Source organism: Gymnoscopelus braueri (assembly GCF_963280865.1).
Source record: "Gymnoscopelus braueri genome assembly, chromosome: 10".
NCBI classification, from domain to species: Eukaryota; Metazoa; Chordata; class Actinopteri; order Myctophiformes; family Myctophidae; genus Gymnoscopelus; species Gymnoscopelus braueri.
In genome coordinates this window covers 37,552,660-37,624,192 of record NC_137611.1, presented here as the reverse complement: position 1 = coordinate 37,624,192, position 71,533 = coordinate 37,552,660, and the positions used below count along the sequence as shown (strand labels likewise).

General features: G+C 41.0%; 7 protein-coding genes across 7 annotated transcripts in view; 4 read left to right on the top strand and 3 right to left on the bottom strand.

Moving 5' to 3' along the window:
• The first annotated feature begins 6,829 nt into the window (after window positions 1-6,829).
• Window positions 6,830-9,059, top strand: LOC308094145 (neurturin). The gene is made up of 2 exons (XM_080440625.1): window positions 6,830-7,053; window positions 7,967-9,059. Exons 1-2 carry the CDS (start codon window positions 6,936-6,938, stop codon window positions 8,401-8,403), a joined length of 555 nt encoding a protein of 184 aa, XP_080296751.1. The 5' UTR covers window positions 6,830-6,935; the 3' UTR covers window positions 8,404-9,059.
• An 8,750-nt stretch (window positions 9,060-17,809) lies between these two features.
• Window positions 17,810-22,605, top strand: capsla (calcyphosine-like a). Its single transcript, XM_080440624.1, has 4 exons — window positions 17,810-17,995; window positions 19,176-19,353; window positions 20,196-20,402; window positions 22,461-22,605. Exons 1-4 carry the CDS (start codon window positions 17,904-17,906, stop codon window positions 22,563-22,565), a joined length of 582 nt encoding a protein of 193 aa, XP_080296750.1. The 5' UTR covers window positions 17,810-17,903; the 3' UTR covers window positions 22,566-22,605.
• A 2,226-nt stretch (window positions 22,606-24,831) lies between these two features.
• ranbp3b (RAN binding protein 3b) lies at window positions 24,832-44,539 on the bottom strand. Its single transcript, XM_080440623.1, has 17 exons — window positions 44,488-44,539; window positions 39,922-39,977; window positions 39,516-39,552; window positions 39,322-39,411; window positions 39,151-39,222; window positions 37,852-37,917; window positions 36,245-36,337; window positions 35,724-35,833; window positions 35,415-35,531; window positions 34,334-34,434; window positions 31,698-31,773; window positions 31,500-31,596; window positions 30,979-31,103; window positions 30,757-30,880; window positions 30,435-30,583; window positions 28,961-29,156; window positions 24,832-26,360 (listed from the first exon to the last, which is right to left on the bottom strand). The coding sequence occupies exons 1-17, from the start codon at window positions 44,507-44,509 to the stop codon at window positions 26,311-26,313; spliced, it is 1,581 nt and encodes a 526-aa protein (XP_080296749.1). The 5' UTR covers window positions 44,510-44,539; the 3' UTR covers window positions 24,832-26,310.
• A 521-nt stretch (window positions 44,540-45,060) lies between these two features.
• On the bottom strand, window positions 45,061-46,899 carry LOC308093557 (putative ATP-dependent RNA helicase DDX5; the record flags this gene model as incomplete). Its single annotated transcript, XM_080439891.1, has 2 exons — window positions 45,061-45,104; window positions 45,468-46,899. 2 exons carry the CDS (start codon window positions 46,897-46,899, stop codon window positions 45,061-45,063), a joined length of 1,476 nt encoding a protein of 491 aa, XP_080296017.1.
• A 7,220-nt stretch (window positions 46,900-54,119) lies between these two features.
• ccl25a (chemokine (C-C motif) ligand 25a) lies at window positions 54,120-56,297 on the top strand. Its single transcript, XM_080439473.1, has 5 exons — window positions 54,120-54,191; window positions 54,673-54,758; window positions 55,055-55,172; window positions 55,295-55,397; window positions 55,483-56,297. The coding sequence occupies exons 2-5, from the start codon at window positions 54,695-54,697 to the stop codon at window positions 55,528-55,530; spliced, it is 333 nt and encodes a 110-aa protein (XP_080295599.1). The 5' UTR covers window positions 54,120-54,191; window positions 54,673-54,694; the 3' UTR covers window positions 55,531-56,297.
• A 6,799-nt stretch (window positions 56,298-63,096) lies between these two features.
• Window positions 63,097-66,395, bottom strand: LOC308093556 (serine/threonine-protein kinase NIM1-like; the record flags this gene model as incomplete). The annotated part of the gene is made up of 4 exons (XM_080439890.1): window positions 63,097-63,840; window positions 64,007-64,275; window positions 65,552-65,878; window positions 66,302-66,395. The coding sequence occupies 4 exons, from the start codon at window positions 66,393-66,395 to the stop codon at window positions 63,097-63,099; spliced, it is 1,434 nt and encodes a 477-aa protein (XP_080296016.1).
• A 2,229-nt stretch (window positions 66,396-68,624) lies between these two features.
• The window catches only part of pnhd (pinhead), a 6,691-nt gene continuing 3,782 nt past the window's right edge, over window positions 68,625-71,533 (top strand). Inside the window, exons 1-4 of the mRNA XM_080440074.1 lie at window positions 68,625-68,774; window positions 69,445-69,540; window positions 69,837-69,976; window positions 70,806-71,100. Coding sequence (XP_080296200.1) covers window positions 68,723-68,774; window positions 69,445-69,540; window positions 69,837-69,976; window positions 70,806-71,100 — 583 coding nt within the window. The 5' untranslated portion in view covers window positions 68,625-68,722. The remainder of the gene's footprint in view (window positions 68,775-69,444; window positions 69,541-69,836; window positions 69,977-70,805; window positions 71,101-71,533) is intronic.

Below are 71,533 nucleotides of genomic sequence, written 5' to 3'. Positions count from 1 at the left end.
GGAGTGAATTTTACAGGAGATGTGTAATAGTGGAGTCAGCAGTGTTATTTGTCGTTGTAAGATGCTGTACTTAAGTTTGTATTTCTCCATTACAGACTATACCTGTATGGTCCCTTGTTGAGTGCTTGTGAAAAAAAGGAGACTTCATTACTGCTGAGTGGAGTTTTGCTGCAGAGAGCCACACACCTCTACAGGAGCTCTTAAACATCCCTATATCTCTAACTTCTACACATTTTTCTTAAATGGATGGACCTCTTCACTGGCATGACGCTCATGGACGCATTGAGAGAGATGTGGATTTTGATCACAGCGACATAAGGGAAACTTGTGGAAATGTCACTATGATAAAGGGATAGTAGAACTGGGTACTGGATCAGGTCAGTCAGCACATCTAAACCCATCTTCTCCTCAGAGACGCATGGAGCGCTGATGTTTTTCTTTTTTTTGGGGACCAGCAAGCTGGATTCCTTCACTCAGCTCCTTGGCTGTGATGATGGACTTACCAAGCCAGCACTCACCCGTGGAGGTCAGCTGAAGACGACGCCACGCAGCTAAGTCTGGATTAGCCGGCCGAACGGTAAGGACACTGCATCTTCTTTTGTTAGCATAAGCCGACAGCTTATGGGGGGAAGGCGTTAGGTCCTGCTGACGGGGGACGCCTCACGGAGTCCCTGAGTGGCAGAAAACACACGTTGGATTATCTGTCAACAAGCAACGCCTTGCTGCAGCCACATGTCATTGTCACATAGCAAGTCGGCGCTGGATGTTGGACCCCTTGCAGGATTTTGATTTAGGTTCTCAGATGAGCTCACCTTTGAACTGAACTAAGATGGTGGTGGTGGTGTTGTTTTCTTTCTTCCTGTATTGCTTATTTAGCCATGATGAATGAGAGGGTTGAGGGTGTCACGTGGCTATAACTTCCTAAAAATAGATTGGCGGTACGCCGGTACTCTTAGGGTGGCTATTCTCATTGCAGGTGTTTGACTGCCTGTGATGATCCCCAACCCACTAAGCCTATATCATATGTAGAGATTATGCTGTATCCACTGGAGTTGTGCACAGAAGTTAAGCCTGTATACTCACTTGAGCCTTTCAACTCCAACATAACCTGCTGTCCAAGCTGCTCATAGTTGAAAGGCCTGACATGATGCCAAAACGTCAGTGAACCCATCAAATTCTACCACAAACGTCACTTCATGATCTCCAGTCCTATTAATTATCCAAGACATCCTGGAGACTTAACATAGTACATAGAACTTATTGGCTAATATTAAACTAAAGTGTCTTTGGAGAAGAGTTGTTTGTGCGTGCTTGAGCTTGCTCCTGTGGGCTGTATTTGAAAGTGCTGTGAGCATGTGTCAAATGGCCATCATCCTTTTGTATCACTGACAGCAACATGTATAACATAGGTTTAGTGGCGATACTGTTGTATTAAAGAGTAAATCTGGGATAGACAGATTAGCAGTCACGATAGCAGGACATGAAGTCATTTATAGTAAGTGGACAAAATCAATCTTATTGTCAGCCTGAAGATGAATGATGAGGCTGACTGATGTTGTATTACCCTGCCGCAAGTAGCCCCATCTTTGTCCAATGGATTTAAAGCAAAGTCAAAACAAGCCAACTATTCGTTTGTACAAAGTCTTCTAGAATTGAGAAAGGATTGTACCTGCTACGGAGTCCAAGCAGCATCGTTAGTATGCCTTCACTTTCAGACGCATTCCACTGTTCATCATATGATGGAGTCGTGCGGCGAAAATAGCAGATCTGCTATTTTCTGTGCATGACTGCGTCATACAAATAAGTATAAATCTGGCTCCTAATCATAGAGAGAAGGTGTTTATTCCAAGGTTGATGTTAGAATTTGGAATCCATAGAACAAGGCAAGTAATATGATTAAGAACTGCAGCAGTTACTGAAACGAATCAATTAAAAAATATCATCAATTTGAATATTTTTGTGCCAATTCGTTGATATAAAAAAAGTGTATCATAAAACACATGCCTCGGTTATTCAATTAACCCATTTAGACCGGGAACACCTTTCAATCCGGGAACCCCTTTTGGTGCAGTTGTTGCCGTATACAGTATATAGCAACATGATTTTCTTTTATTTATTTGAATACAAAATGTAGTTTTTCAGAAAACGTAGGTCAGGGTTTAGATGGTGTTTTTAGAATCAGCCTCAGGTCTAAATTGGTTAACAGAAAATGCAATGTAGAATAATCACAAAGTGAAAATAATCAATAGTTGCAGCTCTGCAGTGGATAAGATAAACTTTTATTGATCCCGGAAATGCAGGTGTTTGAAGCAGCAGTGAAACCCAGTTACTGTGTTATCATTGTGCTTTATTGTTTTACCAGTAAAATGTATTTCCTCATTCCGCTTTACTCCAACTTTGATAATAACAAAAGGCAGGCTTGTTTTAATTACCCTGTAGTTACTGAGTCATGGAGTACACACACAGCCAATGTGGATTGCCCCAGCCAATTTGCTGTGCAGCCTATCCTAAGTCTTTTTCAGTTGCATTAGAACTTGGGCTGTATTTAGGACAGCCAATCTTGGCTCAGAACATCCAGTTTATATTTTGTGTGCTTTGAACCCAACCCAAATGGCGCTAAACAGCCTACAACATAATATCTCCTTCAACAAATCAAGGTCATCTCTCTTCTCCGTCTCCATTACTCTGATCGAAGGTCTTGTGTACTGTAGGTTTCAGATAGAGCCTACTGGTGCTATCTGTAGACCCTATTGGTCTAACCCCTGAGTTGGAGGTGTCTAAGGGATTAGTACACACACACGCACACACACACTCACATAAACACACACACACACACACACACACACACACACACACACACACACACACACACACACACACACACACACACACACACACACACACACACACACGTCTCACACACACACACATGGCCAATCTTCACCGCTAGCACTTGCAGCCAGGTGTTAGCCCACGTGATGGCAGATAAAGCCGTCAGGCATTAGTACTAATCCCGCCCTGATCTTTGGAATATGTCCCTATTACCTCCACAAGCTCTCTCTCTCCCTCTCTCTCTCTAGCGGTCCCTGTACTGCTCTTCCTTGGTGCTCACTTTAGGAGAGTAAAAAACCAGACCAGGCCTCTCTCTCTAGGACTCCCCTCAAGCACCTGGTTTCATTGCAACCCAGGAAGTTGAAGACAGTAGGTGCCTTTCCTACTATTTGCTCTCCTCCTCTGTTATCTTCCAAAGTTGGCTGTTTATGGGGGGGGGCACTGGGACAAATGGTCACATGGGCGGGGCTCCGCTCAAATACATGGGTGTATGGTGGAACACAGGTCAACGTCTGGACACATCTAGCACTCATTAAGGCCTGTGGACGTTTCTAGATATGAGAGGAGCTGCAGATTTATGTAAGGTGGATTATCTAGTGTTATGTGATGGTGCTACTGTGTGTTCCATCCAAGTGAAGTGGGTGTCTGGACAAGCAGGCGCGTGGGTGGGTGTGTGTGAGTGTGTGCGTGCTCGCGTGTTTGTGTGTGTGTGTGTGTGTGTGTGTGTGTGTGTGCTCGCGTGTGTGTGTGTGTGTGTATGTACATACATGCGTCAGAGCGAGAGAGAGAGAGCGGCCTGTATTATCTAGGCAATGTAAAGGAACGTCTCCCGCAGAATAATAGGACCAAAAACTGGGCATAGGCGTCTGTTTCCAACAGTCTACAAAGAACCTCTTCATCCATGCCTCTCTGAGATCTTCACTTTACAGTGATCATGTCACTCTGGTCAAGATCCAGGCAAGCTGACATAAAGGCCACCCCCCCACCACCACCACATGTCTCTCTAGCTCCATTCAAAACATTGTCGACCGGAGATGCTCGTATCCTCTTCATGACAGATCACCAATTCATTTGCTACTGTCACACAGTGACATTCTGTAGAGTGCCCCCTCCCTCGCCCTCCATATTGGAGGAAAAGACATGAGCACCATGCTGTTGTTAATTACATTACCACAAGCTTAGCAGCAAGGCGGCCAGTGACCCAATTATTTCTAGAAAACATCAATTTCACAGTGTCTTTGAGCAATGCGATCTTTGAAAGGCAGTGGAGGTTTTCACTCGTGCCGAACCATGTCTGATGTGTGTGCGTTTGTAAGCGTGAAGCATCCGGGAACTAATGTGGCAGCCCTCTGAATTGTGAGCCAATTGTTTCTCAGACATGTACACATAATCCATCATGACTACACACTGCTGCTGGTAGTCATTCACCTGAATGGTTGCTAACAGCATTCGGGTGTTCAGCCATTTATTTGCTCTATACTGTTCTGTACTCTCAACCCCTATACCTGATATTCATCCCCATGCATTCTGTGAGGACGTTCTTTGTGCCATTGAGCCCTCCTTTTACCCCTTTCAGAGGCACTGCATTTTCTTGGCCTGCAGTTTGTTTTGCGCCTCACGCTTTTTTTTAGGCGTGTTCCCCTATATACAGGAGCGTGCACGGGCACATCCGGAGTATGCGTTGTGGTGCTTTGTAAAAGGCCAGACACGCTGTGGATCTGTAGGAAAAACCTTTCGTTGTTTTCCCCGCTTGCATTTTTATGATCTCTGTTGAAGATGACTTTTCCTTCTGCTGGAGAGACATCTTGGGTTCCCTCCCTGCAGTATGTATATCCTCTTGGTTGGTACATTGGTTTTACTTGCAAACAGCAGCACCTGCCCTCTGCGGATGTTCACCACTTAATCATGTACAGTATGTCCATGATCTTAAGAATTAAAAATATCAGTGTCCCTGCTCCTTTCACTGTCTGTATACATATACTATGTCTGTGGCAGCAGGGATCGGTGATCAATGTTACATGCCTGTGCTGATTAATCACCAGCAAAGATCAGAAAACGGTGAAGAATGGTACTTGGCACTTTTATTGGTACCAATCGACTGCAGATGTACGTAATGTCTTTCTAAGTGGCGCAATTAAGACAATCACACTGTTTTCAGGGGACATGAGATCAGCGTTTGACTGGCTAGTGTCGGGTGTTAATGTCTAAAACATTGGAGGAGTCAAGTGTTTTGCCCAGCTAATTGTTTTATCAAGATGAGGCTCAGAACCAACAGGCCATGGACAGTGATGTATTGGGGTCCAGTGAGGCGACTAACCGTGATGCTGAGTAATTGCCTCAAAGTGACCTATTCCTAGCATAAAAAAACAATGATCTCATCATTCACTACATATCATAACCAACCGGCTCTTTTCAAGTGAAAAGACTTTTATCATATTCACGGGCTGGAGAACTAAAACTTTAGGTGACAGAAGTTGGTGCTGTACCAATGTACACAAGACAAGAGTTTCCACCAAGGGGGATATCTATCACATCCTGCAATTAAATTTAACAGTGAAGAACCAACATTAGACATGTGGCTCAGCCTCAAATAACATTCTCCTTCGGCCACAGCTACTATTTGATTTACATGGACTGTGTATCAAACTAGGCTGCTAGTTTAAGTGCTTGTCTTTTAAATGATCACCATGCCTCTATAAGCAAGTCATCTTGGTTATGTAAGGACTGCATACCATGCCTTACCTGTGAACAATGATTGACAAGGTTGTATTTAAGCCTGATTTATACTTAGTTGTGTGTTGGTGTTGCGTGCCGAAAATAGCCAGTCTACAAGCGCTCAACTGAGTTGTGTGCTTGTAGAGCGGCTTAGGCCTAGCAAGTTATGTTTTTGTTGACATAGACAAAGATAGTGTTATTTCTTTCCCTTTTGTTTCCTTTCTTTTTTTTTTAAACGAGCCCAAAACTCCGCAGACCAACCATGTACAATACAGAATCTAATCTGGCAAAACACTTAGAAAGACTGGTCTGGATTTGTTGTCAGACGTTGCCAGTATACCATTTCCGGGTCTGGGAAAATGTTTTGCAATGCATGCTTGTGTTGTGATATAAAAAATACAAAACAGTGGGCTTGTGAAAGCTCTCTAGTGTCTGTGGCAGGAGAACAGACATCGTGATTCTTCTGACTGTCTTGTCTGTATGTTCTCTCGTGAAAGAGACGTCAAGTATGATGAAGGGTGTACAAACACAGAGGTTTGCTCAACATGAGGCCCCACCAGCCTGACATAGCCAATACGTGTGGTCAAGGGATTCCTTTTAGGGCGGGGGCTTCGGCCCCCTTAAAAGCATTTGATGTATAGCACAAACTGCATTCTTACATGTCAACGAGTAATGTCATTTTTTGTTTTACTTTGGCTACAAGTCATATGACAGCAGACTTAATTTGACATGAGACTAAGTAAACTGGTGGTAATTTGAAAGCCCTCTTAGGAAAAAATCTCAGTTGAGAGACACATTTTGCGCTCGGTCGTGGAAATGAAAAGAAACACAGGAAAACAATTTGGACCTTGTTCTATGTGTGTTCTGAGACGTCAGGAAATGTCACACGGTGAAATCATAGCGACTGATCATCTTACAATTCAAACAGATGTACTCACATGGGCTACGGATACTTGGAACTAACTACAGTCCTCATAATCGGGTGGAGAGAGATGGTTTATATTATTGCAGGTGTAGGACTGTTGTAACATGTCTAACATTTGTGCCTCTCTCCCTTTATGCTCTTTCTCTCTCTCTCTCTTTCTCTCTCTCTCTCTCTCTCCCCCTCTCTCTCTCTCTCTCTTCCTTAGCAGAGTTTCAATGCTCCTCCACGTTCTAAGATGAACAGAAGTTATGGAAAAGGTGCTACTTTTGCCTTCATGCTCTGCGGTGCTGCGCTCTCCCTCCTCCTCACTAGAAACATGGCCACTATCGGACAGTTCAAACCTACCAGGGTAAAATATCCACAGGCATCGTCAATCTCATCAAGACCATCATCACCATCATCATCATCATCATCACCACCATCATCGTCGTCATCACCTCTACCATCATCAATATTACCATCGATGACCACAAAACCATCCTCCTCCTACTCATCGCTGTCTTCGTCGTCGTACCGGCGAACGGGTGGTCTCCAGCGGAGAGCGAGATCGACAGACGGCATGAACTCTGTCTTCTTAGAGTGTAAGATAAACTGTTTTGGTCTTCCCTGTAAGCAACCTGTAAGATGAGATGGCCTGTTGAAGGGGGCGTCCTGCAGGCAAAGAGCCCCAGTCTGTGTTGTTTATCTCACACATCTTTATGTCTTACAATAACCCATGCAGTCACTTAACACCTCATGGTTCACTGGCTGTCCATATGGCTGAGGGATCGAGGGGTTAAGGTGGGCAGAAACCATAAAACCTTCAAGTGGCTTGAATAGAGGGATGATTTAGCCATTTTCTTTTAAGGAGTGCCGTTTTAACATGACCTGAACGGAACCTCCTCAACTTGTATTTGTCATCTTAATTATCACGCTGCGTTAAAGCTATGTTATGCTAACTTTTAGTTTCATCATGGTAGATTTAATTTAATTTTGTGCTGCCAGTGATAAGAACCCGAGGTTCCTCCTCATAACTCTATAGGAAGAATTCAGAGCTGTAACAACGTGACACTGTTGAAATTCATTAAAACTAGGTTGGCAGTACACTTAATCACACCGTTTCACACACACTGCATTCTTGACCACAATTTCAAGAATGCAATTTAGATAGCTTGTTATTTACAGATGCTAGGTTCATTGCTTACCTGGTATCTTATAGTTTCAATGTACAGATTGTTATTTCGATAGTATATTGTTTACACAGATGTTAGGTTCTTGGTTTACCTGGGATCCTAGTTTATTGAGTCCCTACACTGTCTCTCTGCTTATTGTGGATAAGAGCATCTGCTAAATGCCCAAATTGTAATTGTAAATCTAGAGTTTTAACATGCATTAAGAGCTAGCTGTACACAGGACACTATATTGGGATTATATGAACGTGCACTTGCATGATTCACTCAAGTATCACTGCCTTGTACTGTGTATATTAAGATATCTGATTCATCTCTCACACAGTTTCCAGGCTGTTCCAGAGCTTCACTGAGGGCGAGCTACAGCAGGTTGTGGGAGCCTTCCTGGACAATAAGAGACGGCTGTCCCACCGATTGTACAGGAGCCACACCCGGCGGACTAAAAGAGCCCGGCGGCCGAGGCCCTGCTCCCTGCGCGAGGTGGAGCTGACAGTTAGTGAACTGGGCCTTGGCTACGAGAGCGACGAGACCCTACTCTTCCGTTACTGCAGCGGAAAGTGTGTAAGCCACCGGCGCAACTACGACCTCACCATGGACCACATGAGGCGCTCGGGTTTCCGCAAGAAAGGCCGCAACGACAAGGTGAGCAGCGGTCCCTGCTGCCGGCCTATCGCGTACGAACAGGACACCTCCTTCCTGGACAACAAGAGCCGGTACCACACAATAAAGGAGGTGTCTGCACAGGAGTGCGGCTGCGTATGATGCAACCGCGCTGCTGCGGTGGAAACCGGACAATTGACAATCTCCGCCGACACACATGCTGCTCTCAGGCTCTCCGTTAAGTGTTACATGGATGCTAATAAAAGACAAGTGGAGGTAACTATGGAATATAAATCTAAGGAGACAACTATGGAATATATATATAAAACCAAGGCGGAACTTATGGAATATATATAAAACCAAAGGCAAACCTATGAAATATATATATATAAAGCCAAGGAGGAACCTCTGGAATATGGCCATGGCTGCTCACTGGTGAACGATGCCTTTTTCATAGGCAGACGTTACATCATTATTGGCGTCCACTGCCTCAAGCTGGGAACGAATCACAGGAACAACACAAGCTGTTTTTGTGTTTGTTCACATGCAACAGGACACAGAGAATGACTGTTCATACCCAAATGAAAGCTATTTTGATGTCTTTTCTATCTGTGTAGTAACACTGTGAATTGTAGTGTAACAACAATGTAACATGATGTTGTTGATGACGTTACTGTATGGTTTCTCCATAGTACATGCAATATAGATGAGTACCTGTTTTCAAACACGTGGAATAGATTGTTGCTGTTACGCCACTCCCGTCCACATCACTGTTGATAAAGTGATGGATTGCAGTGTTATTACACAGGTGTTATTGAACAAGAAAAACTTTTTTTTAAATATAGCTTCAGATTTGAGAACCACCATTAATTAGTGTTTATTGTAACGTAATGTTGTTTAGTTGAGAAATAATGAGACCCTGCATCAAATGAAAACCCATCAAGTAGCATTGCTTTCTCTCACCGTAGAATAAGCATGATATAAAACCATTTCTCCCTCATCCACCCGTCCTGAAGGTAACTCATCATACTCCAGGAAATTTCTATTCTAGATTGTTCATCATCATCAATCTTCTCGTAACGATTCCCAAATCACCCAGTGTAAGTATTTCCCATAATCCTTTGGAATTATTTTCCTCAAAGTATTGCCAAAGCACATTCAGTCGACTCGAACCTCATGATTAATTCACAGTTTGAGATTTATAAACATGTCTCCAATTACAGGTGATAACAAGTCTTAAAATGTATCATCTCTGGTTGTAATTTGTGAAGTTTACACTCATTTTTTTAACACCACTGGTGGTTTGGGTAATCAGAAGCAAATGTGTGAAAAAGAAAAATAATCATACCATTAAGTAGTGACATGTTTTCCTAACTAAAAAGTAGGGTTGGGAATTGGAATTGTGTTCGAGCGCATCCATTAAAAAAAGCATACATTACTACGATCCAAACCTCACTTTTTGGCCTTTGTATTGGCCTGACAAATGCCTGCTTCTTGTATTGCCTAGTAGAATTTAAGAGAAAAACAAGCTGCTGAAGTGAATTATGATGCATATTTCCCCCCAAAATAATTTACACCAACACGACTCGTTACTTGGTCTGAGCCCATTGCAACTGTTTGCCTGAAGTATAGTAAATTATATTATGTTTGTTTTGTTTTTTGTTCTGAGCAGATGCAGTTCTGGGTGTGGATGCGGTGCATCTTTATTGTGGAATATGTGTATTTATTGGGGCTATAAATTATGGATTGCATATTTATTTAGATGACCACACAGAAACAGCTTATTATTGAGCAACTGTGCCAAAAATGTTTTATCTAACATTCTATACTGACTGCTGAATAAACAGAGACAATCTCAGAAGTATGAAAGCTTATTATTTCTCTCCCAACACTCCACTTTGTAGTGTCAAACTAGCATAGATCGTATCAAATAAACTCTGACAATGCATGTTACAGGTAATATCTAGTAAAATAAGCCTTTTGCCAGCAGGGCCCAGCTGAGATGATATCTCAGTATTAAGGATAGGCCTATTTCACGCCACTACTTGAAGAGTTGAAGTCCAAAATGACTTATGCACTATTTGAGATATGGGTAATTCAAGAAAAAATGCTTGCTAGTTTGCCTGAGCTTATCTCTGAATATTAATCATATTGACATATGTCACTAAATACAAAACATGTCAACTAAAGGTCATGTGGAGAGGTTGTGCAAATATTTGACACAACTTCCTGTAGCCTATGCCATGGTTTGATTGAAAGGCAAGGCAATTGAAATACTGTAGGGCTGAATCCCTGGAATTTAGATTGACGGATCTCAGCAAAGAGAGGTGTTGCACTCATCTTGCATGTTCAAGGCTGGTTGATGGGATGGGATTGGTGCATTAGTGCATCAGATTGCATCTCTTTCTCTCTCTTGCGCTCTCTCTCCATGTCTCTGTTTCTCTCTCTCTTTCTCTCAAGAAGACATTATGGAATTAGTCGCATGTCCCTCAAATCTTAATTTATCTTAATTATTAATCTTCGATCAATATCCAGCCTTAGATTAAATGCCAATTTTAATCTACTGAACAAATGTAGACCGAAGGGCGTCATCGCACAACTCTGCGCTTATTCGGCCGCTATGCAGACTGGACCTCACGACTGCATACCGCCAAGGCCTGGTGAGAACTGCACAACACACCCACCCACTGTAGGCCTACCAGCCTACCAGCCTCCCACCTCACCACCACCCACTGTAGGTCTACCATCCTTCTACCTCACTACACCTCCCACTGTAGGCCTACCATCCTCCCACCTCAGTACACCACCCACCCACTGTAGGCAGACCTGCCAACCCTTCTGTTCTCACCAGGAGAATCCTGTTATTTGACCCCATCTCCTGGACGTCTCCTGTTCTTCCATTTCTCCTGTTCTTATCCTGTTTTGGGGGATTCCACCCTTTTTGTGTGGCCCCTCACTGATATGCAGCCACGGCCATTCATGTTAATTTGATATGCAAATCACAACGGCAGTATTTGTTCTTTTTGTTGGAAGGTGTGAGTGGTCTCTCTCTCTCTGATTCTGGCACACACACCCCAAAAAAGAATGGGAATGTTACTCTTTTACTGTCGCTGTTTACGTAAACTCCAGTCCAATGCAATTTTAAAGAGATAATTTTTAAGTAATTAGGCTAGTGGTTATTATTAAATACGGCTCTTATACTTTTAACTTTTTAATGGATCCTATGTAAGTAAAGGCTGATAAGAGTGTCGAACTCCCAAAATCCACCAGAATACTGGAAATTACATCTACTGTTAAAAATGTCCTGGGGGGGGGGGCAGACCCCCCGCTTGGGGTCGTGGGATACTCAAATAGCTGAACCTGTGGGCCACATTACCAAAATGGCAAGGGGCCAGGGGCCAGTTGATAAAATGACAACATTAAAGAGACAGTTCATGCCTTTAATTCATTTTGGGGGAATGACCCATCACGTTGATGCAATTTCATATAGCTTACAAAGATTGGTGTGCTTGAATAGCGCACTTGGAAGAGCTCTGGACTTCAGACCACAAGGCCATGGGATCAAATCCTAACAAAGGATACTCAGCATCTGAGCATTCTGGCTCCCATGGATCTACTAACTTTTTTCTCCCTTTATTTTCTAACAATTACACACACCATGAAGCCTTGATTTCATGGATTTATTTTTGTTTTTGTGGCATTCCTAAGACAATAATTTGATGACCGTGTGTATTTCCGGAAGGAGACACAAATAATCTACTTTGTGTCTCCTACCGGATACATTAGCCGGTAGGAGACGGGAATCAAATTATTAGCTTAGGAATGCGACAAAAACTAAAAAGAATCCATGGATTCAAGGCTTCATAGGGTGTGCAATTGATAGAAAATATGAAATGTTTTGGGTGAACTCCTCCTTTAAGTGGCCATTGCCATTGACAATGCATTGGGCGCTTAAAGTTAAATATTTCCAAAACTACAAATGATTTCAAAGAAAAAATCACAAGCATGCATGTCCACAGTAAGGTGGAATTTTAAAATTGTGAATGGAGTTTCTAGGTGAATGTTTTTTTGAGTAGTTTTTTAGGTGCCAAAATCCTCCATAGACCTCCATTATACATTTCTGAACTTTTAAAGGAGTATATTTCTAAAACTATGAAACATTTCAAAGATTCATTTTCAGGCAAACATGTCCACAGTAAGATGAACATTTTAAAGTATGAATGGGGTTACTAGGTGTGGTCCTTGGGGGGGTTCCAGGGGGTCCCCAACAAAATGTTATTATTAAATATGGGTATTTTATTGCTACTTTTAACTTTTTAATGGATCCTATGTAAGTAAAAACTGATAAAAGTCCAAAAATCCATCAGAATACTGGAAATTACATCTACTCTGTTAAAAATGTTCTGGGGGGGACCCCCAGCGTGGTCAAGAGCCCCCCCCCCCAGGAAAAAAATCTCCTGTTATCGGACGGTCTGAGGTTGGCAGGTATGACTGTAGGCCTACCATCCTACCACCCATTTTAGGCCTACCATCCTCCCACCTCATTAGACACCCTCCCACTGTAGGCCTACCATCCTTCCACCTCACTACACCACCCACCCACTATAGGCCTACCATCATTCCACCTCACCCCACAAACGCTTCACAAACACATTTTCGGCTGTTTTGACATTTCTGGGATGTGATCCAAGACCCCCTCTGTATAACAAAGTGAGGCACACATGTACATTTTGCCATAAGCATGTTTTAACTGTGTCTAGACAAATAATTTGACATCAGCAGTAGTGAAACCATCTGTAATTTAAGACATTTATAATTGAAACCACCACCAGAAATCATACTGTTTAAGTGCCTAAATTCCCCCAAATACAGACAAATGTTAAACTTCAATACACTATTTATGTAGATTTCATTTCTTAACGACTATTATCACAGGATAGTGGAAAACAAACTGCATTTCGATATCTGTTTTACTTTCCCACTTTTCCATGAATTATATTTCTTTCATGTGGTTCCTTTTGGGTTTATTTTTCATATCCATAACCTGGAAAATTGTTCTCTCAACATGTTATTACAGGACAGTGAAAATGGGGATACTTTTCTCTGATGTAAATAGACATTTCCGTTCCATGTCATGTAAACCTGAGAAGAGGAATGGCCTTCTAAAACAGCCTGCCTGTAGACTCTCTGGAGCAAGATACGTCTGACAGGACATCCTGCTGGAGGCTGGAGGGCAGGTAGATCCCCACCGCAGCACAAACCTTACTCCTTTATCTTATGAGTAAACATATGAAATGTCGCAAGTATTCCAATTTAAGACTTGTGCTCTTGGTGACAAATCCATCTTATCAGCCCCAACATCTGAAACACTGAAGTGAATGTTTAGGAATTTGTGGCAAGCTACACATAACAGTTTTCAAAAGAAAACATCTAGTTTAATTTCTGCCTGTCGGAGGCGCAGATGTTAGTGAACTTCAAATCAAAGTAGGAGTTGAACTTCTTGGCCAGATATGGAACATGAACATAACAAGTTTCACTTGACCTCACCTGAGGTACGTATGTACTGTATGGCTCATTGTCCTCATTGTCCGGTCTGTACTGCATGTAATGTTGCCATTTTGCACTTACCCTCCATATGTCTGACTATGCAGTTGTTTATATTATTGTGTAGGCTTACTTAAAGCTAGAAATTGCATTATATTTGACAAGTGTGTGACAACTTACCACAGCAATGGCGGATGATTTTTTATGAATCAACAAAGATGTGTGGCTTGTACATCATCTTTTCAATTGTCGACTGACTATTTTTCCCGAGCACATTGAAATACTATACGTACTACTGCTCAGAAACACATCTGCTGTTGCTAACAGCACCGTCTTGTTCTACAATAAACATGTCAAGGTTTTACAACAAGCTCCCCTGACCAGCTGCGATGGGATGGTGAATTCAGATGTCTTTAAAGAAGGATGACGGGTCGGAGGATTGAGGAGTGGGTTTTAGAGGACCCGTGGAGGGGTGGACAACAACCGCCAAGAACACCCTGAATAATCTAAAGTCGGTCCAAGGAGGAAATATTCCTACAACCTTTAAACTCAGTTGAGTGTTTTATGTTTTATAGCCTACATACTTTATATTTCACTGGTGTTTGCACATGAAATAAGAGTATTAAAAGAGAGGGTATGTATTGCCAATGAGTTTTGATGGGTCTGGTATTTCTTTCATAGAAAATAAAAAGACAACTATCCATAAATAAACAGAAATATCAAATAATATTGATGGACATGAAACTGCATTCATGTATGCTGTTCACGGTCAGTGAGCTTCTCTTGTTTTACAGAAAGAAATGACATGTACAGATTCACTCTGAAAGCTTGATTAACCATGTTCCTTACTACTGTTCTTTGTAAGACTGTGGTGCCCCCTATTGTTGACCTGCTTACATGGTCTTATCCTTAAAAGAAAAAAAAGAGAGTGGGCAGTTCAGTTTTATTGGGATAGACTTCATAAAGCAGAGAGAGACAGTGAAGGCACTGGCAGAAATCGATATTAGGCCAGCTTGAGGTACAAGTGTGTTCGGAGCCAAGCTCCGTCAGCCAGTAGTGGAGATTTTATATCGACATAATTATTTTTGTTTAATGTTTATATATAATTTTAAAGCATTTTTTAGTTTTTTGCTTCTATTTAGGCAAGACAGTGCAGAGAGACAGGACAGACAGGAGTGAGGGGAGAGAGGGGGAAAGGCATGCAACACATCTCCAGCCGGAATCAAACCAGAAACATTGCAATTATGTGGCCAACACACAATCCGGTCAACTACTGGTGCATCCTAGTACAGCTACATCATTTTTAGCTTATATAACACCGGGGGAATTTTATAAATATTAATATATACATATATATATATATATATATATATATATATTTATATATGTATAAATAAAATGCATTTCCACTGCAAATTCATGTCAGAAAAAAACCAACAACCGAAAATCACTGATGTTAAGCTTTTACCGGACACTGTCAGAAGCTCTTCTATATGGGTCTCCCACAGGTATAGTAAAATAATAGTAGACTTACACTCGCTCATAAATGCTCACATGGAATAATATATATTCATCCAGAAGGCTGTGGCATATAATCATTATGTTTTACATTAACATCACTTACATGTGCATCAAGCGAATGGGCAATCACTCATGTTTTATTAATAGAAGCAAAAGCATTCCTATAGGAAGACATAACACACGCACGCGCACGCGCGCACACACACACACACACACACACACACACACACACACACACACACACACACACACACACACACACGTGGAATGGTGCTACTGTACTGTATGTAAATCCATTTTTTTGTGGTACCAGTAGTTGATCTAAGGCTAGAAATAAATAATATACAGTAACGCTTATGACTTTGAAATATATTTATTATGTCTAACACTTCCTTACCCACTCCCTCACTCCCTTCAGAACATTCCAGGAACTTTCCAGGAAATTTAGCATTTTCATCAGTCTTTTATTAACTTCTCCCACACGACCTAATCCTTTCTGACATGATTGTCCTCAGAGCGATGCCAAAACACTTTTAAGTCAACTGGAACCCATGACTCATTTACAGATGTGGCTTAAATAAACATGCTTCAACTTACAGGTGATAACAAGTCTTAAAAATGTGGTGTCTATGGCTGTAATTTCAGAATTCCACACTCCCTTAACGTCTGGTGAACTACATAATGAGAGGCGAGAAATGAAAGTGAGAAATGGACATAGAGTGGGCTGTGGTGATTTGTTTTCTGCTCTGGGAGAGGTATTCTTAATTATTATTTTTCTTGCATTTGTTGCACTTGGCGAATGGACTTTTGGCGAATGGAATTTTGATATAATTAACAACTAGAAGTACAGTATTTCAGGAGCTGTTGAAATGTATCTATGTAGTATATCCTTTTTAACTTTTACCACCACCTAATAATAATAATAACTCGAAGAAGCAGTTCCTAGAGAAACTGCTTGGGCTCGCTGAAAATAAAGAAAATATGTTTACTATTTCAGAGGAATGTACCTACAAATGTGCAACAAGTAGAAATAACCATTGAGTAAAATAATTGATTTAAAAACATAAACATATTTTAAAGATAATATTTGGGTGTAATGTAACTTGTAAAGTTCAAAAGGTTTGAACAGAATAAGTGTTTGAGGTAGCTTTAGATGATGGTGCTGAAAGGAGGTGGTAACATGGAGTAATGACAAGGTAACGACGGAGTTATACAAGGGCATGTACAGGCGTTATCTGACCACTGAATTATGTTATGTGTTAGATATTCACAGCGATCAACAGAACTATACAGATATTATATCAACACTTCTTAGAATGCACTTTAAAACTACTGGTACCCACTGCCTACAGTCCTTGAGGACAATGCCCCACTATACCAAGTGCCCACCAATATCTACCAAGTACGAGATGTTCAGATGCAAAGTATTTTTGGTTCAGAAACGTCATACAAACTACCTGCCATAACTACTGATTTACTGAGAAGATATGGCCTCTTTCAACAGTCTACTAACTCAGTTACTTTTCCTGTAAGTCATAATTTATGTATTTTTAGATCATTTTCAAGACAAAGTGGTGAGATAGTCTGGACTGAAGGTTAGTATGTTGGAGGCAGTCTGTACAGCATGCTCAAGGCCAATGTGTCATTTCTTAATTGGTGCATAAGAAAACAAACATACAAAAATAAAGAAAAATGAAATAGACAGATTATACATAGATTTACAGTCCCTACAGTATGTGTCTCTAAGCAACAAAATAGCCCTTTTTCGCAGCAGCCATTTTGACATGAAATAGTAGGGTAAACACAGGTGTTACCAATGATACTAGAATGTTTTGTTTCATTCAGGTCAAACAGTGTCAGGGTGCCGCTATTGTCCTTGGATCACTGGAAAGGCTCTATTATACTAATTGAACCTGAATTAGTCCCATATCATTGGTAACATCTGTGTTTACCATACTATTTCATGTCAATATGTAAAATATAAATAATTAAAAAAGAAAAGTATTCCTGTGGTACACACACCCCAGCTTAGTCCAGTGGTGGACAACAAAGTATATACTCAAGTAAATACTTAAGTATTCTAAAGTAAAAATTACAAAGTACATTTTCTTCAATGCAAAAATAGTGAATATAGCAGATCGGCTATTTTCACTATATTTGAAATAGGGCTTAAGTAGTTAATTCATAATATACTTGTATAAATTTGGGTCACAAGAGTCCTTTCCTAGAAATGTTGAGTCCATAAGTACAATATTTCTATTTGAAATGTAGCGGAGTGAAAGTCAAATGCTTGCAAAAATAAAGTTACCGTCCGCCACTGCCTAGTCACAAAAGTAATTAATCTTTTTATTGTCTGTTGAAACGGTTCACAGTTCCATTCTCCACAGACAAAGGGATTGAAAGAGGTGTGGTTTGTTGTAAGTTGCCTTGACAACTTCAGTTGCAGAGGGAGAATAAAAACAACTTCCTCACTGTTACCAAGTGCACAGAACAGGACTCTGGTCAGGTGCATCTCATCGAGCTCTCCTCCCTGCTGCTCTAAACTTAACCAGATCTTTTTTTTCTCCTCCCTGTCATACCAGAGACACTTGAGAGAAATGGCTTTGAACACCACGTCTGAAGGCCCTTTGGAGAGACTGAGACATCGATGTCTGGCCAGGGGAGCTGCTGGGATCAAAGGGTTGGCAAGGCAAGTAAATCACAACAAATAACTTCTACCCAAGTCTATCCATCCTCTGAAGCCAATAAATAGTGAAGTGAAGAGACAAAAACAAGGTAGTTATCAGATTTGAATTGACTATAATGCTTTATCTGATTAACCAGATTAAGACTACAGTTGCTGATCTGTGTCACAGAGTTAACTAGAACAATTTGCTCCTCACAGGTCTCCGCCAGGCCAGGTAGTAGAAGTCAATCTTAGCCAATCAGGATGAAATATGAAAAATTGGATCCGTCTTGATGACATGACTATAGAGATAATTTGTACTGATTTACGTGATGTTTGGACAAAATCTGTAGGAGTAATACCAAAAAATTATGTTTTGCAAAAATCGGCATCCTGGTGGCGCTATAACAGGCTGATGTGAAAAATGGCCTCCAGGGAGTGTGCGTGCACAGTTTCACGCCGATCAGTCCAACGGTGCCGGAGATTAGCTGTCCACAGACGGACGGATGAACACACACACACACACACACACACACACACACACACACACACACACACACACACACACACACACACACACACACACACACACACACACAAGGACGCACGGACAGATAGGGGCGAATACATAGTCGGAGACAAAAATCCAATCCTGTGTAAACAGAAGAAGCCCAGGCACCATTTTGAAGATGGCGTTGAGTGCAGTTAGTCTTTTTATGTCAGTGTTTCAGATTGTTTTTATTTGCTTTTAGGCTCAAGGATCGCAATGTCTTTCAGTCACTCTGCCCGTTCATCAATACTGCAGCCAACAATTTGGTCCCAAACAACATAACTAGAATACTACTGGCTGGACTAACAGCCAGAGAATGAATTCTACTTTCATACTATACTAGCATACAAAATATCTCAAAATCTAATTGGTGGATTGCCATGAAACTTGTCCATCCAACACTTTGGTCCCAAAAAGACTATTACTGTATCTGGGGTGTTAGAGCAGCACAACCTCTAGGGACCACTAGTGGGGCTTGTAGACTCTTAATCTTGTTTCTTTTACTTTACGTTTCTTTGTACAGTATTTTTCTTGTATTACCTAATTGTTTTATATAATGTAATTGTGGTATGTTTGCTTGCTTGATTTTATTTTCATTTCGTAACAATAAGTACTATACAAATAAAATAATCTATGCGATTGTTTTTCTGGCAGGACCTTTCGTATCATGGATGATAATGGCAGTAAGTCCTTGGACCTCCACGAGTTCATCAAGGGTCTAAACGACTATGGTTTAGCAGTGGACATGGAAGAAGCACAACAGCTATTTGAGGCATTTGATAAGGACGGCAGTGGAACTATTGACTTCAATGAGTTTCTGAAAAATCTGAGGGTAGGTTAAATTGACACATAAAACAAATCTTTGGCATCACCCAAAGAAGGTAAATGTCCATTATACTGGTGTGTATGAGGTAGAACTTCAATAAATAGGATAGTGTGAGTAATGGTGGTGCGGCTGTGAGGCCTTACTGGAAATGATTACATGGTGTAGGCCCTGCATATCACTGCATTCTGTGGGCTGCTATTTCTTGATAGCGGACTGCTGCTATGAATAACAGACCATTGCTATTTAGCCTTTTTTTGGTTATATTTTGTGCTGAATTATTGATTTTTCTAGTAAGTAGGTGTGTAATAAGCAAGATAATGAGCAGTGAGCTGGTCATTATTTCAAAATTATCCCAGACAGGGTGATGCAGGATGCAGGTTTATTTTCCAATAATGACCGCCTCACTGAATATTATCCCACTTATTATACACAAAATATTGATTTGAAAATTATTTATTAGCTTACAAGTTTCTGATTACATAACAACTTAAACAGAGGCGGAACAGCGATATTTAGAACAGTGATCTGCTATCAAGTATTAATAGACAACTGAATGCTACGACTGACAAATCAGAATCGAACATTTGACAAAACCATGTAGTAATTACATTTACCTGTGGTTAATGGGTCATTTTTGGTGAAGTTAGTTGGGTTTGAAATGTTCCTCTCTCTCTCTCATTGTCACTATCGAAATAAAGGGTATATTCAAATATGTGCCCCATATCTGACTTGACCCATCTGCTACTCCAAGGACATTAAAACAAACCCTAGGAATTGTTTCAAACTTCTAATTAAACAAAGGTCTGATAAGAAAAAATGAGTCTACTCCATTTCATTGTCTCCATTAGTCAATGTCAGACACCAGGACAAAGGTGGTTCTAGAGGCCTTTAAGAAGCTGGATAAGACGGGAGACGGGGTGGTGACAGTGGCAGACCTGAGAGGGGTGTACAACGCAACACAGCACCCCAAGTACAAGAGTGCAGAGTGGACAGAAGACCAGGTGTTCCTCTGCTTCCTGGAAAACTTTGAATCTCCCAATGACAAAGATGGGAAGGTATACCAAATACTGTATACTGTCAATTGTGCTAATGATACTTGTTTGACGCAGATGTCAGTGACTTTTTATTTTCTTTTTTGTAAAAATTACATTTAGATAAACATGTTGTTTCACATTTTACTAAAACATGACAGACAGATAATAGCAGTAAACAAAAGGAAATAAAAAAATACATAAAAAACTAAACAATAATACCCACCCACACACACCCTGAAAAGGTACAATACAGATTCCACCATACATTAGCACTCATCAGGCCGTGGCCAGTCTGACAATTCAAGTCCCATACTCTAAAGTTTAGGTCAAATAAGTAGTTTGAAAGGCAACATGCAGTCTCGTGTCAAGTAAGTGAGATCAAACCCTGTTTACATTTAAATGTACCATATACGGAGTAGGATTTCCAGCTTGAAGTAGAATAAACGTATCATAAAATTACACCACTCAATCATTACTGATGGCAGAGCAGGTCTTTGCTGAGTTACCTTTAAAATGAACACCCATTTTCCCCATGGGCTGTGAGATCTGTAGATCAGTAGTCACTGTATCCCATAGCGTTGACGGACAGCCATGCTGTGGTTTTAATGGTTGTTGGTGACTGTGGTGGTAGGTGTGATTTGGGCTCTGCTTTAGGTGGAGATGGGGGAGTGACTCACAAGAGCAGTGTCATGGTAAATTGAGAGAGAGAGCTCTTCAAAGTTCACTTGTTTATGTTGTTAGTTCTCTCTCCTCATTGGATCAAATTAGTATCCCAGCCTGAACATTTTCTATTCAATTACTACTATCAGAACATGGAGCTATTTAACACTTATTAACAAAAATAGCACTTGCGCTACCTTTAAACGCATAACAAGCAGCATATATAAATATATCATTATTATTATAATACATGTCAGTCTGTCTGTCCAACACATCCGTCCCAATATGCCAAAAACTTCTGACAGGATTGAACTTTTCTATACACCTTTGTGCTCTCCAGATGTTTATCTGAGAACAAATCCTACTGATTTAGTTGACCCCCTGGCCTTTCCTCTAGCTTAACCCTCTAGCACCTCCCTCAGGCCAAAATTGACACATTTTCTCAAAATCTACTGGACAGATTGTCATGACACTTGCTGAGCACATTCTTCCCTGGAGAATGAACCCAACTAAATACTGGTGACCGACCTCGTGGCCTTTCCTAGGGTACATTATTTTATTTCCCTCTAAAACTTTTTCTAGCAATCCCTGGGGGGAAATTACTTCTCTGCATTTGACCCATCCTATTAGGAGCAGTGAGCTGCTGCAAACGAGCGCACAGGGAGCAATTAGGGGTTCAGTGTCTTGCTCAGGGACACCTCGACACGAAGCCTGGAGGAGCCAGCCAGCCAACCAGGGATGTAACAGGGCATCTTCCCATTCCCCAGGCGGCCACTCTACCTCCTGAGCCACTGCCTCCCTCCCTATGTTATGTGTTGATCCGTCATTGAATATACAATACAGAGTATGGGTTATAGGGTTGGGTTATGTTGTCGAAAAGATGTTTGCACACCTACAGCTACACCTCATGGCTTTTTTGTGGTTTTGGCTTTTTGTTTGTATTCTGTTGGTGAGACCCTGAAAAGGCTATTGTCAAAATGTTGGTCCAAGAAATATATTTGCAATTGGACCCATAGATCTTTAGTTGTCACAGTGTCCTGCTGGCCCTCTGTGGCACAGGAGTTACAGTATGTCAGTCACATGCATTATAATGGTTGTTGGTTCAAAATCACTTGTTGAAACATTTTTACTCTGTACCCTTTCATTAAGAGCAACAACCTTCCAACAAAGTTTAATATTTAGCTGTCACCCACGCCTCAAGTTCTTCTGTTAATCAGAACAGTGTGTGTGTGTGTGTGTGTGTGTGTGTGTGTGTGTGTGTGTGTGTGTGTGTGTGTGTGTGTGTGTGTGTGTGTGTGTGTGTGTGTGTGTGTGTGTGTGTGTGTGTGTGTGCGTGCGTGTGCGCGTGTGCATGTGCATGTGTGTGTGCGTGCGCGTGTGTGTGCTTTACTCTCTCTAATGAATGTCATATACTTACAGGTCACCGATGAAGAGTTTGTGAACTACTACAGTGGAGTGAGTGCCTCAATTGACAATGATGACTACTTTGTGCAGATGATGAAAAATGCCTGGAAACTAAATTAATTATTTTGTGTGAAATACGGTATAGATGATAGATCACTTATGTAGCCTACAGTATACAGGCCAAATGTCGCCTGACAATCAACATATTTTGAAGTTGCCAAAACATAAAATATTATTAGAATAAAATGATTATCCAGTTGTTTACAAATGTGTGATTTATTTATTTCATTTCTTTGATCGCTTCATCTGGCCTTAGGGTTAGTTTTACAGTTACAAAACAACAAACATTTCTCAATACTGACTGAACTGTTTCAAAACTCTTCACACAGCATGACAGCAGTATGTGGATGAAGACGTGAATGTTTTGGTTTTTGGATACAAAAAAGCATTCAACTGCAAGCTTTCAAAATTCCTGATTTCTTCTCTCAGTCTCTCAGTCTCTCATGTTTGAATATCAACCAGCAAAACTGAATCCCATTTTGCAAATGACTAGATCAGGGGTCTTCAATGTTTTTAGGCCAAGGACCCCTTAGCTGAGAGAGAGATGAAGCAGGGACCCCTACTGCATATTGTATAAAACTGTGTTGCAGATTAAACTGTTTCATAGATAGCTTCATATAGTATCATGGTCAGTATATCATGGTCAATATCATGGTCAGTATTAGCTCTGATCCTTAGCCTAGAAGAAGTTCTCCTTAAGGGTATGGGACTTTCGATTCTTTGCGCTCGCACCACAGGCTGCACAGCCTCCGGTCACATGGAATCTTTCTATTGACAATAACTGTAGAGGGCGCAGCGCAGCAACTAAATAATGTTTTCTTTCCGGTGAAATATTTTACATTTTGGCCAAGCCCTTCCAGTGATTGGTTGGGGTTGCCTACTTAAAAGCACCACTGTGGTCATTGGCAACATTTGTAGTATTGCTGTCTCTTGCATGCTTGTGTGTCACTTGCCATCCCTAATACTCTGTTTCAGTTAACCTTCATCAAAGCTTAGTTGTGTAACAAACACAATTGGCCCGTGTTTGGGGGAGGGCAGCTGGGAGGGTGACAATAGTCACTGCACGTACCTACCTGTCAGCAGGGAGTGTTAGGCGGGAGGAGTAGAATGAAGGTCCTACGTGCTCCCGGTGGGGGCTCCTCACTGGTAGGTTAGTCACCACGATAGAACAGCAGTGACAACACAGACATGTGTGTGGGGAGGAATCAATTGGCATAAAGACAGATTTATTTGGTTATATATTCAATCATCATGTTTAAAGTATCGATCAATTTAGCATGGAGGTGCCCACTCTTCCTGTATCTTATTAGCCAAGCAGCCCTGTCATACCAAAACCATTGGTATCATCCTGTCATGAATAGTCCATAATTGTGCAGTCTTTGATGCCCCCTAGTGTTGACCCAGTATGCTTAACCTTGGCACAAAATTCTAAGGTTTCAAATAGCAGATTAACAAAATAATAGTTAGTCAACTCTGCAATTTGAATTCACTGCTGGATACATGGCTCTCCCTTATCTAGGTCACATTGTATTCCCACAAGAGCAAGATATTGAATATATGTAGCTTATTGTTACGAAAGTTGCTATTATGAATCAAGTGTTCAACAAGTGGGTCATAAAACCAAGACTAATAATGTGAATACATTTCGTATGTATTAGGTCCTGACCTTATTATGATCAAATATATATATATCTTATAACCAGAGGAGGAAAGCAAGTACATTTACTGTACTTAAGTAAAATGTTTAGGTATTTTTTACAATACCAGAGTATTTCCAATTTTCAATACTTTTACTTACTCCACTATATCTCAGAGGCAAATATAGTTTTACTCCAGTACAATTATTTGGAACGTGTAATTTTGCGACGCATAGTGAGTTTGTAGATTGGCTATTTTCAAATTATAAAGTATATGGGTGGTTAATGTATGTTTTGTAATAATAATCAAAACTTACAAAGTAACTAGTAACTAAAGCTTTCAAATAATTGTAGTTGAGTAAAAGTACAACATTTGCCTCTGAGATGTGAGATGGAGTAGATGTAAAAGTATTGAAATTTGGAAATATACCAGTGAAGAAAAAAACCTCAAAACTGTACTTGAGTAAATGTACTTAGTTACATTACACCAATGATGAGTACTTTGACTTTTTATAATTTAAGTATATTTTGATGGAATACTTGTGTACTTTTACTCGAGTTTGAATACAGGACTTCTACTTGTAACAGAGTATTTCTACTTTGTGGTGGTATTGATACTTATATTCCACCACTGCTTATAATAGCATTGGTTAAACTGTGTTAACTTGCTGGAAAAAAATAAAATTGGGTCAGTCCAAAATGTTTTATTTTGTAAAGGGGCAGTCGGAGGAGTTGAGAAACATGGTGCGCTACGAAATGATAATATATTCAAATGTACATGACATTCAAGGGTATTACAGTTATCACTCAAAACGTTTTCCACACAAAATAAGTGTTCATTCAAACATGTTTTTCCCCAAATGAAATTTGATAAAAAGTTTCTATAATATTTTCAAAATAAAAAATATGTATCAACACAATATAAACCTTCAGGATGTTGGAAAGAAAAAAAAATTACATGAGTTACATGCAGAATGCCGGTGGATGTTGAATTCATTTCTGGTTTGACAAAAATATTTTGACCAAAAAAGAAAAAAAAAACATGGTGAACGATGAATGCATCTTTATTAATCTGAGAACAGGTGAATCATTTTGCCCTCATTATACTCATGAGGTCATATTAGGAGAGCCAGCATCGTTTTTAGTCCTTTTATTCACTATAGTGTAGGTCAATAGGAAATATAAGAAACTGCTATCGTCAATGACTCAGTGGTCTTGGCTAGCCTTTACAAACAGTGCATATGTGTTAAAGATGCCTCGTGGAAACGACAGATAAATCACGGCAACACTTATTTTACAATGGCCTCACTCTAGTTAGTATATGAAGCTGTGGTTCATCTACCTGTGGAAGAGAATAGTAAATAATCCTCCTGTGCATACTTAAGATGCAAATGTATTGATCTTAGTGGAAACTTCAACAAATTAGCAATTGCACTGTTAGGACAGGGTGGTTCTCACTGAGTACTAACAGCATAATGATGCACTTAAAAACAGCTTTTCATCAGTTAACACAAACATCTTTATTTTATCAGAATAAGACCACTGTGAAATCAAGTGTTACACCTAAATTACACTTGTCAGATGCGGAGGACTTAAAATGTTGAAACGACCTGTACAATTAGTCAAATACATCGTGAATGAAGCTCCTCTGGAAGTGTGTCTCCCGAGAGGCACAGCCGTAGAGAGTGAAGTAAAAAGGTCCCAAAGTAGTAGAAACTGCAGTCTTGACATGTGCCATACATTTTTCTTTTTCTTTTTAAATGTAGAGGAAAAACACCCTTACGCTCATCAATATGATGAGCAGACAAGTCCCAAACCAAAAGCTTTGAAAGTCTTTTATTTTTGCTATCGAAAAAAAAAAAAAAAAAAATTATAATACTCGAAAACAAAAATAAAACACAAAACGGAGGGGGAGGGGGAGAGGGACAGTAACGACTCCAGATATTACGCTGAATGCAGAGTAGATGAAACTGCACGAGTTGGGTGAGACACTCCGGCACAGGGAGGGAGGGAGGGGTTATTTCCTGGAGCTAGACTTCTAAATATCCAAAAAAGTACTGGTCTGGAGGACCCACATTGGTCAAGGGGGGGGGGTGTCCATTGAGATGCCTACAGTAAAATGCCCCAACAGCAGCATCTTAGCAGCAGGCCGTCGTACAGCGCTGACGCTATGTGCTTCCTGCGGCTCCTTGCTGGCTCTCTCCTCCCTCTGAATTTCCTGTAGGGAAGGAGGAGGCATGAGGTGCTTGGCAAAGTTGCTATAACATAGGTTTGTATAATTAATCAGGTCAAGTATGGAAATCTCAGGATTGACTAATGTACTTGCAAAAGAACATAAGGCTGAAGCATTAACTGTTGGATGGAGCACTGTTTCAGTCAGACTTTGAAAGTATTCAAAGCCATCTAGAGTTCCTAGCCTATAAACCAAAATGCACAGCAGACAAAATAATTGTATTAAACTTGAGGAAAATTCTAAGGCTCTGTATCTCATCCCCATATTCTCTGCATTTTATAAAATGTAAGTGCATAGTATATAAATGTGGGAAAAGTCGTGTGAACATGCATCACAAATTAATCTCTCCTTTAAATTACAGATGGGCGAGATTTCACAATAGAATATTATCTTCATATAAGATTAGATATCGTCTGGGATTTTTTAAATTGTGATATATCTTAAAACAGTCTGTTTGTGTTCTTAAAGGCTTTATTGATACAAGTGATACAAACTTCTGAATATTAAACTGGTATATTCTGGACTAGCCCAGAATATACCCTGGGGTATATAACAGTCTAGCCCACTTTAACACATTGACCGCCGGGCCCGTAGTTCTACGGGCCGTTAAATCCAACGGTAAAGCGCCGATCCCGTAGCCTACGGGCTGTGGTGCTTTTTCCTTTTTTTCGAAAAAAAAAACTTTTTTCTAGTACGGCACATTTCATTGTAACACCACCGGAAACAGAATTATTTGGGATCCGGTTTTGACGATCACACCGGCTCCCATTCTAAAGCGCACACTGAAACTCAATTCTCTTCCTGTAGTTTTTTCTCCTCGCTGATCACTGTTTAACCTAAACCGTTCTAACTACAACATGGATGCCCCGTTTGACACGTGGTTTGGACTGGTACACGCAGGGAGATGTCGCCGATGTAAACAGACCGTGTACGGCTCAATCTTAAGGATTTTAACAAGATCTATGGCGACGTGAAAAAAACAATAAACAACAATAAAACGTTGGCACTGGTGAGTACATTATGAGATTAACCTCTGGCGGTCAATGTGTTAACGCCGGGTTACTTTGGCCGAGGATGTATTTTGGGTTACACCGGTTTGATTCTTGCCATGCCTCACTGGTTTGATTCTTGCCAGGCCTGACCATTTTCTGCATGTCATTCCCGTGTGATTTGGGAACGTACGGGACCGGTTAGAAAATCCCGCCCCCCCAGTGGAATAAGGAGATTTAAGACTGCAGGAGCAGCTCTGTTAACCCCCGCATCGCTGTGATAATGATATAGAATATAGATGATATATAGAATATAATATATTGAGATAATTATCATTCTGGAATTGGTCGCTTTCATTGCTGTTTCTTCAGGGATTTTGTGGAACAGCCTTCCATCCACTGTTAGGTTCGCCCCCTCCTTGGACACTTTCAAAACACACCTCTTTTCCCTAGCTTTTGATCCACCCTAGATTTTTCTCCATCCAGCCTGCACACCCCCCCCTCCCCCATCCTCTTATCTTGTGGTCTGTCATTGTTTTAACTTTTGCCGTTTTTGATTGTTTATTCTTAGTTTATTTTTAGTTTATTTTTATGTTGTTTTTTATCATGCTGTACAGCACTTAGGTCAACCTGGTTGTTTTTAAACGTGCTTTATAAATAAAATTTACTTGAGCAGAAAACCATCCGTTCCTTTTCTTTATTTCAATGGATTAAGTAACAGCCGTCTGCCAGCCTGCAGATGGATGGATCATGGATGCTAATATTGATAATTCTGATCACCAAATGCCTAGTCTCAGTAGTCTGTCATATATCTCACGTGAGTAGCAAGTACTGTACTCGACTATTCCGCCAAAAATTAGAACGCTACATACCGCAAACTGTACAGGAAAATAGGGCATGTGAGAACGCCTCTCCTACTTTTAACTCTATGCTCCTAGTGCACAAATGCACAAAATCTGTCTTTTATATTGTGTTTTTTTTAGTAACAGTGTCCTGTCACTAACTGCGTGGCATAACATACAGCAAGGCCCACCTATGTACCTTTCAAGCAGGCGTTATTCAGCCAGTGGAGACAGTCGGGGGCGGGGTTTGCCAACCGGTTCCGTATTTTCCCAAATCACGCGTCATTCCCCTACTCTCGCTCTGTGATTCCCGTCTCTCTACTGTACCTATCAAATAAAGGCGCAGAAGGCCCCCAAAAAATAAAATAAGCCAGCCCTCCGGTCAACTCAGAGCCTCAGCTGAACCTCTTGCAAAGCCAGCTGTACAAATCTAGCATGGCATCAACAAACAGAGCAAGCAGCAGTAAAAGCAGCCAAAATCTGATTTCAGAACATAACATAAACATCTGATAATAATAGTCTCTTAATGAAGCGTTATGGGTTGCAACCAGAGTGGAAGATGAAGCAGCCAAATCCTCACAAATGTTCTTCTGCTCTACCAGGCATATTGGCAGGTAACCACCAAACATCATTTGGGAGATTCTGTTAAATTCTACGAATATCAGGTTGGCTGAAACGATTTGAATAAAAATACAAAGGTTTCACACACACACCCCCTCTCTCTCTCTCTCTCACACCCGCACACGTGACTGACCTGTAGCTGGATTAGAGGCTGAGGCAGTGTTGGCCACCTCGTCCTCATCACTGTCCTCCTCATTGGATTGGGGCACCTCTGCCTCGAGGATGCGGGTTGCTGACGGAGCCTCAGCCTCCTGCTCCGGCCGGCTCTTCAGGGCCAGAATACGGTGGTGCAGCGCCGCGGCCAGCTGCCCTGTGTCTTTAGAGCTGGCCTGAGGGAACAGTGATGGCGAGTAAGTGAAACGTGTAGACACACACACACACAATTGATGTGTGTGCCTTCTTCAGTGTGCCCTTATTCAGGGATAAATGAGGTTACACATGATCATTGTTAAAATGATATTTCTGCTCAATTAAGTTGTTCTAAAAAAGATAAAAGAAAAAAAGAAGGCCAAAATGCAAATGCAATGGTCAACCACTTTGGGAGCTACTTTGCAGTGTACAGATTCTATTTCCATCACAATCACATTTCTTTTGTCCTGTACCTGCCCTACATTTTTGCTTTTTCTACTGTATTTGTTTTACTATTAAGACATAAAACAACCTGTTGTGGCGCCGTTGAGTTCTTTAGTCTGACCGCTAGCATATTTCATGTTTGTGACGCAAGGCATAGACATCAAATTCATAAGCACTCATGGCTATAGTGCTAGGTTGTGTTTAGGTCAGAAGCATCTACAGTATATCTGGATGGGCATGAATACATTAACACATTGAGTGCCAGGGGTTTTGTAAAACAGGGTACAGTCAGTGCCTGGATTTTTAACAAATTTTGAATTTTTTTCAAGTAGTCACAAAATATTTCCAGTGATCACTGTCCTCACGGTGATCCCCTCATTACACACATAGAGGTCTCGTACAATCGGGGGGAAAATTTAAAACATTCGGTAATCCGTTCCATAGTTGCAGCCAGTTGAAAATAGTCAAAAATAGTCAAAAATACATAGTAAAAAAAAAAAGTACACAGGAGCCGAGATACAGGCTTTTGAAGTCATAAGTTAACCAGGAAGTGGATTAAAGTCTAAATCTTCGAAAAATGATATCTCCTGGTGCTGTGAAAAAAATATTAATAATAATTTTAAACAAATCCAAAAACGGTTATAACCGTTTTTGGCACACGTCGTTTGGATTATGAAAAACGGTCCGGACCGTTTTTGGCACTCAATGTGTTAAAACAATCACAACATATTCTCTTTACAAAGACAAGGGAATTAGATTGACAACCCAAGGAAAATAAATAGTCAAAGATACAAGAGGTAGCCACTGCTAGCTAACTATTAAAGTAAGCAATAAGTAATTAGATTAATTTAAGCCTTTTCCCCCATGACAACAGCTGGCCTGCGGACGCACGCAGCACATTTGGACTATTTAGCCTAACTCAAGGTGGCAATGCCGTCGGGTCATATTGATTAGAGAAAGGATGTCCAGATGTGTCCTGCTCTGCAAAGACCTTGTGGAGTCTCTTATTGAGTTGCAGGGCTACGACAGCATACCGATATTAGGAAGACCTTGACACCCTGGTCCTCTCTCTCTGTGTCCATGGCAGTGATGCGTACACTCTTCTCGCTGGCTTTGTCCACCTGCATCTGGGCCCACAGCTTGGTGTTGAGGATCAACCGCAGGCTGCCCTGGGTCCTCATGACTGGAGAGAGAGAGACACAGCTATCAATCAGGATACTGAACTACATTTTTGTCTTTACCAGCCTAAATGTGTTTGTGTATAAGACACACCTTAGGCTTAGACTACAACTGATTAGGAATGTAACAATATTATCGTTATCGCAATACAATACAGTTATTCTGCTGTGTGATTACCTAGACGGGACTGTAGCGTGCCGTTTGATTCTGTGGATGCCATGTCATTGAGCCTCAGTAGACCTCGACCCCTCTCTATCCACGACTGAGCCAGCTTCTCAAACACAAATAACTTGCACTGTATCTAAGGAAACAAAGAGGGCAAACAAACCAGATATCTCAAAGCTGCTTTCACTGCATACTTATTAACTCTGTGTCGACAAGGACCAACGAATCCCACACCTGTAATACGTTGCTTTCCGATTCCTCGCCCGTTTTCACATCGACTTTCTCTAAGATGCACTTCTTGGCTGTGGCTTTGGTGTACGCTGCTGCAGACTCCTCCAAAGACTCTGTCACACTGTTCACTATGTACGAAAAAGAAAAAAGAATAATAGGAAATCAGCACTTGGCCACAGAGGGAAGTTGTTCATTTAAGCCTTATCTATCTGAGCAATAACATTTATCAGTGCACACTCTCCAACGGGTTCATCTTAAAAAGAGTGTCAGGGGACAGGTCTCCAGTTCTATGCTTCTGCAGTAATACAGGTAAATTTTTTGTAGCTCCAATTGAGCAGGTTGACATTTAAACCAGTACCCAAATTGGACATGTCAATGAGAAAACAGACCGTGATTTTCAATTTACATTATTTGTTCAGGTCTGGGAAACAGCATTTTTCAACTGTCATGACTTCATGACTTATTTGCACAGAGATTTGTGGTATTAGTTTGCATTTATGACTACATTGTCTGAGGTTGTTTACCCTTCTCTGGGGTGGCTTCCTGTGAGGAGGTCTCTGATGCAATAGCAGACGACACGTCTTTATTTTCCTCACTTGATGACTCACCCTTGGGGGGACTCTGAAAGAACACAAGGCAACATACCGCATTAGGATCTCATGCAAAAACCTGTCGTTAGGGGGCTTGGCAGTGTGGTACAAAAATAAAACACAACTACTCACCAGAACTCGTTCAGACATGTTCTGTCCAAAGACAAATTTCGCTCCGGTATCTGCATTGTTTGTGGGATTTTTTGAACTGCAGGGGCAGAGGTGAAAAACAAGTCAATACAAATCAACTGACGACACTATGCCAAACTAGACACTTCATATTGGTGTTGGTTGTTTTCTGTTTGTATATGTTTTTTTAACTGGAAGGGCATGAATAACTTAAAGCTGCAATCCATAACCTTTTTAGTGGATATGTTGTGAGTATGTTAACACATTGACCGCCAGAGGTTAATCTCATAATGTACTCACCAGTGCCAACGTTTTATTGTTGTTTTTTGTTTTTTTCACGTCGCCATAGATCTTGTTAAAATCCTTAAGATTGAGCCGTACACGGTCTGTTTACATCGGCGACATCTCCCTGCGTGTACCAGTCCAAACCACGTGTCAAACGGAGCCGCCATGTTTGAGTTCTGACCGTTTATGTTAACATGGGAAATGCGAGGATGAAAAACTACATGGGTTTACAGGGGTTTTTGTGTACGACTTAGAATGGAGGCAGACGGGAAACAAAAAACGGGATCGCACTTCCGGTCGACATCGGGTGGTGTTACACTGAAAATGGTCCCCCTAGAAAATTGAAAAAAAAAAGCCCGTAGGCTACGGGATCGGCGCTTAACCGTTGGATTTAACGGCCCGTAGAACTACGGGCCCGGCGGTCAATGTGTTAATACAATACTAGTTCATACCCAGGATTGTGCGCAGTCTAAGTATTTGCAGACTTTTAGTTATGTATGGGCAAGGCACGTGTTCGATGTCTGCCTAGCTGCGACAGTTACAACAGGTGCAGGTCCACACGTTAGGGGGTCCGCGGACCCCCAGCTAACAAACACACACACACACACACTATGCTGTCAGAACAAAATTCAAAAATTATTTGAATGTGAAAAAAAATAACCTAATTTTATCATGTTTTTATTTCCTGACCTACCTATGCGAAAACAAATGCTTTCATCACATCACGCATGATCAACAATAAAGTCAGAGTGCATGCACTGCACACAGAAAGTTAATATGAATGTCGTCGCTGCCACACCACCAAACCAGTCTGTGTTGTGCACGCTCGGCCGGCGGCGCCTGTGTTTGAGTGTGTGTGCGTGTGTCTCGTCACGCTGAGACTGTGACAGACCACCACATTGGTTCAGCGCAGAGGCAGGCAAGACTCCTCCCTCCTTTTCCCCCCATAAACTTCACTTGAAAGTAAAGTTTAAGAATTTTTCATAATTATGACAACAGCAAAGGTTTTTATGTAACATTGTTTAATGTTTACTCTGTCCGTCACTACAACGTGGACTATCAGCGCTTGGGACAGTGCGGATGAGAGCCCGTTCTCGTTAGGAAACGTAGGCTACGGGCTGCGGTCGGAACAGTGGATGGACCTTGCTACGATAGCACAGTAACCAACATCCATCTAAAAGTAGCTACTACACACCCATGTAAGTGAGAAAGCAGGTAAAGCACAGCCGCTTACAAAGCAATGCAAACCTGCTTGCCATGTTGTGAAAATGATCAGCGCCAACGTGGACTGTGCTCGGAGTCACACAAAAGCTTAAAGCCGGTGAAAATGAAGTGGTATTTCCACTCACTAAACATCCAAATCACACTGATAAACCAGTGGAGTTTATTCAACGTACTGTTAAGAGAACAAACTGCAGGGCCAACGTCGATAGCCACAGGGTTACCCTTATTAAAAAAAAACGAAAATGAACCTAAATAAAAGCCACAACCCTTAACTAATATAGTTGGTTTCACTATTTTGTTTGGCCTGTTATTATAGCATTTGTATGTGTGCATGTGGGTGTTTATTATTGTACAACTATAAATTATTTTATAATTACATTACATATTATACAATATTCGAATATAAAAAATAAAGCATTGAAATTTGAATGGAACTATAGAGGAAAACTGACAGCACTAACACACACGGTGCAGGTCCACGCGTTAAAGGGTCCGCGGACCCGACGCTCTGCTCTGTTGTATCATTGAGTAAAATCACACGCTAACGCTGTTAGCACCAAGAGCTAACACAGTACATCCCACTGCCTGGGGGACCGTAACCGTGACAACAGACCCCATGGCCGCGCATGCATGCGCAGCAACGGCGAAAACCGCGGACGTAGAGTTAGAGTTTCCAAAAAAACTAATAAACAGCTTGAATTTTGGAAAAGTGAAAAATATCGTTCCTGAGTGTGTGCACATGGTAATGATCGTATGCCAGTTCAGATCAATTGCTCATCCCACTGAGGAGAAAAATGTGTTCAGACAGACGGAGGTTTCCTTAATTATAGTTGGATAACTAACACAACTGCGGTGGTTGGAGGTGATCTCCTACTGCTCTTCTAGAGACATTTAGATCCTGTGGTCAGGTAGGACCACTACCGGTTGACAAGAGGTGAAACTCGCCTCCACAAATGTGCTTTCCATTATACGTAGCTCAAAAGTAAAAAAATAGGCGCTTGCAAAAGAGACCCAGGTTCAAATCTCGGGTAGGACATGAAGGTTACAGATTGCAGTTTTAATGAATATAACGGAATTGAACTCAAATCAAAACAGTTGAAAGGTAACAGTCCTCCAACCTGACACATTACCTGGGGGTGGAGATGTATTGTAAGAAGTAATTAGTGCCTTCTGACTGAGAATCTGGTGCTACACCGTCCTTCGACTTGTCTTCTGTACTGTTCTCTTCCAACTAGAGAGGAAAGACATGTTAGTGGAAGCCCATGACAGAGGCAGTGTGAACCTCCCCTTGACCATGGGAATAAACACAAAACTTAAAACTTAATTACTAAATACATTTAACCCATTTAGACCGGGGATGCATCCGTGTCATTTTAAGATGTATTTGGGCTATTCAAAAATAGCAGATATACAAGCTCTTGAAAATGTGTGAAAATCTTTGAATACATATTTTTTAAAGCAAACATTTTTCAAACACTTTGCTTCTGGGGATTCTACAAATGTATTCTAAATCCTAACCGTTTTTTACTATAATCAGTGGTTCTTTTTTTTTTTCATGTCAAGGACCCCCAAAATGTATGTATTTGGCCACATACCCCCATCTCAATATTTTGTTTCAGGGACCCCCCAGAAGCAAAGATTTGAGTTAAAAATGTTCGCTTTAAAAAAAAAAAAATATATATATATATATATATATATATATATATATATATATATATATATATATATATATATATATATATATATATATTCACAGATTTGCACACATTTCCAAAAAAAATAATCAAAAATAGCAGATCTATGAGCTTGTATATCTGCTATTTTTGAATAGCCAAAGTGTAAATGTATGCTTTTGTAGCTCAAATCTAAAAATGACAGATGCGTTCCAGGTCTTAAAGAGTTAACCCATTACCTGGAACACATGGTAAGACCTGGAACGCATCCGTGTCACTTTAGATTTCTTTGGCTATTCAAAAATAACAGATCTACAAGCTCATAGAGCGGCACCGAGTGCCGCGCTATGAGCGTGTAAATCTTCTATTTTTGAAAAATCTTGAAAACATTTTTTTTTCAATAAGCTGTTAGGATTCAGAAAACATTTTTAAGAATCGCCTCAGGTCTTAATGGGTTAAAGAAAACGGGACGGACAAAGCCATTTGGGGAATGGAATACAATTCACAACAGGGAGAGAAAGGCAAAATGTGAGAAAACCTTTGCTCTGTCTTTGATATTCTGACCGAATACAAAACTGGACGCTACGTCAGACTCCATTTCCCCTCCGCTCCCATCTTTGTTGCCACTTGCTCCATCTTCCTGTTTTTCATGTTTCTACGAGGAGACAGACGCACATCATGGTCACTTCATCATAGCAAAATGCGTCTTTTCCATCTCGGCGGCACTTTTATTTATTTAATCATCTTAATGTTGTTATTCTTCACTGTGTTTTTATTCCGCAGCGTTAAATGTATAAATAAACTGTTGCAGCTGAGAGCATAGAATTGAACAGTCTGTGTGCCTCACCAGTGATTTGGCCAAGCTGGCCAAGTGCTCCGTGTTGTTCCGAAAGAGGGACTGGGTCCCATGTGCTCCGTCTGATGACTTCTTCATTCCGTTGGTCCCACAGCTGGAGTCTATGGGAGTGGAGGGAGGGGGAGGGGAGAGAGAGTGAGAGTGAGGGCTGATTTTACATGATACTCTGTAGCGACTGCACACATTTTCTGTGGCATTTGAAATAAGATCTGGTTATTTGATCAATCTATTTTCTGATGGTTTGGTCTGCCGCCTTATAGATCGAAGTGTGCTCAGTTTTGCATGTTTTCTGAGTGTTGCTTTAAATAGACAAACACATTTGTGGAAAAAGGTTTAAATGTCAGTGAAATTACTGTAGTTGCTGTGCACATCCCTACTTGTTATCCCTATGCAGACAATATTAACTTACTAAAGACAGAGAGCCAGGCACATCACAGATAAAACAGGTGTTAATTTATGCCAATGGTCTTAACATGCTGTAGCTTCTAAAATAAGACAAGGTTTTTGCTTACTTGACTCTGCGTGGGTCTTGGACGGTGGTGGCTGCAGCACGGCCGGGCGGAGAACGCTGCGCTGTTGCTCCTTGGGCTTCTGACTCGGGACCCCTGAAACACAAAGTGTTAAGACGTTTGGTCATATGCATTCGAGATTAACATTTGACAAAGACCATAGCAAGTCAAGAGCACATTTCTTCAGATGTACATTTTTGCTTGCCCGAGATGAAACGGACACACATTTTGAATTAGACTTATTTGAAGATCTTGATGTACTTTAGGGTTGCATTGTACAGTATAGGCTTTTCTACTCACTCTGCTGGTTTAAAGTGGCTTTTAATGATTATGGCTTATTATTAACAATTTCTAAAGGTGCCTCTGATTGACCAATCACATTCAACTCTGCATGTGATTGGTGCACTTACTACCCGCCTTTTTCCTTTTGCTTTTAGCTCAGTCTGAGGTTGTCCCATTATTTATGCTTGGTATTTCCACTCAATGGATTTACTTTAATTCTAATTTCTCTTAAAATAACTACTTTGTTTTAGTTTTAGAATTTTAATGTGTTTTACACTTTAGTGATTTCTTTGGTCATCTGCCTCAATTGAAAAGCACTTTGAGTCAACTCCTGTTTTCTTTAAATGTGCTAATTAAATGTGACTAGACTACTCACTGAGTAGACCACTAGTATATGTACCAGTCCGATACGTTATTGTAGCGTAAATGTGAATAAAGGTGGCTGTATACTTAGAAGCAGAACTTCTGGATCACTGTGGAGCAAATGACACTGTTTTGCCTTCTCAAGGTGTAGTGTGTGTAGACCTCCAGACAAAACTTTGTTCATCTTTCTAGTTTTTGGACACCCCCCTCGCAGTAATTGGTTGGTTGCGACTTGACTGAAGTCTGGGTTTCATTCATTTGGGTCATTAAATGCTTTGTCTGTATGGCAACCACATCGAGTCGTTGAGGCCATATCGTTCTATTACAATTCTATTACAACTATGACTGTGGCTCAAGATTAATACTTTTGAGGAAAAAGTTGTTGAACTAGTGCAAGACTGCACAATTATCCTCACATGATCAATCACGCAGATTTTGAAATGTGCTCGAATTCCTGGCAGGAAATTTTCTTTCATTGTGTACATTGCTAACGCTAACAAATTTGCTTGGCTAAAAACATGTCATCCCTATTAATATATGCAGTTCAGTCTGTTTTTACTTAGCTACTTTTCCATTAAGTGTAAGTGTGGGTATTTGTGGTGAGGTTTGTCATTATTGGGTTGTTTTATAGCATACTTTAGTGTTTGCCTGTGATTCTTAACAGTGAAACATTCAATGTCTTAGCGAGCCTTCAAAATGTACGCACATATTGTGCCTACCTTTAATGCAATATCAATATGAATTCAATATATTAATGTACATTTTAATTTAAAGACAACCCAATATGGAGCCATATTAAAGAACAAAGGTCAGACCAAAAGGTACTTTGCTCGATCTGAGATCAGCTGTAAGCACGTGGAGAAAAGTAATTAACCACTACACCTACAAATCATCCCAGCAGACACTTTGTGAATAATCTGCTTGTTGAACAGAGCATTTCAAATAAATATAACTTGATCACCCACCTGAACTCGGTGCCTGTCCATGTATGAGAGTTGGTGGTTTTAAACGGAAACCCACAGGCTTCTCCTCTGGTGAGATGACACGAAGAGACAAAGCAGAAATTTAAAAGAAGAAGAAAAAAACCTCTAAGACTAAAATAAAAGAATACGAATAAAAAGGGTTACCCTCCATTTGCCTTTACATCTTTACAAACAAGCGATTCATCGCCAAGGCAATGCTGTTGAAAACCTAGAGATGTGTTTTGGTCTTAATTCTGTGCCATAGTGTGGTGGCCTCGAGGGCCTCCATCACGGACTCTCTCCCTACTTCAGTGGCTTTATTAGGTCCTACCCAAGCTTTATTATAGGTGCTAGCTATATGCGCTGTAAAACGCCTGCACCGTCCATTGCAATTGACCAGTATATGAATACTCCTTTGGCGCCTGAATTTCCCCAGCGGGATCAATAAAGGTCTTACCTTATCATATTGAACGGTGCAAATCAGAGTGACTTCTCATTGCAGTTTTGACTATGATACAGTACACCAATTTATGTTATGGCTCCCAACTGAAAGATCTTTTTTTTTTAAAAACCCTATCAAGTTCAGGGATTTTATTGCCAGCGAGGGTCACTCATCCTAAAAATGCACACACGCATGACACTGCAAGCTGCTACAGGTTTAGTTTGGTAACAAAGATCATGTTTCTAACACAGCTTAAATTACCATTCCAACAGATGTAAGTGTGGCTAACACCTTTCTCCCTCTCTGTCTCAGTTCTCACATCCATCTCTCCCAACATTTTCCTGTATTTTCTTGGCACTCTCTCTCTCTCAGTACAGGAACGACAGGAGGAAATGGTTGAGCTGAGCATCACGACTCCTCAGAAACAAGACGATGCCTCCGACCTGAGTATCAACTCAACTCGGGTTCCCTGAGACAACTATCCAACCATTCGCTGTACCTGATACACCTTCAACTTAATGACTCATCCCCTCATCGACCTGACTATTCAACTGCTCGTCCGGAGCTCGACCCCCTGATTGATACCTTCATCCTTGACCCCGGTTTTATCACTTCGGCTCAATTCATCCCCTCACCCTCGACACTTGATCATCCCTTCCTCAATGCTGTTTTCAGTAAATATAGTTATTAGTTAGTTGTGATCCTTGTTAGTTAAAAGTCCATTGAATAACATATGGTGTGGCATATGTAATCTTCACAACACAAGACGTTCACCCTACACTGGTTCTCAAAAGGCACGACTGCTAACAGCAGAGGCTGGCTAAAGGAAGCAAAATGAGTGGCGGTCTGAGATGCCTCACCTGGCTCAGAGTCAGAGTTCCCAGTAGGAGACTGGCAGAAACTTGAGGGCATGAACACATTGTTCTTGGGAACTGCAAAAGAGAGGACAGGCGTGATGCTCTGCATACAAATCACTGTCTAGATTACAAACAGTAAAAAGGAAAATGGCTTGCTTGCTGCTTTGCCCTTACCAGAATGTGAGGGTGGGAACTGCTGTGTTAACGACGAGGTTCTCTCCCTTTTCATCGGTGGGCAGTAGCTTCCCTCGTCTTTGTCTGAATCTGGGGAGAGGCAAAAACACACACAGATGACCCCAACAGATGATTCATACTGATGTTTGTAAAAGCTATCAGAAAAGGACACTTCATTTGGACATGAAATTTACCTTCTCCATCCTCGGCACTCGATCCCTCCGCCGACCGCTGTGACAGAAGGCAACATATGGCAGATTATTTATCACAAATAAGAGTGTAGATGGTGCTAATGAAATGTTTATAAAATAGGGAAGAGATTCAGCATACAACAAAATAAAAATTGGAACTGCTGCTAGATACAAGCAAAGGCAGAGAGCACTGTCCCATACTGAGAATTCATTTAGCTTAGTTTCTTCTGTGCAACATCAGGTCAACAGGTTTGGACATTTCAATTTAAGGCTTGTTCACTGTATTCCACATAGAGAGCTTAACCTAGCTACCATACCAAAAAATACTTTCAAATAAATTGTGGGCGACAAGTGAAGGGGTGCAATCACACAGTATAGATCCACATTTGAAAAACACAGGAAGGCTTACCTTCTGTAGTTTATCTTTTTGGAAAACAAACACAGGAGGGGCTATGGCAGGCTTGTCTGTTAAGAGAAGATGTAAGCTAGTTATACAGGTTAAAAAGAAAAGACAAAGAATTACTGCAATCAAGTCTGACAAGTTCCACTTTATTTCTGGAACATAAATAGCCCAGGCTATACCCCAGTAACATCTTGGCCTAGTTTTCCCATCAAAAATAGTTAAAGGGTGACTGCTGAAGCATTTACAAGGACTGTGTAGTTTAAGGCAACACTCACTAGCATAATTGTCTTGGATGTTGCTAAGAATTGTGCATATTCAGGAAATTCAGTCTGACAGCAGCATTATAGATGCCTCAGATAGATGCCATATTGGATCAAAATACCCTGACCTCTAACCTTCTTATCATGTAAAAGGTAATCTTCAACAATGGTTCTCAAAAATATGTTAAGATAGCATCAAAATCAATCATTTTAACACTTTAACAGAACTCCTATTTTCAGACGCTCTTTGAAAAAAGAAATCAGATGGGGATCTGTGGCCAAATGCACGTCAATTTGGGGGTCCTTGACATGAAAAGGTTTGAGAACCACTGCAATATTACACTGTTTCTGCAGCAGATCAAATACATTTGTGGGTTTACTGTGCCACTTCTCTTGTGCAGCTGGCTATAATTAGGAGCCTGTGACACCACACTGCTTAGATAGCATCATGAATGATATCAAACAGATTAGTGCCAAACTGAATTCAATCCAAAAGGGGAATGGGAGCGAACCTGACATGTTACTATAGTGAAACAAATAGTGAATAGAAAGGGGCACTCAGTGGACTAGGGCTGCCACATTTAATCAACTCATCAATTTAATCAACTATAAAATACAATACATTTAAATAGTTATTTTTTATTAAATGTGATGGTGAAAGTTACAGGAATGCATATGGTGTGGATATGAAATGTAAACTTAGCTTATCATATGAACAGTCATTGTTTAGTTAACATCACTGACTTCTGAATAATACACATTTTTCAGCTCCTCGTCACTTCAGCTTTGTGTGCAAGGGGAGATGAATAAAATAATGTTGTACATGTCTTTAAATACAGTGGCATAAATAGACCATGAGGTCCAATAGGGCTAGTTTAGAGGTTCTCAAACTTTTTAATTTCAAGGATCATGTGTGTACAAATTATTGGATACATAAAACATTTTTTTTTAAATGCTACATTATTCGATTAATCAAAAAGGTAATCAATAGAATAATCGATAAGAAAATATTTGATAGTTGCAGCCCTACACTGGAGCGCAAATCTCGGCAAGAAGGCACAACTCTACCTGCCTCTGTGTATCGCATGCAATGATAGTTATCATTATGCCTATGTACGAAAAGGCACAGGGCTGGGGGGAAAGGCTAGCTCTGGTCCCGAGCGTTAGCAGGTTCTCTCCACCGCTCAGCCACGCACGGTGCTATTCCCATAGACAGAAACCTCCACTACCGTGTGAGGTCTCCGACTGTTTTTTTTTTGGGGGGGGGGGGGGCTTTTATGCCTTTATTGATAGGACAGGCTGACAGGAAATGGGGAGAGATGGGGAGTGACATGCAGCAAAGGCCGTCGAACCCGCAACACGCTGTCAGGCTAGAATACCAGCCTCGGCGCCCAGACGGTTACACCAACCATCCGGGCCACAGTTTTACAATGTTGAAAGACTATTCTCCTTGGTGGGAAATGTCTCAGAGCCCCACCTTTTGTATAAAATTCACTTTTTGGGCAGAAAATAAGAAAATAGAAAATGTCCGCCAGTCGGAAAATATTTTATTTACTCAACTGCGCCCTCTACAGATCTGGTCAATATAAATGATCAACATTTCATTTTTACTACAGTTGGAGACCTCGCATGGTAGGTGAAGTTTCTGTCTATGGCAATAGCAGCACCACGCCTGGTAGAGCGTTAGAAAGAACTTGCCAATGCTCTGGACAAGAGCTAGGGAATGGCCATGTATGACCAAGGATGCTGACTGTTAATACCTTTTATATTTGTACAGGGTCAGACTAGGAACACACACCAGGGCGTGAATCTAAGCAGGCACCATGTCTGTCCAATTTGACAAAAGTAATGCAGTAGTTAAAGCAGACAGCCAAAGCACAGCAACCTGCTGATCAGTCCATCTATGCAAGTAGGTATACACTAGAAAATTGCAAAATGTGGTTGCCCCGACATATGCCGTGGTGGGTTGCAGCCGTTGGGACCCAGGGAAGCTGTGGTACAGTTCAACCGTTGGCATTTCTGGCAGCCCCCTATGTCAGAATGGAAAAGCACGTTTGGATGTGCGCTCTATAGAGGCCCCTTAACATGCAATTACATTTTGGGGGTGATTGGACATTACGTCCACGATATACAATACTTTTGTAAAACATCGGCCCCTTCAACTACATTTGGAAGCCAATTACAGCTAAACAGTAAGGAATCTCAAAAAGCTGTTGACACATGACTTTCGAGACCATACCCAATATGGTTAAGATCAGTCCCCAAAAAGTTATGTTTCTGTTTTGCTCATTTCCCATCTGTGGCGCCCCTTATGGTATGGATCATAGTTCAATTGCTTTTGGACCTGCGTTTCTTAGAGACCCTTCAAAAATGATTCAAATGTGGGGATGATCGGACAATGCATGCATGCTTTTTGGCATCCTTTGTGATACAGGCCCCTCCAACAGATTCAGTACGCTATTTACGGCCAATCGGTATGGAATATAAAGAAATCTGTATGAGACATTTATAATCACATGAGAGCTTGTGTAGCAATTTTGGGCAAAATCTGTATGAGAAAAGGGGTGTTTACTGTTTAGACAACATTACAAAATGGCGAAAAATCAAGTTATTGCGAAATGAGCATATCCTTCAGAGGGAGTTGCAAGAACCAAGGATTACATAGGAAAAGGGGGAAATTGTTCAGTCTATGATGAACTACAACAAAACAATCAATCCTTGGCTTACTGGCACCGTACACAAGAAATTTGACGCTGACCAGTGTAGTAGTTTATGAGATTAGCCTCGAACACACACAGGGGTGAAAACAATATCTCTGGCCTTAGGCCTGGCGGAGATATTTCTGCACAGGACTTCTATAAACATTTTGACATAAGTGAGCCAAGCAAAAAAGGAACCAATTCAGTCAGGGAATGAAATTATATAACCAGGTATATTTCCACATAATCACAATAGACTGCCCAGGAGGATGCCACCAGTGATCACTTTTTTTTGTCCCACTTTAAACAATATTCAATCCAGACCAGTACGAAAATAATTGATATGAACTGTAATGGGGATGACATTAGATAAATAGCTTCCAAAACACTAACTGTGCTACATAAATATGAGCACATGTTTCAGGTCAGCACTGATACTTTGCATTAGAACTGTAAACACTAGAGGAGCAACTATTGGGATCATCATAATGACAGGAGTTGCATTAACACCAAATCTGTCATGTCATATAAAGCAACGGTTTGTTGTCTGACAGAGATAAGCCTATTTCACGAGGCTAACCCCATGGCTACTGTAGCTACACCCATCAAGTGCCAGCTCTGATGGAACAAGAATGCACTGCATACACGTGAAACTGAAGATAAATTCAGTATTCACCAATACTGGCGCAAACCCTCAAGGCTGAGCCAGATTACTGAATTATAAACAGAAATGAATGGCAAAAATATATGGAATATGCGACCCATATTACACAATTATATGATGTATCCTCACTGCACGCATCATGCAGTCCTCCAGATGTGTGTACATGCTTTACAACCGTACCCCAAATAACCCGCGTGACGTTCGTTTACATGAACTAACGTTACAAACATGTTTGCCATCTGATCCGTTCCAGCACATAGCCACCACCCCCCATCGGTTGTCTCCTGGTAGCTTGGCTGGCTAAAGTTAGCTTGCTAATGCGCTTGCAAAGCTGGCCCATGAGTCATCTCGTATCTCAAATGACACGCAATGCAACAACCGAGCTCCACAGAGCACATAACTGAATAGTTGCCCAACGAGCAATACGACACTAGTGCAACATAGAAATAAAAAGGAAATGCCATCTGATCGTTCTTCAGCAATTAGACTGAGTCGTCCCCCCTGCTTTGGTTTACATTATTCCATCTACCCGCCTGAAATGCAACTGCAGAAACATCACCTCAACTAACTAAGTTTTAAACATTCAATAACTGATTTGACCTCTGGGAGACAACATTAACCAGTCTAGCCTACCTACTAAGCACCAAATCCGTCACTATTCTATAAATAACCCGGTGAATGCGTGGTGCCAAGAGTTACTTAGCCAGCTAGCGGCGTCCTAACGGCACGCAATTTCATTCCAGGTATTAGCCGAAGCCCTAATGTAAGCTAACGTTTGTGTTGCCTTTCAAACGCAACAGAGCCTCAGATAAAACAATAAGTCCAGGCCGGTTAATAACCACAAAGATGCGTAGCTGCCGTTTCATTCACTGCCAGTGATATTGTCGTACAAGTTTCGTGTATAAACGCCGTAGCCTTTGTTTTGTTTTCTCACACCGCCACTACTCACCTTCGTTTGCCAAGTCCGCCATTTTACTTCTACGCTCACACCCACAACCCACCGCGCAAAGAACACAAGTAGCAAAGCACTCATTTTCACAGTACACTCCAAGTCCAAGCCATTCCCCTGTTTAAAAGTTTTTATTTAATTTTACATTTGGTTATTTTATTGCAATGTAATCTAGATGTATCTACACATTTTTGATTGCTGCATTTTTGTTATTTTGTTATTTTATTTTATTATAGTGCTGCTATAAACCTGTCCTTCTAAGGCCAGGATTCAGGAACGATGCCCGTTGGGGACGATGCCCATTGGCGTTGGGAAAGCATGCCCATGGCCCATACTCCCCCCCCCCATCTGCCGTCAAGGTAGCTTACAAAGTGCAGTCCCATTATATATTTTTGTATTTCTTAAAATGTTGTCTTTTAAATAATATATATATATATATTGTATCCTTTTTTTATTTTGTCTTTTAAATAAAGATAAATAAACAGATAGGGTATAGAACCTAACAAAGACAAAAAGCAATAAATTACTTGTGCATATTTTACTGTGAGAACTGAGGAGGCATTGGGTATGGCATCATAGGCCGTGGTGGTGGCTGCTGTGGGGCCTGTGCCCTGTGCCTGGGGGAAGGTGAAAGGGGGATGGCTTGCACCATTCTGGGCACCACCAAAATGCTGGGCCTGAAAGTTGTTCTGGCCTCCAAAGGAGTTGCCTTAGTTGGTACTAAAGTTTGACTGTCTATTTCCGTTGTAGCTGCCTCGGTTGAAGCCAGGGGCGGACTGGCCATTTGGCATACCGTGCATATGCCCGGTGGACCGCTGGGCCAGTGGGAAGCCACCCCCCCCCCCAAATAAAATCAGAAAAATATTTTTGCTCCCGTTTTAGGATTATTACGGTCATTTCCGGGTCGCGCGGCCCAATTATTAGTTACGTTAATGTTTGGGCTGGGATTTTAAAACGCTTTTTTTTGCTCTTTTTTTTGCCTTCAGCCATCTGGAGGAGCTTGGGGTTGATGGCTTGACTGGCCTCACAGAGCACAGCAACCAGGTCACCGGCCTGACTCACATTGTTGGGTGTGAAGAAGGTGTAGGCCGTGCCTGTCTTTTGGCTACGTGCTGTTCTGCCGATACGATGGATATAGTCCTCAGAGTTGTTCGGGTAGTCATAGTTGATGATACATTTTACATCCTCAACATCTAGACCCCTGGAGGCAACATCTGTTGCGATGAGGATCGGAGCCTTCCCAAACTTGAACTCTTTGAGCACCCTGTCCCTTTCCTGTTGGCTCTTACCACCATGAATACACATTACTGGCCATCCATCTCCACTGAGCCTCCTGGTGATTCTATCACACTTCCTCTTGGTCTCCACAAAGATAATGGTCTTGTTCTCCTTCTTGCTCATGATGTCCTCCAGCAGGCAAAGCAGCTTGTCTTGCTTCTCTCCGTCATTGCAGACATCAACAGTCTGCAGGATGTTGTGATTGGCGCTGAGTTGCAGTGCTCCGATATTGATCTGGACGTATTCCCTTAGGAAGTCCTCTGCCATCTTGCGGACATCTTTGGGCCAGGTAGCACTCCACATCAGTGTCTGACGGTCAGGTCTGATTTGGCCTACTATTTTCCGGATCTGCGGTTCGAACCCCATGTCAAGCATTCTGTCAGCCTCATCCAAAACAAGATATGTGCATCTGCGAAGGTTGGTCTTTCCTGCTTCCAGGAAGTCAATGAGCCTACCCGGAGTGGCGATGCATATCTCCACACCCCTTTTCAGGTCAAGGATCTGCGGTTCCTTGGATGCACCCCCATAAATGCAGGTGGACTTGAGGCGAGAGGCTCTGGCATACTCTGTAGCCACCTGCTGGACCTGTTGCGCCAGCTCACGGGTGGGGGCAAGCACCAAGCAAATGGGACCATCTCCACGTTCCAAGAATGGCTGGTGGTTGATGTGCACTATAGCAGGCAACAGATAAGCAAGCGTTTTCCCAGAGCCAGTCTGTGCAATGCCAACCATATCCTTGCCACTCAGTGCTAAAGGCCACCCCTGTGCTTGGATGGGTGTTGGTTCACTCCAGTTCTGTTTAGCGATCACATCCATCACATAGGATGGGAAAGAAGCCTCATGGAACTTCATGATGGGGTTTGGGCAGTCTCTTCCCTTCACTGTAACAGTATTGGCTCTCCTGTACTGTTCCACCTCTTGCTGTGATCTCCGGGCCACATCGGGGTGCTGCTGATATAAGCCCTCGTACTTTGGGAGTTCGTCAAGGTTCCAGTGCTTTGTGGGCAGACGATTACCTGGGTTTCCATACTTGTTACCACTTCCACCACGGCCGCCTCCGCCACTACCAAAGCGTGGAGGACCACTGCCATATCCTCTGTCTCTGCTACAATATCTGTCGGACAATCCACGCATTTTGTAAACAAAACGTAAAAGATAAAATGGATAGAAATGCTAATGATAGGTTTCAGACAAAGACCGACAGACCACCGACTGTGGTCGTTGAAATGTTGTAGTAGTTGTCCCATTATTATAGTACTTGGAGCCGAGGCCAGGCTATGATGTCAGTACCCTACTATGACATCATGAAAACATGGATCTCCACATGAGCATCTCAGGAACACAGACAGATACAGAGATCTCCATATATGGGCATAAAAGGACACAGAGACAGACAGACAGACAGACAGACAGACAGACAGACAGACAGACAGACAGACAGAGATTTGTATTTTATTTTAGGTACTGACCAAATTCCCACTTGGCACGACACACCCTCAGGTCGTCATTGGCAGTACACATGCTAAGTTGAGGCCGTATGGTCTGACGGCAATGAACAGCTACTAGTCATAGAACTTTATTACCCCCCCCCCCCCCCTCTATAAATGTTATTAACATTTATTATTATGTTGTTACAGAATGTCACATTTCTCTGTTTGCAAAGCCAATATTCTTCTTGGCTTTGAGAACATGTATGCTTATAGGCCTCTGAATGGACTGTTTTAAGCTTGGCATTAGACCAGTAGTTAACTATTGTTAATAGTTAGTTAACTAAAATTAACAATAACAATATAATAACTAAATATTGTTAATTATTGTGAGAATTGCATATTTTAACATATTTAGACATTTATTTTAACACCAGATTAGGACGAATCTGCCATGCAGGCTGATAATTCTAGACGCAATCTTTACATGTACCACTAGATGGGGTAATGTAACTGGCAACAACAGATGCGAAACTGATTTAATTTAATGATCCTGATAACCTGATAATCCTGATGTGGGTGCGTGACATTATCCCCACATTTCTGAGTATGCTACAACAGTAATATAAATTCCATGAGACCACCAGAAACTGAAGTGTGCATACACAGATAAACCAAAATATGAAAATTCTGCACCTTAGTGGAGATGTTTCCTCAGACCTCATTATTCTTCTGCTCTTGCTTTTCTGACTGATTTAACAGACCTAATATCTAAATACCAGGCAAAATGCTGACCAGTGGTCAATTTTACAATTTTAATTAGCTGGCGTGGAGTTTTTATGAAACTCATGCCAGCTATATGTGTGCGTTGTCAACTTGGAACTTGAAGCTACATCAGTTATCTGGCTATATGAACAGCCTGAACTGGAATATTTCTGGTGTTTGATATTTATTGTAGTATGACCCATTTCCAGATGTAGACTATAGTTTTATAATTCATTCTCTATCTAGCATCATGATTTCCCTTCTTTAATAATGTAGTAGTGAATAGGCCTATTCAATAATAGAATATAGGCTAATATTGAATAAAGCCAAGATTGATAATTTTGTAGATGACAGGTAGCATTTTGCTCAGGTTCCCAATCAATGCTATGGAGTCAATGTCATAGCTACCAGAAAAGAAGTGTGGCAGAAACAAATCCATAATTATGTGGCCAGGAGGATTGGTAATTAACAACCAGCTATTCTAAAGGCATTTTAGGTGGATTCCAGCAACTCTATATGTGAAATAGAGAGCTGCTGCTGTCTGCCTTGATCTATGGATCGTTTGATGTCTCCCCTCAGCTTGATACTGTTACATAACTGGAATATATTTCAAGCGAGGACGATAACTAACCCCTGGAGGGTGAAAAAGAAAAGGGGGGGGGAAAGTGTCACTGTAAACCAAAAATATCTTCTCCAGAATCTTAAATATTAACTGTTTTGCATTTATAGTTGGCATCCACATGACAGATTTATAAGGCTCCATGACAAAAATAATAATAGGTTAATAATAATAATAATAATAATAATAATAATAATAATAATAATAATAATAATAATAACAATAATAATAATAATACATTATAATAATAATAACAGAATCAGCTTAAATCTGCAATATGCACACTGCACCATGTAACTTTTCTCTTCTACCTGGAAATGTTTACCATTGAGCTAATAGAGCCTGTGTGTGTGTGTGTGTGTGTGTGTGTGTGTGTGTGTGTGTGTGTGTGTGTGTGTGTGTGTGTGTGTGTGTGTGTGTGTGTGTGTGTGTGTGTGTGTGTGTGTGTGTGTGTGTGTGTGTGTGTGCGTGCGTGCGTGCGTGCGTGCGTGCGTGCGTGCGTGCGTGCGTGCGTGCGTGCGTGCGTGCGTGCGTGCGTGCGTGCGTGTGTGTGTGTGTGTTTTATTTCAAGCTAAAACAATGCATTTTTAACCAAAATATCTTTAAATGAATAAAACAAAACCTTCATTGAAGTTACAATTAAAGCCACATAGTATGAGTGTAAGATCTACTCAAATTCCAGTTCCAGACACTTTTGAAGCTGCCTTTCTTGAAGATACATATGTAACATACACACAGTATATATAATTATTCTTAATTAATTAATTAATTTAGGCTATTGTTTTGTTTAATAAGGCCTAAATCTGACAGATGTCATCAGTTGCAGGTTCCTCTGCAGGGAAAGCAGACATGCTGTCCTTGTACTACCATTTGGTTTCCTTGATTCTCTCGGCTGTGTTCATAAGCATCAACAGCCACAGCAGTGTAAAGTTGTTCCAGTTCCAAGATGACATGGCTGTTCTGTCCCTGCTGACAGATGTGTTGAATTTAGCAGTTTAATCAGGATGAAGTGTGAAACTGTGGACGAAAGAAAAGACACTACTAAGACACTCTCACATACATACATACATACATACATACATACATACATACATACATACATACATACATACATACATACATACATACATACATACATACATACATACATACATACATACATACATACATACATACATACATACATACATACATACATACATACATACAGTACATACTGCATAGTACATACTCATATTTTGTGGTGTAAAACTTGTTACTTGCTGGTACTTCATTAAAAGTGTTATTGTTGTAATTTAAATTAAAAATATGATTATAGAAAAGTATTAATGTATACATTTTTATCCGGTGAAATTTGTGATTTGTCAGGGGGGTGAAAATGTTGTAAGGTACTGTAGGTATGCAAGTCACATCCTCATTAGGAGGAGCTGAGCCCCCCGTCTGATCCTAGAATCGCCCCGGCTGGTAAAGCAAATTGATCCCAGTCTATAAGGTGAGACCATAGACTCTATAAGGGTGAGACCCAAATATCAACATTGAAAATGTGTGGAGGGCACTATCCAGTCATTTTGCCATACACATGGCCAAGACCCATAAACTATACTATGTTTTCACCATTTCTGATGGTGATGCATGTGCAAAGTTTTGACATACCGTTTTTGAGCACCTTTGGACCCTCATAAATATGATGAATTTGTCTGAACAATAGTAATAATAATAATAATAATAATAATAATAAATGTATTACAATAGGAATTTCGCAGCACCTTCTCTGCTATACACTATACATATATTGTTTTTTTATGAGCCCTCCTTGTTGCTCGGAGAATCAGTTTGTTTTCCCAATCTGAGTTACATACAAAATAAATGTTAGATCATTATCAGAAGTTAGTCATAATTTATCAGTATCAGATAGGTGTGAGCCCAAACGTTGTATTTATTCAGACAAGTTTGGTGCCAAAGAAAAGATTCACTCGAATTGATTAATGGCTTCTCATACATATCTCGTTTCAGATGGGTGAAAAAATGACAGCGACTTTGATGGGCTAAAGCAACATATCATATTGTCTAATGGAATGTTGACGACAACATCCTGTCATCACATGGACTCCATCCAAGCTGGCTTGGCATTAGACCGTCATCTTCATAAGACCATCATCACAATAACAAACATTATTTCCCATTGTTACCCTTCAGTGCAATTAATCCATCAGGATTCACGAACAATGAACATGTAGTTCCAACCAGGAAAGGGGAAACTGTAGCCAAATTCATTCATTCATGCTGTTACCTGTTTTTTTTTGTTCTTTTTTTTTGCCAAAATACCTTCATAACTCCTAACAGAACTGTGATTGAACCCACACAGCAAGGGCAAGCGGGAAGGAATAGTGCACAGATTACAGTGTGCAGGTCTGAGGTAAAGGTGTGAATAAATCAAACTGAGCATGTGAAATCGGTATGGCAATAACTTGGCTCACCAGTTTGCTTTCACATTCTCCTTTTGAAACTCTGGGTGGCAAGTGAGAAGAGGGTAGACATTCTCCAAATTGTGCCACAGCACATGCAGCCATGGGATCACTGGAGCAACCACTAACATCAACAACAACACAATCCTAGAGACAGAGGAAATTGAAAGGGCATGTCCATGAAATGCCTCACTGAGTTCTAGCTGGGTGGATGCGAGAAAGTGAAAGAGTATAAACACAGAACAACACTATCAAATGTCCACTCAGATGCTCAAAGACCATTAGTAAGTGCCTCTTAAGCTTTTAAAAAAATAACAGAAATCCACTTGAAACCAAAACACGAGCGCATTTTTCATGAGTCAGTTGGAAAGAACATAGAAGGCTATGCTATGAAAATGCTGACAAGTACAAACTGTCAGGATGTGAAATGGATTAGCTTAGAATGGATTAAATCCATAGACGTTTCACAAAAACACATTATTAATCAGGTTGCCCTGTTGATCTTACGAAAAGATAAGATCAAAGTCACAAGGCTGGTCTGATGTTTGTGATGGGTTTAAGAATAGAAGGCAGCAGAGATTATACTCAGTTTACTCATATTTTTATATTGCTAATATACCTTCTACGATATTCTGTCTTAAACATATTTTAAGTGGGTAGCTACTGGGACGTAAGTCGAGGCTTGATCAACCTTGGCTGGGTCACCTGGGGGAGGGTGTATGTTGCGAGGCCCGAAACATCCTATGACCCCAGGCTACAACACTGATGATACGTCCCAGGTGCATCCATGTGATGTTTTTCGTTATAGTTATTCTATTTATAGTGGCTCATAGGAATTTATAGACTACGTGACAACCAGGAATAGACTGGTGACCACCGGAGAGTCGGGTGACAGCCGGAATCTAGACGGCATCCGGGAGCAGTTTGGGTTGGCGCCCCAGTCTGTGTCTTCCGTGAGGAAGAAGCCCAACAAATCCACGGTGAGGCCTTTGGGAGGACCATTCAAGTAAGACGCAAGGGAGCCTGCAGTACCACCACGGGTCATGGTGGTCATTGCAGTACCATCACGGGCCAAGACACCATCATACCAGAATGAAATGTTTGGAGCAGGGGAGTCTGGTGCAACGCTCAGGTCCTGGACCTGGTGAGACGAAGGAGGAGCCCGGCCAGGAGTCAACCCACAGAGCCTAGTCCCTCCACGTGCCAGAGCCTCCCCGAGTCCCGGCAGAGTATTTCCGGAGAAGCGGACTGAGTGGCCCTGTCTTGCCCTATAGGACTGACCGTGGGTAGCTACTGGGACGTAAGTCGAGGCTTGATCAACCTTGGCTGGGTCACCTGGGGGAGGGTGTATGTTGCGAGACCCGAAACATCCTATGACCCCAGGCTACAACACTGATGATACGTCCCAGGTGCATCCATGTGATGTTTTTCGTTATATAACACAAATAATTTCTACAAGTATGTAGATGCTAGTCAAGAGAAGAGTGAAAAACCCAAATAAATAAATATAATATCCAGTGTGGTGCTTACACAGTGATAATAGGCACTGCATGCAAGTCATTATGGGAATAATCTGATTTGAATGAAAATGCCCTTTTAAGATCATCCATGCCCATAATATGCAATTTTTTAGAAGGAGGACAAACAAATCTATATTTTTCACTTAGGAATTTGCCAACCATTTAGTTGCCATAACATCTCTGATGTTGAGGTTCTGGCTAATGAGTTCACAATAAGGAGTTATAACTAATTATTCCTATCATAGGTTAGCACAGTGCCAAATGCAGCCAGTTCCTTTTACAATGTTTGCTTTCTTATTAATCCTGTGATAGGAACCATAATGTGCCTTTTATGGTTTGATAAAACTTACCATAAACCATCTGCCGGGGACTTCCTTGTACAATAAAAGGCAAATGAAATGTAGGTACAGGGAGTTAACAATAAAAAAAAACAGCAAAGATCAGAATATTGAGTTTAAACAGTTTTCCTCTTTACATATGCCTATGATTTCCAACTGCAATATACTGTAATGATAATGAGTAGAGATAATATGACTCCAGTGATTCATTCTGCTGTGGCTTGCAGTGGTCATGGAGGACAATTTTTACTGAAGCAAATAAATGCATGCAATATACAGTATGTACTAACAAATTAGCTAAATAAAAGTGAAGAGTAGACTCTTATGTCAATTTCACCATTGTGAAACTGATTTTTTTTTAACCTAAATGGTTCTTATATGAAGTGGAAAAGTGTGCTAAATATTTCTCCTGCCTTATGACTCTTTTTGCACTTGATGTATACTTATTTTATGTTGTTTCTGTCTTTATGTGATTGTTATTTTATGTAGTGTACATTGCAATTGTGTTCTGTCCTGCTGCTACCCTGAACAGGGCTCCCTAGTGAAAGAGATATTGATCTGTATAAATTAATGTTAAATAAAAAATAAAATAAAAAGACATTAGTCCTGTCAGACAATCAGATTCATTCCCTCGGTAAAAACTTTGATGGAAGTGAAACTTTGAAAGTATAATCACCTCAGGCAACTGAAAACTTAAATGTGTCAGCTTCCTAATGTGCCTTTTGGATTGCAGCCCATATTATTTTCCTGAGCTGGATTTAATAGCTTGCATCGCTAGATCAACCCCTGTGAAACCATTATATGAATTACAGATTTTTAGGGAGGCATTGTGAGACATGAATGTTCAGATTCAGCAAGAAAGTAATTACCACTTGAACCCTATCACATCCCTAGTTTGGGGTTAACATTTGCCAAAAATAGCAGATCTACAAGCTTGCATCTTATCGCTCGCTTATAGAGCGAACACAGGATGGGCCTAGTATATAGCCCTTGGGAATCCGATCAACTAAGTATAGGGTTTAAGTGGTTAATGACAAACCTTTGAACACTAAAAGGCTGCATATGCCAATCATGGAATCGTAGCTAGAACGGCATCCAAATTCAACTTGAAGGGGGGGGGGGAAAACAAGACTGTTCAGGCTCAGGTACAAAGGTGAGTTGCAGAAGCTTGGATAGAAATATGATACCTGGCAAAACACCCCCACCTTGCTGCTTTATAAGAGTACCTGACCTGCACGCGCAGCCAGAAGCAAGGAAAGAGCTACAAGCAATATTCTCTAGGAAAATTACAGGTGAGTAACATATAGCATCAGAAAACTAAATAGGCAAATGTATTTTTTGTTTCAGGTGTGCTTCAGAGAATATGGAATAACAAAATAATGTTGTTATGTTATTGTGCTATTTATTATTATGATTTTCCATGAGATATAGAATCAAAACACAGCTTCATAAATAAAACGATGTGATTTGTTGCATTCAATTTAAGGCTGAAAGCAAACGTTGTAGGTTTAGCACTCTTCCTAAACAACACAGAATGCCAGACAGACAAATGTTTTAAAAGGGTTTGCTAACAGCTACCATGACAAAGAGTTCAGAAAAGAAAAGAAAAAACAATACATACAAAATTAAAATAAATGTAAGATATTTGTCAGAGGCAAAAAGTTTGACACTTGAAAGTGCTGGCGTGGGAGTAGCAATGTGAAAATTATCTCCAACTGATAAGATTTATGGTTAATACTGTAATCAATTCATTCTGCCTTCTTTCTTTTGCAGAGTCAACTCTCTAGGCAGAACCATGAGGATCAATGTGCTATTCTTCCTACTCATGTTGGCATGTCTCTATGTAACATCGGCACAAGGTAAATGACTATAAATACCATGACTCAGCCTATGTATAGCATACAAACGGAAGCATGGCATGGAAGCATGGAGAAGATATGGCCTCACTCTGTATGGAATTTTTGATAACAGTCGATTCCTGGCTTGTGTTTGTTAGAGTTAGACTACACTGACTCTATTTTCAAGGCATATAAAATGAAAATATGTTGTTACATTTAGTTGGTACTTATCATTTGACCCTGATTATTTACATGATTATTTGCAAATAAATGTTTATAGATACTGTCTGTAACAGTGCTGCATTTTTGGTCCTCAGGTTCCTATGAGGACTGTTGTCTAAAGTATGTGAAAGATGTCAAGAGAGGCCTGCAAGCGAGGGTGGTGAAGTACAGGAGGCAGATAGCAGATGGGAGCTGCAACATCCCTGCGATTGTGTAAATATATAATTTGATATAAAAAAAGAAGAAAAATGGATAGATGATAACACATTAAAACATTGCTGTCTAGTTCATAAAATGAAAATCAATCATTTCCATTATTTGAAATCATTCTTTAGGTTCACAATGAGGAAGGGGCGCAATTTCTGCGCAAACCCAGACGCCAAGTGGGTCAGCGAACTAATGAAGAAGATTGACACGCAGAAGTTCCTCAAGAAAAAGGTAATAACAATAGAGTGACTTCTGTCTTAACGATTGCATTTAAGTAAAAAACTGTGGTTGAAATGGATGCTTTTTGTTTATACAGCCCCATCATCCAAGGCCAAAGCCTGAAGGACGTCGCCTGCGACAATAGTTCCTAATATTGACTGAGTTCACCCTTGGCTGAGTCTTGTTGTAAATCAATATGACATTTATGGTGCCTCGCCCTTTGCTATTTGAGGGATATGACCATGAACATCTCTTTGCATTACTTCTGCTTTCAGTTGTGTAACGTTGCTGGTCAAAGGCTCTCTCTGGACACAGCATGGATCGATGTGTAATGTGAGTGTGGGGTGCAAATGTGAGGCTGTTCCAAATGTGAGTTTTTGTGTAAATGGTTGCAGGGAAAGCACTATAGGCAATTTAATCATTCATTGATGATCTCTAATGATGAAAAAGGTATTCGATTGTGTAAAAATCTTTGTTTCAGGATCATTTGTAGCCTATCATTTCTTCTTGGAAGTGACCAAAGATTTGCTTTCCAACAAACAAGCAATTGCAGAATGTAAGCGACTTGGTAAAGAGGATATAAAGGAGAATTTGGAACCTGAAGCTTAAATGTCTTGTTATTTATAGAAGCACAAAATCTCCAAGGCACTATAGACCTGCTTAGTAAAAGTGTGTTGACCAGCCTTGTTAATAAAGGCTTTTGAAATAATTTTGGACTCTCCCCTCCAAGAGGAGTGCCTTGGAAGATTTTTGTGTCTACAAATGTGTCTCCTGTTTTCCACTGAGAAAACCAGTGTGATTTTTACTTAAAGTCTTGTTATTTTGTTTGTGTATACTGTATGTTGTATCCTTCTTTTGTTTATATACCGTTCATGCTATGGAAATAAAGTAAGAATAAAGCTAGAAAAGGAAGCAAGATTCCCTCTGTGAAGTTATCTCTTTATGTTTCACACATTACAATGAAATATCTACAGGTATATATGCACGTGCGTACATATACACAGTCATAAATGCATACAATTATTATTACAATTCAATAATATGTTTTCTAACCTTTCACACTGTATTGTTTAATAGCTGATTGCTAGCTTTCCTACCTTTCAAATAATGTCTCATGCTAGAAATTATTGGCACAGGGAGTACATAACTCAATATACAGGTCAGTGTTACTCCAATGGTTATTTAAGATTTGCCAGTTTTATTACCTCTAAATGTTAAAAAACAAGCACTCATGTTTAAAGTCATAATTATTTTGTGCTGTGTGCCTGTGTTTACATAACAATACAATATACTAAGTATCTCTTTAACGTATCAAAAGCTCAGAGAATTATAGAGTTTAAATAGTTTATAAAATGACAGCAAAAAGAAACTTTCAACTTTGACCAGAACAAATCGCTGTGTAAACAGGACAATAGTGAGCTAAGAAAGTTTCAACATGGAGCAGCTAAAACACTTGTTATCTCGAGCCTCCACCCTTAATATGGTAAATGGGCTCGCCTCAAATGCACTTCATGAGGCTGCCATAAACGATAAATGATCACACGCAATCATGTACTTCTACTTTCACTTTAAAACAAATGTCCTTTATTCTGTGAAGAACGAAAGTCTGTCCCCATAAAGAGTTCAAGGAGAATATGATGCAATTCAACAAGTGGATATGTAACTTTTGTAAGCCCTTTGAAGTGTATTTACTTTCATAGTTTTTATGATACTGTAGTTATGTTTAGTAACAAGCTTAATCTTTTCACAAAATGACCACCGTGTGATCTAATTTGCTAGTGTTCTGCTGAAAATCACAATGTGAGGTACATGCGGGGGTGTCGTACTGAGGAGAATACCCTTAATGATTCAGAGGGTCCAGAGCTAGATAAGAGCCCTTGGACACGGCAGATATACTAGGCTTGTTACCTTTCCCTTTAGGTGTGCACCACCTAAAATACAGCAGACTTTGGTAAAAGCAAGGCCGGCCCACTGACATTCTCACTGCCCTTATCCAATCTTGATTACGGCAATGTCCTGTTCGGGATACAAGCTCTGGACCAGCTTGTAAACTTTCAGTTTGGCAGCACCCAACCCCCTGGAACTCTCCTGACAGAGATTTGCCATGCCCCAACTCTCACACCAAGCATATTTTGCAACGACAACGTATTCAGAAATGATATGTATTGACACACACATATACACACACACACACTCACCCCCCTTGTGATGGGCGTACAAATGCATGTGTAAAATAGACAGCCACGGGGTGCTCGGGTGGCGCAGTGGTAAAGTCCCTGCCCACCACCACCACGAAGGTTGTGGGTTCAAATCCACGTGGTGCATAAGGGAGGATGATATCTGCCACCACACGTACTCCTATGGGCTAGGGCGGCACTCAGGGAGTGTTGGGCGGGAGGAGTAGGACGAAGGCTCTACATGAGTCAGTATACAACAGCAGTGCCAACACAGAAATGTGTGTGGGGAGGAAGTAATTGGCATAACGACTAAATTGGGGGGGAAAAGGGGGTAAAAAATGATTGGCTACTCTACATTTTTAAAAAGAAAGAAAAAAACACAGCCATGAGAGCAGTGCATCCCTTCTACCATGGGATTCAAGACTGGGAGGCCGGCGAGGATCTACAGCACACTTACCCTCTCTGCCTTTCCACTGGCAGTTCTCGGGCAGTCTTGCTGTTCGACCAGCCTTTGAATTGAGCCACTACCTGGACCATCGTAACAGAACAAGTCTGCTCCTCCCATCGATAGTGTTACGGGTCCCAAGCTAGGTCGGGTACCACAGTAACAGGATTGATTTTGGTTCAATGCCTCACTGGTCTAAGTCTCTGAAAAACAATGTAAACATGCACAGGAATGAGGACATGAACCCGTTCACTTGCGTTCCTAATTTTCCTCTGAAGGACAGGGGGGAGGCACCCAGACCTTAAAGGGGACCCTTAAGCAACACCTGCTGCACCCACAAAGGTTCCGCTTCTCATCCCAAGTGATCTACAGTAAATCACTGCTGATATTATTTTGGCTTGTGACCATAGAAATAATACAAATAATAAAAGTACTGGACAATACTAAATAATAAAGTGCATTCACATTTTCAAAGAAATAAAAGTTACTTCACAATTGTGAGGGTATCACAATAGCATGCCATCGCCGAAGCCTGACGATGGGGGAATGCTGACTGTTTGAAGTTCCTGGTGGTGTCATCAACAGAGAAGATGTATCGCTGGTCACGCTGGGCGGTGGGGAGTTGCGGGTGTCTGTAGCCCCTGGGGTTATTAGCGGAGGGGCGTGCTTCTCACGATTATCTCCATACCCCACAGTTACACATAAAAAACAAATGAAAACACAACATGACATCACACGTAAATTTCCCTCCCAACACATTGCTATTGTAAACAATAATTCAGATTAACAGAGACTTTGCAACACCGGATGAATGCAAATCATATTTATTGACATTATCAGAGTAGCAAATCATAAAGAAACACATTGGCACGGGCCACATTGCAGGATGAGTGTCGAGGCAGGTCTTGCCTGATGGAAGACAGGGGGCTCTGGAGCCCAGCCCCCTGAAGGTCGGATATGTTGAAGAATTTAATACCTAGGACCCCAATGGAAACAAGACCGCAAGGACTTTTTTGGAGTTATCCTTTTAGACAAAGTGTTTGACTGTACAAGTGAGACAGGGAAAGAGAGGGTGAGAAAGATTCCATTTAAAAGAGGGATCATGATCAAACAAAAGACAGAACCTAACGTGCCCAGGGCATGCTGGGAGGTCTCTTCCGGCATCAAGTTAAAAATGCTAAAATACTAGACTTGTACAACAGCTAGCTAGGTTTGGGACAGTGAAGAAATGGCTAGCACTGACTGCATTGGAAACCTATGGTAGCTCCGACTGCACCAATTTCATCAATACATCAGTTCTCAGTAATGGTGAGAAATTACCAGATATATATATTCCAGACCAGAACACAAATGGATTTTAGATAATGTCCAAGTGTCAAATCATATGGCCTGATATAAATGTATATACCTATCTCATAGAGAAGCCCAGTGTTTATCCAAAGGAAATTCTGTGTGTGAGCATACACATCCTAACACAACCGGCTAATTACCATGCAGATTTAAAAGCTGTATGGGAAAGGAAAGTAAGTATTATGCTCTGTTATGTGGACTGGGTTAGGTTACCTGCAAGCCTAGCCTTGGGTCACAAGACGGTCATCGACTCGGTCATGTCATATAATATATGACAGTCTTGTATCAAGGCTACCTGCAAGCCTAACCCTTAAGTTGATTAGCTCTGTTAATTTCAAGTCCTCCATAAAGGGCTGGCCAGCAGCTGGAACTAACTATAACCATCAATTTGTTCAGTTGTAGCAGGTTCAATATACCCATGTTTTCTTTTTTTTGCTACTTTAGTTGTCTTGTACATTGGAAATTATATTAACATATTTGTAGGCCTATTGATTATTGATTGATTATTACATTTTTCTATAGGTCTCCCCCGACACATGGCAGTTTATACAGTTTAAACACACATGGGGCCCTATCTTGCGTGCCGTCTTACCCCTTATGCCTAAACCTTTTGGCATGTTTTACTATTTTGAAAAACATTTTAAAATAGTGAAAATATCCAATCTACATCGACACGTTGTGAGCTTGTAGATTTTCAAAACAGTAAAAAATGCCAAAACAGTTTAGGCATAAGGGGTAAGGTAAACTCAAAGCACCACAATGGGTGGTTTTATTTGACTGATATGTTCATATATATTTAATGTCAATATGCATTTTTGTCAATAAGAAAAACAACCAATCAATAAATCAATCAATCAAACAATCGATCGATTGACTGCTAGATATGCCGTGGAGAGTGCCGTTATTGCCCAAGTTGCGCATGCGTCTCTAGTTTCACTTCACAGAACCCTATTTAAGATAAAATGCAACCCCCCCCCCCCCCCCCAAAAAAAAGCAAAATATATTGGAGACTGAGTATAAAGTAGGCCCACTTGTAACCTACTTTTTAATGTGTTAAGTTTTAACTAGTATTACAGGGGCCTGCCCTGTGATGTCAGAGGGCCCACTATTGCACTACCTGTGCCCCTGTGATGCAGTGCTCATCGCATTACATAAAGATATCAGTGCAATGATTTAAAGCCTACAGTTCCCGTATCTGATCTGACACCATGCTGGATAGCCTCAGAGTTTTACATGTTCATTCACATTGTTCTGTCGTAACTAGAAGTTATTCTTTTTCATCTTCGCAGGCACAGGCAAGAACAGCTGGGGCATGCCTGTACTGTTAATGAAAAACAAAAAACAAAAAGAAAACTACCTGTAACTCACAACATGCCGACGTTTAGACACTGATGGAGACTGATGAAGACTTGCAAAGCTCCAGTGACCATATTCACAGATACCCTTTTGTTGCATCTGTGTGCATAGTTGCTACATATTCACACACACACACACCCACCCACCCACGCATGCACGCACTCACTCACGCATGCACACCTACGCACGCACACGCACACACACACGCACAAACACAAACGTATTTCCAATGTCTATACTTTTACTTCTACTCCACTACATCTCAGAGGAATATATTGTACTTTTACTCCACTACAATTATTTGAAAACTTTACTTACTAGTTACTTTGCACATTTTTATATTATACATAATATAACAACATACATTAACCACTTGAGCCATATTTTATACATAGGCTATTTGAAAATAGCTCACAACGCGTTGCATTGCGACGCGTTGTGTAGATCTGCTATTTTCAAACATTTTAGTACTTTTACTTTTGGTAAGTATACTTTGATGGCAATACTTTTGTACTTTTACTCAAGTAACATTTTGAACACAGGCCTTTTACTTGTAACAGAGTATTTTCATATTGTGGTATTGCTACTTTTACTTAAGTAAAATATCTGAGTTCTTCTTGCACCACTGCACACACACACACACACACACACACACACACACACACACACACACACAAACATGCACGTACTTGCGCACGCACACACAAGTGAAAGTGTTTCTCAGACACGTTTACATTTAACAACGTTATTCCTGTACTCCACAATGATGTTACATGTGGGAGTTGGACTGATATCACATTGTTCTTGCAGGCAGAGGCAGTGAATGAGTGAAGCAAGAACTTCAGAAATATCAGGAAAATTTGTTATGATTTTGTGCAACATGGTTAAAAGATTTTGACTACCTTAAAACAGACTATAGGTCTCACACCCCGGCCCCCTGTGATGTTTGGTGCTCTGCTCCCCCAAGGGGAGCCCGGACCCCACTGGCAGTAACAATATATTTCCCATACTGGCAGATATTGGACATATGAAGTTTTTTAAGCATTATTAAATCATTGTTGAAGGGAATGATTACATGGGTGGACAAAATGCTTGAGATAATCTCTCCCTACGCAAAGATGCCCTGGGGCAAGGCACACCTCAGTCAGCGACCACATAATCTCTCAAGACAGATTCAGAGCATCGCATCAGATTCTTTTCCCCCATTTTTTTGCCGATGGGTTCCCAGATTGGCCTACACATGACTTGGAGATAATACTTTTACTAGAACCGCTCCATGTCACAGTTAGTAGAACGGTCCGTTAAAAGTCGGTTAGTCATCAGTTTCACAGATGACTGTTTCACTGATGACTAACACCCTTTAATAACCCTGCCAAATATGCTGAAAGGCATTTGTGACAGCTAAAGTCACCAAATCATAATCCAGACTACTCATGGCATGGGAGCCTTAATGTTGATGGGAAGTTACTAATGTTGGCCAACAAACTTAAGAAAGCACCTTGTTTGAAGGCCAAAGACTCAAGTTACATTCAAAAAAAGAAAAAGATGGGTTAAGACCTTTTTTTTATCCTGTTGATAGGCATATCATTACTGAGGTGAGGAATACCGTAAATTATGCTCTCGGTTATGGCATGCTGGGGCGTTAAGAATAGTTGGATGGGACACAGGACATCAAGGGGACTACAGTGGAAATAAAGTAAGAATAATGCCTGATTTAAACCACGTTGCGGCACAAAACATAACTGATCTATAAGCTCACAACACATTGCAGTGTGATGAATTGTAAGCTTTTAGATCAATTATAATATTATTATAATGTTGACTTCACTCTGTGAAGTAAACTGTATAGACATTACAATGAACCTGTGGAACAAAACTTAACAGTTGGAACATTTCAAAGAAAAAGTAGCATTTTAATAAATGACACTAGATATAGTGTTGAAGAGGATGCATACTGGACTACCAGCAACATCTATAACCTTAACCTGTTTGAATCACATTTATGCTCTCACAGAATATTGCAAAACCCCCGGTGTGGTCTTGTTAGTGGTTACCATACATCTCCACAGTTCTCTCGATACAGCGTGTTCTTTATCCTATCAAAGAAAGAATCTCTGACTCAGAGTCAAAGCTCATAAAAATGTCTGTCTCACAAACTGATTTGACGTTTTTGAAATACCACTTGGCAGACGCATTTAAAGCTCCTCACAGCACAATAAGTGCATTATTTTTTTTGCAACGTTGGTCACAGGGGCAATGGGTTCCAAAATGCTGTTAGGGATAAAGTAAAGCTTTTCCCTTTAAGCGTGTAGGTCTGCAGAAACATAATCCATAGTATTTTTCCAGCCTGCTGTATGTAGGCTAATGGCCTCTTCTCTTCTGTCTACATGATGATGCAAACCACAGACGGCTGCTGCTTCCTCTGGTCAGTACTCCACCTCCATCTCCTCTGGGAGTCTTTGGGGCTGCTGTGGCCCACAGCTTCCACAGTCTTCCTCTTCTGGATGCGGTGTAAGAGGATCCGGTAAGTGCCAGTGACGGGGCTCCTCAGGTCTGGACGGCTGTTGTTGAGGAGATGAACCTTGGTGATGCCTAATTCCTCCAGTGCCACCTTTACCTCCAGCTCTACCTCGTTGGGGATGTGTGAAGGACTGGCCAAGTGTCTAGGAGTGAGGCCAGAGGTGGGGTATGCCTGGGGGTACTCAATGCCCCTCAGCCAATCGCTGGCCATAATCTGTGGCAAGCTGATGCGATCGGTGGGTGTGGGTCTAAGGATGCCCTTAATAATCTGCTGACAAGATTCAGGCACATAGTCAGGGATATAGTAAGAGCCCTGTAGGATGCCTATTTTCAGTTTATTCAGGTCGGTGGCATTGAATGGCAGGGTGGCAGTCACCATGAAGTAAAGCATGATGCCAAGAGCCCAAATATCCGCATAATGAGCGACAAAGCCTTTCTTTCTGAACAGCTCTGGTGCTGCGTATGGTGCAGAGCCACAGAAGGTGTTCAGGACATCACCGGGGTGGCAGGCCGTGCTGAAGCCAAAGTCGCCCACTTTAATGCCATAGGTGGTGGTGTAATAGACATTCTCTGCCTTCAGGTCCCTGTGGACAATGTTGCTATCATGCTGGGGGGAAAGATAGAGAGAAGGGAAGAGAAATTTGAAGCAGGTTTTGCTTACATTGGTTCACAACAGACATGACCTGGAAAGGAGGGGGGGGGAGTCTAAAGAACCTCATATTTTTGTCCAGGACAATACAGACCTCTGCTGAGACACTTCCATGCTGACTTACCATGTGTTTGACAGCTGACAGGACTTGAGCAAAAATGAGCTTGCTCTCCAGGTGTGACAGGCGCCCCCTAGTGCTGATACGGGAGAACAGCTCTCCTCCGCTGGCATACTCCATCACCAGATAGAGCCGCTTGAAGGTCTCCACCACCTCGTACAGACGCACAATGTTAGGGTGGGCCAGCTTCTCCATGCAGGAGATTTCAGAGGCAAACAGTGCGCGTGCTCTCTTGTCCAGACGCCCCTTATCCAGGATTTTGACTGCCACTCTTTCTGGCCATTTCAACATAAAAGTGACAAGGGAAGGACAGACAGAGAGTGATGAGATGAGGAGAAGAAAACGTATTCACTTAGAACATTCTTTCTTTGTTTCTTTTTCATTTATTAGTCTTCCTACAGAATATCACCTCAGCAACATCAGTCAGCCTTTACACAAGCTACATATATGGGAGCTCAAGACACTTCATAGGTGGATTAGCAGGTACTTGGTTGATGAGATTAGCCATTGTCTTCTAGGCATCTGGAATGACCTAGATAGGAATCCAATGAACTGCAGCGTGAGGCTGCAGCCATTGAGCTGACTAAAGAGTGAGTCTTCCATGAGGGGAGGTGTAGAGCCTGTATCTGACATCAATCATAAATGTTAAGGCAGGTCTCTGTAGTGAATCAATCAAGCCATGTTAACAAGTACTTCCCCCCTCAAGGACACAAGACAGGTAAAAGACAGCCACAGTGCGGATCACAGTATGGCATTTTAGAAAACCTCCTGCAGGTTGAGCTGGACAGATGATACATTGTCGCAGGGGAATGGCCCAGTGCCATTATATAAATAACAATACATAGGCAAAAACGAACATGAAGATGAATGTCTTCTCTATAATTAAATAAGAAAAGCCTGCCCTGTCCCCACAAAAGTGTCAATCCTGTAACGGTGATGTACAACCCCTGGCAATCCCTGTAAAGCTTGCATACCTTCCCAGGATTGTATTTAATCAAATACATATATATATATATATATAAAACCCTTAGTTATTTAGTTTATTTTCATTGCAATGTTAATTGCCTGTCACTGTGAACATGAATCGCAATAAAAGTTAAAAAGGAAAAGCAAAAGAAAAGAAAAGAAGAAGAAGAAAAGAAAAAGAAGAAGGAAATGCCTGGCAGCTGATTTTTCACCCTTTAATAAGAAAGGATGGTCAACATTTGGCCACAATACACAGAAACATCTCAATGTCTTCCTGCAACATTACATAAGGACATCTTTCTACTGCAGAATGTCCTTGACATCAGTCAACTTGATGTGTTTATGGCAGAACACTTGCGTGAGCACCAGGCATAACAGGCTCCAGACCCCTCCATAACCAAAAGGTCACTTCTTCAACTACTACAGTCCCTGCGACAATAAATGTGTCCATCAGCGACCATGACGTGTCCTGGAGCACGTCACCAGTCAAGCACCTGACCCAAACCCTAACCATTTACCAAACTGAGTTAGATGAGAGTAAAACAAAATAAAAACCCCAAAAGCAAAGGTTAAAATGTTTCTCACCCTTGGTCAGGTCATGAATCCCAAGCCTGACCTGGGAGAAGTTGCCCGAGCCGATCTGCCCTCTCAGCTGGTAAAGCGCCACCCTCCGTCCGAACATCAGCTCATTCATCACCCTCTCTGAGTGTGTCAGGTCATGGAGGGCCTTCTCAAAAGCATGCGTCGTCTGTTTCCTCTCCTGGTCCTCCTCTCCAGCCAGCTTCAACTCCTTGTTTTCCTCTGCTGTCATATCTACCTTCCCTCGGCCCTCACTTTCCTCTCCCTCCCTTGGGGGCATGAGGGCAGTGAAGTTTCTTCTTCGCAGTGCAATCTTCTGATGAGACCCTTTCCCTGGGGGAGGGGAGGCATGAGCATAATTAAGAATGCAAAAGTTGCTGAATTATTTCCTGACAATGAACAATGAAACTCATTACTGAATGTGAACCAGGACTTTTGAAGCATAATACTGCTACAAGTACTCACATAATGGCTTTCCTTTTGTGCTCTTCTGATTCCTCTCAGCTCTAATGTTGCTTCTGCTGTTTGAAATTATATGACTGGTCTCCTGGGTGCCCAAAAATGAACCCTAAAAAGTGCATTTTACTACAAATGTAAGGAAGGAAAACATGACCTTCTTCCTTGTCACTTCCTTGCATACCACGGTATAAATCCAAAAAGCAATTAGGGACTTTGTATAAAAATCACAAACATTTGTATTCTTTAGGAATGCTAGATGTTCCAGGGCCAAACATAACTAGCCATCCAGATCCTCACTGTCCTCTCTGCAGAGCGCTGTGCTTGAACACACTTCACACAAGTTCACTCCCTCAAAGTCTCTCCCCACACTGGCTCCTACCTGAAAGTCCATCTTGTGCCTCTGTAATCCAGCCACTGTACTCAGCTCTGTAATCCCTAAATATGGGACTCCTTCCATGAGGACAGGCTTTGTGGAGGCTTGCTTAAATCCTCAGACAGCAAACCTACAGTATATCACCTGGCCCAGGTAGAAGTAGACACTGATGGTATTAGCTCTCCACTACAAACTACTGTCTAGTATAGTCCTAGAACATCATTAAGGCCCAGGGGTATACAGATGAGGTCTTCTGTGGTTGACGTCCTTTGATTAATATGTTCATATTGATATAATTATCAGCTTTTTCAGATTGTTTTAGATTTTCCATAGTTTATCCATCAAATCAATACAAAATGATGACATATAGCAAACAGCCCTCTGTCACAATATCACACCTTTAAAAGAAAATAAGATGCTGTGTTATGCTGAAAATTGACACCTAAATCAGAATACAAACTAAATCAGTAGATAATGATCACATTTGAAGTTTAACCCTAAACATACAGGAAACAAAGAAGTGGGCCTCTCTGTGCACCAAACCTTCTTCTTGGTAGCAGCCCCCTAGTCTGGTAAACCATCCCGGTCGCAGAATTAAATGGGACTGAATATTCACGCCACCGGGATGGTTTACCAGGCTAGGAGCCCCCAGTATCCCAGACAGAGACAAGAAGCCAGACGGTCTGGAAGCCAGCCCCTGTGAGGAGCTGTCATTCCCCACAGACACTCTGTCTGTCTCTTCTATAGTCGTCTGATATCCACATTTGACCAGTGTGTAGATAAATTGTGGATTAATACTAAAGTGTGGGTCACTGCCATTTTAATTCTCAAAATTAAAACATTTGGAGACAGAGGTTTTGATTCTCAGAGGGTGATAAGTGAATGAGTGGAGTTGGAAGCTGTAACATCTCTTTGTATTCTGTATTGTGAGTTATAATGGATTAATAATAAAGTTACTTATGGCCCAGTCAAACATGTACAAAAAAGTCTAAATTGGGACTTGGTCTTCCACAAAATGTCTGTAATTGTAAAATTGAATAAAGATTAATTAATTTCTGGATTAATCATGGGTGTAATGTTACAGTGATAAGCTTGCATTCTTGGATTATTATTATTAATTGAGTGGCTGACTAGAGAATGGGCAACAGGAACATCAAATAATTGGTTATTTCAAGATGCATATAGCGTACAAATATTTACTATTTCAGATTTAGAAAAAAGAAAAGAAAACTGACCAAAACTTACTATAATACCTAATGTTTACACATATTTTCCACAGTCACACAAAAGCTTTTGTCACTGCCTTGGAGGTGTGTGTGTGTGTGTGTTTGTGTTTGTTTGGTAGATGTTTGTTCCAACTAATTGTTAACATAATCACAAATAATTACAACTCCATTTTGATTAGATTATCAGCAAGTTAATGAAAGGGATCTACAAATGAAACTGCTGTTTGTAATTAACTTAATCAGTATCTGGGGTGTTGACGACCATGTGAACGATGATCCGTTGATCCAGGGGGAAAATGAGGGGATCACATTAGCATATCAAAAGATGGCTAACTTCCAATGAAGATACACAGGCAATACAAAGTATTAGCAGAACACAGATGTCATGTGTTCTGTGAGATGTAATTATTTTGTAATATCATTATATAGTAAAATGTAGCTGACAAACAACAAAATAGGCATTTCACCTTGTAGAAAAGTCCTTCCACTGGTCTTTATTCCATCCTAAATATCACCCAAAGTGATGTGAAGCTAGAAAATACAATAATTTGTTTATTAACCTTTTTTCCCCTTGGAAAGACAGCAGCAAATGAAGCTTTGTGGTTTGTAAGGCAGATCTGCAAGGGCTGGCCATTTGGTGTCAATGTTGAATAAACACAAAGGTGCCAGGTCCCAGGGCCCCATGCTGATCCTGTTTATGTTTGAGCCCTGTTCTGTTTTAAGTCAGAGGTGCTTAACACCTACCCACTGAGATAAAAGATGATTAATGCCTTTGAATGAGGGGCGGCATTGGCTCAAGCCTACTTAAGCCCTTCATTAGGGTTCTTGATCCCAGTCAACACACACATGCCAGTCACCAGGTCTCCCAAGGCAGAAACAGACAGGGGTGAAGAAGACACAATACTTTGAGAGGTTGCCTTTGAAGTGGTCCCTGCCTGTAAGAGCTTGCATCCAACAAGGCATTTATAAAGGCAATGGGAATTTGATTCATTCTCACTTTTTCAACTCCACGCCACTTGGAAGGACCTTGTGCTCTGGTGACATTTGGGACTGAAGCCCAGCGAGCAGAAGGGAAACTCCACACCTGGCAGGGGAATATTAAGGACTACAACAGCAGCCATGGATGTACTGAAGCCATGTGTGCTCCTTCTGTGTGCCCTCAACCTAACCTGTAAGTACTGTTTGCTTTCTTCTGTTGTCCCAGTGCTGGGGCATGTACACAGGGCAGCTATTGTCTAACTAACTCTAACTGAACAGACATCAGTCAGCTCAGATACAGGCCTATTGCCAGATAATTCCAATGTGATATGGCTGGGAAATACAGGTATTAGGAAAGCATTGACACCCTGAACTGAGCATGATTGGTGTGGTTATGTCTCTGTTTCTGCAGCTGTGGAGAACAGATGGGATCAATTCACTTTCAGTTGACCCCATCTTAAAGCACCAAAACATTTAAAGAATACTTTGACAATTTTAAATGTACCCTATATTATCATTACACATATTAGCTCATGTGGCATAATTGAATAATTAAATGTTTTTCATTGACCAACACATTTGGTGGAATGGGGAATGGCTTGATTGAAATGTGAATTCACTTCCATTCTGCTGTACTGCATGTTTAAATTAGGGGAGTGGTATATTAATGATTTCACAATTATATTTGCTTAATTATTTATTGTCTTCGTTAGAACACATGCCAGTAGTATCTATGGTGATAGAACTTTTGAAAACAATATAAGGTTGTTGTTTTTTTTCTTAAAAACTGTCTGTGTCAGACCAGGTCAAAGATACTGCTGTCATTTAACCAGTACTGACTGTTGTTATGTTACTATTCCTAGTGGCTGGAGTGTTGAACAAACATGTGGATCACAGAAACCTGTTTGCTCAGAGGGCATGCTGCAAAAGACAGAGTCATTTTGTCTACATTGGCCAAGGTAAAATACCATACAATGACTGTAGTTCTGCTCTAACTGTTACATTCCTTTGTATGCTTGCATTGTTAAATATGTTTTTATTGCTTTGGATTTCTTACATAAAAAGGTTAAAACAAAAAAAAATGTTTTAATTTATATAAAATTGACAGCTTGAATGCGCTAATAATATATAAGTAGCTGCAAAAACGAAGAAGATCATTTGTGAAGACAGTTGGGATTATATGAAATAATATGTAATTATGTAATATTACACCATATTGTTTCAAATAACATTTATTTTACACATGTTCTTCTAGATATCTCTGGAAGCCCCATCACTGTGGACGTGGGAACATGCAGGACACATTGTGGAGCACCCAGGACATCACAACATGCAGCCGTACAGCCAGAGTACTCCAGATACTCCTCAATGCTGGAGTTTCTCAGGAACAAAAAAGTAAGTACTGGGGCTCTTGCAGTTTCCCAAAAGCACCACAAGGGGGCACTGTAACCTCACTGTTGTCGGCCAAGGAGTAAAATAACAACAAAAACACCAGTGGAGTTATCAGTGAAGTCTAATGATACACTGGCCAATTATTAAATCATATTTTATTGTTTAATAATTAAATCATGTTTAATTAAATAATAGTTAAATTCTATTGAATTATTTAATAGCTTAGGGAAGGAATAGGCTACACTTCAGTCGTGGTGATATGGCCCATATATTGTGTAAAGCCTAAAAAAAATGATACAGATAGGCGATATCAATACCATTAACAATGTTTAGCCTAGACTGCTATGCTGTAACACACGTGCACACTTTTAAGAACTATTTTAGTCCACAATTACATGTTTGGACTTTTTAGCTCGAGACCCAAAAGAGAAATGTGATGACTCCCCAGGACCCAAAAGCTAGTGAAAATAGCAGATCTACAAGCTCACAATGTTGCATCGCCATGCGTGCCCTGTGAGCTTGTAGCCCTGTGAGCTTGTAGATCAGCTATTTTCACTTTTTTTTATTTATCTATGGAAATTATTTGATTTGATTTATGAAATACTTTTGAAATATTTTGGAATGAATTTCATTGATGAAAAGTTGTGATTATATTTTATTTTTTGAAATATAATATATATATATATATATATATATTTTTTTTTAATGGAAGGCACAAAAAGGGGGATATTTACTCGCGACCCATAAAAATTGGTCCGCGACCCAAACCTGGGTCCCGACCCAGGTTTGTTTGGGAAACAGTGCTCTAATGCCAATTGCTTCTGTGTTACAGAGGATGCGTGGAGCTGCCGTGTCTTCAGGCGGAGCAGCAGCAGCAGAGACGGTTGGGCATCGTCATTTACCTTCGTGCGGACCCAACCACGTATGTGAGCCCACGGGGATGCGCGTGGAACGGGTCCTGCTGTTTGAGGGACCCCGCGAGGTGGAGGTCATCCAGGAGTGCCACTGTGAGACCAAGATGACGTCACACTGCGTGCGCGTGCCCGCCCTGCGGACCTACCTGTTCGAGACGCCGTACGAGACGGTGATCGACGTGGGCGGATGCTCCGCCTCCAAGGGCTCACCAGGTGTGTAGACATTCTACCTGTGTGAACCTTATTTTGTCTATGCTGCCTGTGAACCAGTGATGGAAGAAGTACTCACATGTATTACTTAAGTAGAAGTATCAATACTGCATTGAAGAAGTACTCTGTTACAAGTGAAAGTCCAGTACTCAAAATGTACTTGAGTAAAAGTACAAAAGTATTGGCATCAAAATATGCATAAAGTGCCAAAAGTAAAAGTAGTCTTTTATGCAGAACGTCCCATTTCACAAGGTCAAAATGAAAATTGGATATACTCCAGTAACGTAAAAATAGCTCAAAATTGTACTTAAGTACAGTACTTGAGTAAATGTACTTAGTTACTTTACACCACTGCATGCTACCTGTCACCCCCCCCCCCCCCCCCCCCATTTAAAAAGCTTTAAAAATAAGAATAATGATAAAATAAAGTGGAGTG

Excerpts from the sequence above, each read along its gene's own strand:
- LOC308094145 (XM_080440625.1), top strand. The coding sequence starts at position 6,936 with ATGACCACAAAACCATCCTCCTCCTACTCATCGCTGTCTTCGTCGTCG. Across the intron at positions 7,054-7,966 it reads GAACTCTGTCTTCTTAGAGT|TTTCCAGGCTGTTCCAGAGC; the intron begins GTAAGATAAACT and ends TCTCTCACACAG.
- capsla (XM_080440624.1), top strand. The coding sequence starts at position 17,904 with ATGGCTTTGAACACCACGTCTGAAGGCCCTTTGGAGAGACTGAGACAT. Across the intron at positions 19,354-20,195 it reads AGTTTCTGAAAAATCTGAGG|TCAATGTCAGACACCAGGAC; the intron begins GTAGGTTAAATT and ends TGTCTCCATTAG. Across the intron at positions 20,403-22,460 it reads CCAATGACAAAGATGGGAAG|GTCACCGATGAAGAGTTTGT; the intron begins GTATACCAAATA and ends ATATACTTACAG.
- ranbp3b (XM_080440623.1), bottom strand. The coding sequence starts at position 44,509 with ATGGCGGACTTGGCAAACGAAG. Across the intron at positions 31,104-31,499 it reads GGAAGCCACCCCAGAGAAGG|TGAACAGTGTGACAGAGTCT; the intron begins GTAAACAACCTC and ends TTTCGTACATAG. Across the intron at positions 26,361-28,960 it reads AGCCTCTAATCCAGCTACAG|GAAATTCAGAGGGAGGAGAG; the intron begins GTCAGTCACGTG and ends CCTTCCCTACAG.
- ccl25a (XM_080439473.1), top strand. The coding sequence starts at position 54,695 with ATGAGGATCAATGTGCTATTCTTCCTACTCATGTTGGCATGTCTCTAT. Across the intron at positions 55,173-55,294 it reads TGCAACATCCCTGCGATTGT|GTTCACAATGAGGAAGGGGC; the intron begins GTAAATATATAA and ends ATCATTCTTTAG. Across the intron at positions 55,398-55,482 it reads AGAAGTTCCTCAAGAAAAAG|CCCCATCATCCAAGGCCAAA; the intron begins GTAATAACAATA and ends TTGTTTATACAG.